A 60,948-nucleotide genomic window follows, 5' to 3' on the forward strand; every position below is an offset into this window, starting at 1 on the left:
TTTACTTCTATTAGTGTTAGTTTGTTCTCTTTGTCTACTTAAAACTTAAATCATAATCAATTATAATTTAATTATATGCTTAGATACCTTATAATGTAGTAGGATATAAACCACATATCACAAATCCCAATATCAACAACTACATAAACTTTGTTACAACCTTTTGACACTAGTATATGATTACAACATTATTGTAATCGATTACAATGACCTGTAATTCGAATTACATCCACCGGTAATCGATTACAATAAATATGTAATCAATTACACACTAAAGTCGTGCTCCCCCTAACGATTTCAACATTACATAATCGATTACAACTTCTTGTAATAGATTACAAATGCCAAAAATCATGTGAGAGTGCACGACTTCACCTTTTAACATTGCTCAAAACTAAATTCGTACACCCTAATATGACTTCTTCATTTGAAGTTGGTACGGACTACACGACTTGTCCATTAATGTAATTTTTTTTCACCTACTTTTAAATTTTCCTAAATCTGTAAAAAAATGATTTGAATGGGTAGGACGAAATCTTGTAGAGGATACTACTTAGCAACAATGACTATTGAGTCTTGGGTAATGAATAGCAAATCTACACAAAATAAAAGGTTTCCTTCAAAACTTTCAGATTATCAAGTTTACCCTAATAGTGTTATCTCATATGATGGTGATTTAGTTCAACACTCGGCACTCACGTGGATGTAGAATCCATTAGCTTTGATGAAGAAATCACTAGAAAAAGTGGAGATCAATTATAAAAGAAGAATTAAGGAGTATTGAAAAGAATCATACATGGAAAGTGGTAGAATTATCACAGAACAAGGTTTCTATTGGTGTTAAGAGGGTTTTCAAAGTGAAACCCATACTAAAAAGCTAAGTTTCAAAGCATAAAGCTAGACTAGTAGCCAAAGTATTCATGTAGAAGGAAGAGATACATTACTCCAAGGTATTTGCCCAAGTGGCTAGATTGAAAACTTTAAGATTAATTATTTCTTTCTCTAGTTAGAAGATTTGGGAGTTATGGAAGCTGAATGTAAAATCAATCTTTCTTAATAAAGCATTCAATAACGAAGTTTTCATTACTCAGCCTATTGGTTTCATAAGTAAAGAGGATGAACATAAGGTTTTGAAATTAATGAAGGCTCTCTCTCAAGTAGGCATCAAGGGTTTGGTACAAAAGGATTGAACTTTTCCTTCATAATGTGGCTTTCAATATTAAGGTGTAATGCAAATTCTAGAAGAATAAAAAGAATCCTAAAAATAGAAAATGTAATACAAATTATAGAATATTAGAAAAACCTAAGATAGGAAGAAAAAAAAATCAAGAATATTTTACCTAGATAAAAATCTAGAACATTCCATATAAGTTGTATATAAGTTGTGACTATTTCTTTCTAGAATAATCTATAAGTCAATACCCATGTACTCTACCATTTAATGTAAGACAACATCTATTATAGCTAAGAAAATATCACAACTAAGATAACTACAAAATACACTTTTTCTAGTTACTACTTTCACATTTTACTATCTCTACATTTTCTCTATCCCCTCAACTATTCCTTCACAACCTCAAAATACTAACATCTAGAAATGTTCATTTAAACATGGTGTATATTTTAAGATTATGAGTATCACTAAATTTCTTCTTATTTTCTTATACGTGGATGATATTTGGTAATCCTATCATATTTTTTTTTGGGATTGGAGTTTGCCTATATTGAAACGGGAGTTGCTATGCACAAGAGGAAGTACATTTCAGGGTTACTAAATAAGTTTATGTAATATGATGGAGTGTAATCTTGCAAAAACTCCATCTAAGTAAAATATAAAACGGATAAGGAGTAAAAACAAGGCTTCTGCTGTTGATGGAATAACTTTGTTCAGGCGTATCGTTGGTAGCTTGAGGTTTATTTGTCACAGACCAAAAATTGATCTTAATGTTGGACTTGTTAGTAGATTCATGAATGATCTTAAACAATCACATCTCTTAGCTACTTAGATAATTATGAGATATCTAAAAGAGAACTCTTGGATATGGAATTATTTTCCCTCATCACCAATGATAATTTTCTAAATCTTTACTCTCATTTCCAATATAAGTTTCAGTTTTCTTCTTTTCACTTCAAAATGTATGTTCTGACTAGGTTTTAACATTTTCAAATACAAGAATTTAACTCTTAACATAAATATAGATATTAGATTAGTTACATAATAAAAAATAATAATAAAATTTCTATTAATATAAAGATTAGGGATTTGCAAAAATAATTTTTTTAATGTAACCACTCTATATAAACAATTAAGTTATAACAAATTTGTTTTCGTGAAGTTATTTAGTTTATTTCTTTTAAAAAAAATCATTTTATTAATTTGGTCTATGTTTCGATCATGTATATATATGACTTGGTTCAGTTAAAAAAACGTATTTATGTTTTTAAGTAAGTTTGGTTTAATTAAGTTATACCTATTTATTCATAAAAAATAGATATTTTCTTTAAAAATATGAATATAAAGATGAACATTATATTCTCATCACATCCCTGCGCTAATTATTTCATCTGAGATTCTGAGTTGTGAGATGATTTAAAAAATTAATTATGTCATCATCATCCATGGAATGCTGCATTTTTTTTATTATAGTTATAAACAAGAGGCTCTGCTTCATGTCTAGTGCATTTTCCATGCTCCCAGTTTGACTAAAATTATTTTCTTATAACATAACAATGTTTATATATATAATTTAAGATGTGGATTAAAAAAATAATAAAAAATAATTGTGACGGATTTAATGGTTTAGTGTGAACAGATTGAATATGTCATAGAATAATATTTTAAAAGAAAAGAAGGAAGAAAAGTGTGGTGTGGTCTAACTTAACAACAAAGTTAAAGACCATTTCCTTGGTAAAAAGGAAGAAAATGCTTGCAAAACTACCTTATTTCCTTTCTTTAAGGTGGAATAGAATGAGTAAGTTTGTAATAAACTTTTTTTAAGTACTTCTAGAAGAAAAAAGTAAAAATAAAAAATAAAAAAATCGGTAGTAGTAGTAGTAGTAAAACTGATCTATTTGTTACGTTTTTTTATGAAATACACAAGCAAAAGAAACTGTTCTTTTTTTCAAAAAATTCATACATGTATTTTAACTTTTCAAATAATTAAAATTTAAAAATTCTTAAAATTTGAAACTATTCTAACCAGCATATAATAACGTCGGTATTTTCTTTGTTACTAATTATAAAAATGTCTTCTATTTTATAAAATATAAAGAAAATAATATTACACATTATTCTCCTCTAAAATATGTCATTGAATTTGTAAGAAATTGATAAACTACTTTATTTAATTAACTTCTGTGATATAAAATAAATTGTTTTAAAATTTCTCTGCGTTTTTTACGAGATTATTTTTCTATTTATGTCTCATCATAATTAATATGCTTAAATCATGAACTGTATCTTTTTCTTTTTTTTTTTTATAAATATAAGAGATTTAAACAATTTAGCTCTTAAAATAAATAATCATTTAACAAAGGCCAGACATTAAGTAAAACTTAGTTATTCAAAAGAAAATATCACTAAACAAAAGAAAGGTAGTTATAAAAGATGTTTAAATTGATCAAAATTATATAAGTTTAATGGTTTATTAAAAGGATAGGGAAGATAATACTATTTGAGTCAATACATGATACAAAAGTTGTAGAATTCATATACTAATTTATATTTTTGTTTTATACATTTAAGGACATAATAATTATTTTAGAAATAAATCATTATCAACTTAAAATAATTACTGTTTTTTTATAAATTTTTAATGTGTTAAACTTAATATCATATAGTTGAGACACTACTAAACCATGTTTTACTTAATAGTGTGAGTGTTTATAAGATCTATCGACATGTGAATTGAAACAAAAAACACCGAACAGTGTCACAGTCTAGAATCCAAACGCGTTTTAGTCACGTTCCCGCAGTTTCGCTCTCCCTTCACAATAACACGTCAACAGTGACGTCGTTTTGTACACGTGTCCGACGATCACGCAACCTTACAAAAGTCCATTCAATCGCAAAAATCTTGGACCGCAAGCAAAAAATAAAGGAAGTAAAAGTATGCACCCACCGTTCACGCACGCCCTATAAAACCTCTACAACACCGTCAACCTAAATCCCAACTGAAAAAAGAAGAAAACTTCACCAGCTCATTTCCGGTTTCCTGTAACCCATACCATGGGCGACGGCGAAAGCACCTCCGATCGGTCGCTTAATTTCGAGGACATGACAGTGGTCTCCGCCGTGGGGCGCGGCGCTAAAGGCGTGGTGTTCCTGGCTCGCGCCGGTGGCCGGCGGTCGGGAGAGTGCGTGGCACTGAAAGTGATGTCGAAGGCGCTGATTGCGCAGAAAAGAACGAGAAAGAAGGACGAGGAGGAGTACGGGAGAGTGTCGTTTGAAGAGGAAGTGCTCCGTCGTTTCGATCATCCGCTCTTGCCGAGGCTTAGAGGCGTTCTTGAAACGGAGAAAGTGATTGCGTTCGCCATCGATTACTGCCATGGTGGCACGCTCCACTCTCTCAGGAAGAAACAGACTGAGAAAATGTTCTCCGATGACACCATCAGGTACGTTAGAATAATACCTTTTCTTCGTTTCATTTTCTTCTGTTTGGTTAAAGTAAAAACGAAACCTTGCGAAGAAGAGAATCTCCGAGTTCTGAACTTTCATTTCCCAGTTAGGTTGACCAGAAATTCAGCTTAGAAGAATGAAAATGTTCGTAGTTCATTTTTGTTTTACTTTTTTTTTTTTTTCACTTCTGAAATAACGTGTGATCAAATTAGTTGTTTTTGACACTCCTCTTTTTAAAGGTTATTTTAGAGAAGTTAATACATATAATAAATATCTTTTTATCCTGATGCAATATTCATAAATTTCTATTTTTTATTAATTAATATACGTAATTTAATAAAAAGTTAGCTGAAAAAAATAGAAGTATAAATGATAAATAATGCTATATTAAATTTTGTAAATAACAGTGAAATAATGAGTGTAAGATATAAATTGAGTTTGATAAAAGAAAGGTAAACGTTTTTGTTAATATTTAAATCTTACAAATAAGAAAAAAAAATGTAAAATAATAAATTTTGTAATCAGAATCTGTTTTCAGTAAAACTTTTAGGCGCATATATAGTATGAATATCAATATGAACATGAATGTTATGTTATTGTTTTTGTACATTAATTATTGTGCAAAATAGTTATATTGATTATGTCGGATCTTTCTAAGAAAACATTGGTTTTTCTTTAAATTATTATGTTTTTTACAAATTCACCTAAAAAATTATGAAACCATTTCAACAATTTCTCAAATACTGGATTATCTATTTCTTTGATTCGTAAATTCATGAATCTCAGTACATAGTTTTTATAGAATTTGAGTAATGTTAACAAATTTTCTTTTAATAATTTTAGTCTATTCATACTTAAACTATTTTAGTTATGTTAAAATTGATATAAGCTAGAAGATATTGTTTCAATGAAATATTAAACTATAATAAGGGAAAGTGATGGATTAAGACGTTCGATTTTTTTTTACGCAGTTTAAACAATATCTTCTAGCTTTGAAAAATAGATGAAAAAAGCTGTCTTCATTTATTTCTGTTGCCAACCAAACAAGACCGAATCCGGTTGCTTGTCCTATTCGGTCGCACTGTTCACTTAATCTTTTCTTCCTAATTTTTGTGAGAAAGTTAGGTCAGAAAGAAAAAAACACTAAGAAATTTTATTCTTTTTATGGTACCGGTTTATAAAAAAGAAAGTAAAGAAAGAAAAAAGTATTTACTCCTTCTTTGGTATTTATAATATTTATAAATAATTTTTTAAAAATGAATTAATTATATAATTAAAAAATAGTCTTATAATAAATAACAAGGAAAGAAAATGGACGTAGTTTTTCTTTTATTTTCATAAAAACCGAAGCATAAAAAGAGAATTATCTGATGTTTTTTTTTATCAATTTGTAGGTTTTACGCTGTAGAATTGGTGCTTGCATTGGAATATTTACACGCAATGGGAATAGTGTACAGAGATTTGAAGCCAGAAAATGTGATGATTCAAGAAAACGGCCACATAATGCTTGTCGATTTTGATCTCTCCAAAAAGCTAAACCCTAAATCCCCTCACTCACTGAGTCAAAACTCGACCCCGAGTCCTAACTCGGAGAAACGTTCAAGGAAACAACAACGATTAACTCGTATATACAGTTTTTGTAACTCCGGCATCTCGCCGTGGGACTCGGACTCGGAGCCCCAGCTAAGTACAGTCGACTCAGTGCGTCGCACGGAGTCTGACTCGGTTGAGAAATCAAACTCGTTCGTTGGAACAGAAGAATACGTGGCACCCGAAATCTTATCAGGGAAAGGTCACGGTTTTAGCGTTGATTGGTGGTCATACGGCATCTTGTTGTACGAGATGCTGTACGGAACGACGCCGTTTAAAGGCTTAAATAGGAAGGAAACGTTTTACCGGATCTTAACTAAAGAGCCAGAGTTAACGGGAGAGAAGACGGCGTTACGGGATTTAATTTCAAGATTGTTGGAAAAAGATCCTGACCGTCGGATCCCAGTGGAGGAGATCAAAGGCCACGATTTCTTCAAAGGGGTTAAGTGGGACAAAGTGTTGCACATTGCAAGACCACCTTATATTCCCACAAATGAGGTTGAGAACAAAGTGGGGTTTAGCAAAAACGACGTGGAAGTGTTTGTGAACGAAGTGTTTTTTCCCACGAATGATGATGATGGCGTAGAGAATCCTGAGCATAACAAGAAGAATGACGATTTTTTAATTTTTTGACTTCCATATTCTTTCATACATAGACTAAATGTAGATCACGCATGCAAATTTTTTTGCATTTAATTGTCGTATAATTAAAATGGCAAATGTCTAGACTCATTCATGAATTACTTAATTTATTTTCCTTTCAATTTTGGAGATCTCAAATATATAATTCTAATAGTTAAAATTATTAATGTACGTTAGACATTAATTCATATAATTGCTGTTTTTTTCAGATTGTCTTGTTTTGTTTTTACATTGTTTACAAATTATTTAGTTAAATACTAAATTCATATAACAAGTATATTCGTCACCTTTTTCTGCTAAAAGGCATATTTGATATGATAAAAATGTTCAGTAAACATTTTATTACTTCACATGCGAATTAGCTCTTGTTGATAGTTTTTAAAAATAAAACTCTCTTAAAATAATTCCGTAAGATAACATTTGTCGTAATTATGATAATATATTGTTTATTTGGTAGGTTAATTTACGATTTCAGTCAAATTATTTCTTGATAATTAATTGAAGACAATTTGGTTAAATTCGGTCGGATTGACTTATTTGATATATAGCTAAGAATAAAATCGTATATGGTGTGTGATGTGATTTTGAAAATTTAATCTTCAAAAACGACATAAGTCAATGTCGTTATTTGAAATCTACCGTAATAGATTTTTTCTTCATCTAGAAGTTCGGATACTCTGTTTTCTAAAAAAGAAGATACAATATCGGTTTAAATATATGTTTTCTCTTGATTTAATTCTTGAATCATTTTAGCATTTACCATAGTTTATTTTCAAACACCTTACATTTATATTGTTTATGATTATTCAATTTACATTCTACAAAACCTTCTTTCATTAGTTGTAACGTTGTTTTAACTTTATACGTAAATTGAGTTGTTTTAATTATTTTTTCATCATTTTGGGAAATTACTTTAGTTGTCCAATTAAAATTATTTTTAAACTTTTTTTAATTTTAGTTTTCCAATTGTATATGCGTATTTACGAGTTTGATGACGATCATCAACAGAAACCGTGCATTCCATTTTTCTTGCTCATCACGATCAAACATGTCTGCGCACAAAGAAAGGTGTGAACTTTGACACGAAAACCTCAAATTTTTATAATTTTTCATAAAGCTAACGTGTACGATCTTAACTTGTCTTAAAGGTACATAAACTATTCATGCAAAATAACTGCTACGTTCGTTGCTTTATGAGGCTCAATGGAATGAACACACGCACCATCTTTTAACCTAATTTGTAAACAGTTGAATAGTTGAACACACTCATAAAGAAAGCAAGATGATAAAGCAGCAATGGAAGTTGTCTAAGTGTAATGTGAAGCATGATTATCATGTGGTCTTTTAGGACTTGAAGTGACCCAATTCACATGTCAAAGCCACATTGTTGTGAACATTGTAAATGCATCAATGGAGGTGCACATGAGGTCATTTTTTACATGTACTCGTGAACAACAAACTTTCCACCAGGATAATGACTGGTTGTTAATTTCTGGTGGGGAGAATGAATTATTTGTTAAAATAATCCAAGTTAAAAGTTTACTGATTTATAAGATTTATTACATAATAATGATCATAAATAATTTTAAAAATTAAAATAAAATATTATTTTATAGATATTTAAGATTCAAAATACACAAAAATAAATCTAAATTAAACATAAACTTTATGAATTTGTTAGATTAATTGATGAATTTGACACAACATCAACAACAACCTGGTAAATTTGTCAACAACCCATAAGAAAAAAAATTAAAATTAAAAAAAAAAAAACTAACCATATCCATATTCACGGTACCCTACTTTCACATCTATCCAATGCAACACATGTGAGAATTTGGTGCTCCGAGATTGACCCTTTGTGTTGGAAATGAAAAAAACAATATCAAAAGCCCATAACTGAAATAAGTATACATCAATATAAGTTCTAGGTGATGACCAAATGTTATAAACACACACTATTTAAATATTAACATTTTTGTTATAGAAAACTTCTTTCAATCACTATCTACACTTACCTTATTTAAATCAATTTTACGCTAACTATTCAAACCCAAGCCTAAAACATACATATAATAAATTAAATCTAAAAGTCTTCTTTTTTCACTTATATAAATACTTTAAACACTAGTAAAAAAAAATTTTCTGACGCGGCTAATACGTCCCGATCTACACAAACTCAAAGCATTTAAATTTATAGGTCTCGATTCAACAGAAACCGAGGCATAATAGTCATATTATCTCGGTTAGAAACCACCCGAAACGTATAATCTGTGTATAGGCATCAGTTGGAGGAAGGAAGCGAGGCAGTAGAAATGTATTACTTCAGTTAAGGGTATAACCGAGTCAGTGTATGTATTACTTCATTGCTTCCAGTGCCTTCACGAGACATTTCCATTCTCACAGCATAGCCTCTCCTGAAACCCTATCTTCGGCCTTTGCTAGGGTTCATCATCACTTACCCAATTTTCTCCATTTTTGGCCGTTTAAACCATTGATTTCTTTCATTCCTATCGGTTGAATGCATCCTGCCTTTGAACTCACCGATTGAAACTTCGACTAACACCATTTTCATCCTTCTCACACCTTTTCCTTCGTTTTTGACCGAACAAAACACTTTCTCGCTCCATTTCACCGATTCAATCGGGGAATCCTTCTCTTTCCTCCATTGCAGCAGCTTGCGCTCCGGTAAGGATGACAATGGTGGCCGGCGTCGAAAGCGGAGGGGAGACACGATGGTAAAGACGAGTACCGCGACGACGATGATGGGAGGCTCGCCGATCTAAGGCGTTTGACGAGTAGAGAAGATGGTGTCAATGGTGGCAAGATGCGAAGAGAAGAATTGAACGGAGTTCCTTGGAAGCGGTGGATGATGGCAATAGTATGGGAGAAACCACAGATAGTGGGAAACCCTTGTCTTGTATTTTCTTTTATGATTGGATTCAAAAAGAGAAATGAAATAAACTTGAATCTGATTAAATCAAATTTTGGCCAGGGATTTGTCTCTATAGGTTTGTTTGATGCAGGGAAAAGTGACAACGCGATTTGGAGTTTGATGGAAGAACGAAGATGTTGGCCATCCATCAACTTACCACCACTTCACTTCAGCTCTGTGGTACATGCGTCAGCAGAGCTACTTCTTCCTTGTGCATGTGTCATTAACGCCTCGCCACCTCCTTCATTTTCAATTACTCTCTTGCGCATCAGAGAGAGGATTCTTCATTTGTGCATCACAATTCTATTCATAGAATCACACTCCTTCGCATCCTCTACCTATCATTGCCTCGTGAGATTCCATTTCTCTTTTCAACCCCAACTCGTACCTTAAGGTAATTTCGCTGCAAACCCTAGCTTCAACCATCTCATCTACAGATCTTTGCTTCCTCTCTATTTTTCGAGTTTCTAAGCCCAAAACACCTCTTTCTTAGGTTTCCTTCGATTTCATCGATTGAAACAATATTTTCCACATTTTCCATCGAACAAACCTTATCCTCTGTTCATCCTTCTTTTCTACCATTCAATCAGTCATTTGAACCGATTAATCGATTTATATTGAGTCTCCTCACCAATTTAGGGTTTCTTCGTGTCCGGTTAGTGTTTCCACCGTTCGATTTAGGGTTTGTCCATTATTTAGGGTTTTCTCGAGTTATCTCTTGATTAACTCTCGATTTAGAGCTTTGTCTACTTTCCATTGCGTATTTCTATCTTTCTCTTTGGAAGAAGCTTCAAGGGTCCGCATCGTGCCTTCAGTCACTTCTCGGAGCCACTCTTCCATCAATATTGATTGGTAGAGAATTAAGTAGTGGAAGATTGTATTCAGGTCATCATTGGCATGAAAGGGCTTGATGGATTAACTGGATAGGATGAACATACTGTCTCGGTTCAGAGGGAACCGATGCATAAAGTCTTGCAAAAAATTAAAAAAAAATAAAAAAACTCTACTACTTCAGTTAACTTTGAATCGAAGCGAAATCTTTCACCTTTTTGCCTTGGTTCACAATCGAGACATAAAAGTATAAATTTTTTGCCTCGCTTGTATATGTCTCGGTTCAAGAACCGTTGTCTATGGACAAAAATAAATACTGTCATTTTCCCTAACTACACTAGTGAAAATAATAGAAGCAATACAACTACATCTTGTGTGTTAAAACTTCTTCGTAAGAATTTTTTGAAGCCTAAAGACTTCTGTTACTTCTCTTCTCACTTAAAATTCTCAAGAATGCAAAACAATTAGCCTTACCGTTGTTCTTAGTTTTGGATAAAAAGTCTATTAAGATTTGGTAAAGTTGGACTTTGAATGAATTAGAACTAAAACCATGGCAAGAGATAAATTTCTTATACAATTTTATGCCTTTTTCTTTATCAATTTTATTGCCATGGTGATGTAGCTGCACACATTGTAAGAAAAATTTATAATGAATATTAAATAAATATTTTAAAATGCTATTTTAATTATTCAATTGTTAAAAAAATAAACAGTATCACAATATTCAATCTACATGTACCTAGTGCACATTAGTATTGTTAGAAAATTTTATTTAAATATTTTAAGAAGATCAAATGATTAAAATATAATTATTGATGAGAAAATATTAATCATTAAAATATTGTTTACAATTTAAATTTATATATACATATTTTTTAAAATATTTTTATTTAGGTTTATAAAATTGAAATTAATTTTTAAAAAATAATTTTTAAACTTTTTACTTTATTTATGACGTAATTTTTAAGTACTTTTTAAAAATTTAATTTTTTACATTAATACTTTATTTAAATTAAATTTTAAAATTGCTTTATTTTATTTAACTTTATATTTAAAAAATATTATTTTTAAATGATTTTATTTAAAATTAAAAAAAAATTAAAAATACAAAATCTCCATGGCTGAAAAAAAAGCCTTCAAATATATGTTTATACATGATAAAATCATTTTATTAGATGAAAACGAGTACAAGTGTTCCTCCATTGTCATCCTTAGCATACCCTACCTAATATTTATCCTAAAATTATTAATTTGTTGATATACATACATAAAAGTACAAGAAAAAAAAGTTTCAATTACATTGATCTAAAATAAGAAGCTCATTTCATATATTTTAGATTTTTTTTATTTGTAAAAAAAATAAAAACGACATTAAAATAATCAATTTTGTTGACCAATTATCTAATTCTTTGATCAATTTTATAATTTATTTGCACATGTTTAATAACTTATTCATCTTTTTTTGTGTTTTGAAAACACAAATAACTATCTTAAAACCCAACAAATTTATCAAATAGAAACATTTGTGATGAGATCACAACATAAATTGTTTCTTAAATAATGTATAAATGCACTTTCATTTATTTATGACTTTGATAGATTTTAACTATTAATAATAAAAAGTGTTTTTGAGACATTAGTGTTATTATTACATAGGATTAAATTTTTCTTTTAATTTTTGATGAAAATAAATTTAATAAAATTTAATTAAAAAATGAAATTGACCTATTTTTAAATGGAAAGATTAAATTAGATAAAAAATTTAGAAAAGAAAAAAAATTAGCCTGTTATATTTTGACAGCAGAACAAATCCAAGATTGTGTATCTAACATCTGCCCAATGAGACCAAACCTTACAATTAGTATTCTTTTGACAAAGAAATGCAAGTGAGTCAACAGCGACACCTTCTTCAACACGTTGTTCTTTGTGTTACCTCTTTCCTCTTTCTTGTTTCTTTTCCCTCGCTCCTCCTTCTTCAATCCCTGGAAAATTCTGGATCATTTCCCCTTCTCTCTCCATAACTCACCAATCCAAAAACACAACCACAAACATTTTTACGTATTATATATTTTTATTTTCACGCATTTAACACACTATTTGTATACATCCATTATCGAGCGATAGAATTTTCTAGAAAGAGAGAAAATTGGGCGAAATGGGACCAAACGCTGCGGCGGCGAAACAAGCTGAGCAACTCCGAATTAACGGCAACACTTACTTCAAGAAAGACCGTTTTGGGGCCGCCATCGATGCTTACACCGAGGTATTCTTCTTCTTCTTCGTATTCTTCTTCTTCGTCTGGAGTTATCGTTAACATCAATTCGAGTAATTATTTAAAGTTAATCTTTTTGTTGTTTGGTTGGAAGGCGATTACGCTGTGCCCTAATGTTCCGATTTATTGGACGAATCGCGCGCTGTGCCATCTCAAGCGCAAGTACGTGTAAACTTTTAGTTTCGCGCTTGTTTGTGGATTAAATTTAATTTGTTGCGCGTAATTTCTTGGAAAGTTAGAGACTGCAATGCGATTTTTTAGAATGGTTTTTGTTAATGTGTTTGATTTGGTTGTAGTGACTGGGAGAGAGTAGAGGAAGATTCTCGGAAGGCAATTCAGCTGGACAGCAATTCAGTCAAGGTTTTTGTTACTAATTTTCCTTGTGGTTCTGTAGTTCCTTTTATAGTGCACGTATTGGTTAGTTATTTAGCTTACGTGGTTTCACTGTAGGTTCATTTGATGATTTAAGTGTGTTGGAGATTCTTACAAGTCTAGAGATATGACTAGAACAGAGCATATAAGTGAAACCAAATGTCATCTTACAATTAGGCCTAAACCCCCCTTTATAAGATGTATCAAAACCTATTCTAATGAAGTTTGTTGAACCGTCACTCAATATAAGTGGTTCTTAAATCACTCACAAATAGCTTAAAATGTTGGCATTGGGGTTGGATTGGAGATCTAACATTGTTCAAAGGTATAGCTAAAATAGAGTAGTGAGTGAAAACCTCACCTTAAACGAAGATTTATAGATTGAGTTAAGTTTCATAGACCCACTTTCTAAGAAAGAACGTGGAATTTTATTTTTTTTTGAATTGAGTGGGCTACATTTTATTATGTCTTGGCTGAGATAGATGATATGATGGATGTTTTTGTGCTTGGTAGTTTATGGCTTGCAAACTTCTTGTTTGTCATTGAGCATTGAACTGTGAATTACAAAGCCTAGATACTTAAAAGATGGCAAATATAGCTGGATAGATTGATAATAATACTTGTGTGATAGTATTTTCCATTCTTTTTTGAACCTCCGGTGATAGGTGCATCTGGTCTATGAATTTGATTTCCTTCTCCTGAGTCCTTAAAGATATAGTTAATGGCAGATAAATATACTTAAAAGAAAACGGCAAAGATTGATTCATATTTGATAGCAGTGTGCACTGTGATTATTTTTCACTTTTTTAAAACTTATTGATTGATTCTGGGATATGATTTTGGTAATTTTTTTTTTTTAATTTGGATGCCTTTCCATTTCTATTCTTAAAGCTATTGTAAGTTGTAGGCAATCATATAGAGTTCAGACTTCTTTTAAATAGATGTATATGCGCTTCATGATCCATAGCTTTCAATACTTCATGATGGCCATGGATTCTTGAAATATGAGCTGTGAAACCTAGATACTAAAAATATGCAAAGATTGGTGACAGATGCATATTTGACGGGAATATGCACATGATAGTGCTTTTCTTCTCTATTTTATTTATTTGTTGAACTTTTAATCATCCATGCATTTGGGATATCACTTTGATGATTTGAATTCCTTTTCATCTATGTCGTTACAGTTATAGTAAATGGTAGACACCTATATAGAGAAAGATATATAATTTGGGATTTTTGTTATGATTCCAATGTTTTAAATGTTGTGATCATCATCCACTGATATACTTATTTATGTTTTAATGAAAAAATTTCAATGTCCAATGTCTCTGTACAAATATTGTGCATTTATATAAAATATGCTTGTTTAATTTATGATGATGTTTTTAGGCTGTAACATATCTTGTATTTGTAAGAATTTCCTAAATCCTTGTATCCAAATTGAATTTTACCTGTATCATTAACTTATGAGTTATAAAGTATTGGGGCTTTATAAAATGTGAGGTAGTTCTCTGTGTAAACATTGATAGCAGAATTTTGGTGTTCTGATACATATTGCATGTCTAACTGGGGATGTAGATTCATATCACGCAAATACTTTTATTTCAATTTTTTCATACTATCGCTAAGTGGCTGTTATGAAGGTGACAGATGCTGCAGTGAAGTCTGTTAAAAAAGGGCTTCCAAATGCTGCAATGAGCAGCAAAAAAGGGACACACTAAATGTGCGGCATGCTGCAATTAAAGCAGCAAGAAAAGGGCACAAATTAGTGAAAGTTCCAAATAAGTGGTTCTTTTGAAAGAGAAATCCAAATATCAAACAAGGTCAAAACGAAAGAGCAAGAGAAAAACAGTAGCAATTGTTTGTTAACAAACAAAATAAGACCATCATTGTACAACAGGAGAACAGGAAATTAAAGTAAAACTCCACATCTTAGGGAGCTATGGGGAAAGTCACGGTTGATGGTTTTACTTTGATACCATGTTTAAAGAAAGATTTGGAAGAAAGGAATACATCTGAATTGTATTCTTAACCTGTATTTTCCGAGAGTGTATAACGTATTTGTATCTCATCTAATTAAGAAAATAGGAGTGGATAGATACTGTATGCACATAAAATCAAATCTGACTATTTTAAGGAATGAGAACCAGCGATTTATGGGAATAAATCTTCAGCCTAGATGTAGAAATAGAAATAAATTAGTTTTCTTGGTTACATTTCAAAATAAATTATAGTTTTCAATCCTGAATAGTGGTGTGGTATGGCCAACACTAAAATTGCTGTAGCAGGATGGCTGCTATGGTGAATGCTGTATGGTACTAATAAAATCGGTTATCTTAACCAAATATAAAGGCTGAAAAATAAATAAAAAAAAATCTCAAAATGGAAGACACCCATGATCAATAATCACAATAGGCAATAACACCAAAAACACTAAAATTTATTTATTTTTTGGATGATATTGTGAGCTCATGTTTGAGGAGGACAGAGAAGATAGCCAATGAAGTTAAAAAGCAAGAAAAAATTTGAACACTGCACGAAGATAGAAAAGAGGTTGAGCATTTACAACAGATAGAGGACTAGGAACCAAAAAAGGATGAGCAACTTTGCCAGAGGAAGGGCAGGAGCATTTCCTTCAAAGTTCTACTCTAAAGACATTTGGGAACTGTCATTTTTGGCTGGAGAAATCGGCTAGCTAGTATTCAACAGTACCCATCTTATATCATGACAGATACCAGAAATAAGGAAGCACACTATAGCTGAATATTCATTTTATCAGTAAAGAAAACAGATTGCATATCCCAGGGAAGAGACTACAGATCTGTAAAGCAAGTAAAAGGTATCACTAGACAGTTACAGAGTGTCTAGTCTCTCCTAATTCCCAGCCAATTCCAGCCCTCCTCCTCTCCCACTATCTTTCCACGCATTATACCCATACAATGGAATCACTCTTTTCCTATTGTGCCAGCTCAGCAGTTTGTTACATGGAAGGATTCTTCTCATTCTCTCTCTTACCATTTTGATCCCCTACTTTGCGATTCCTTCTTTGTCTAACATACACCTTAGATATTTTGGGTTTGGGCCTAACTATTTCCGGGTTCCTATCATATCAGAACCTGGAACTAATGTTTTTGGTAGAATGGAATGTGCATGTATATGAGTGTATGTGCATGTGTGTGTCTACCATTTGGATTAACTTGGGAAGAAGTATGCACTTCTGGGATATTAATTTTCATCCTGGGATATTTACTTTGTAATGGTTTGCATTAGAGTTGTATGCTATTCTGTAAAACCATTTTGTTGGTGGAAGCTGTTGGCGGCTATATTATATATCTGTTATTTGTTGCCTGTTGATCATTTATTTTCTTCATTGTTAATCAGTGTTTGTTGATTGTCTTGTTTCTCCCTGAATTCTTTTTGTTAAAATTTCAGGCCCACTATATGTTGGGGCTAGCATTACTACGGAGACAAGAATCTGCCAAGGGAATTAAAGAATTGGAGAAGGTTTGTTTACATTAAACACTTTTTCTGTGTGTTTCTTTCACATTTGTTAATTTGTTATAGTATATCTGCTGCAAGAAATCATTTAGTTTTTAATTGCTTGTCAAGGTAGTTCAACTCGAGATCTATTATGACTCAAAGGAGATACAAAATTGTGGAATCGTAATATGAAGTGTAAGATTCAACAAGATATATAAAATTCATATATATGCATATAGCATAACATAAGAAAGAGAAAAAGGCTTATAATACACCAAGTGTTAAATTAAGCTTAAATTTATAATCATAGATGAATAAGTATATGGAAGTCAATGGCTAGGCCCCATACAAAACTCACACACAAGTCATAGATGACAAACAAACAAAGCAACTTAAAATACTGTAAGACTAGACCACTAAAGTAGATCATCGCAATTAAAATCATAATCCTGTAAGAAATCCTCATTTTGTCCATATAAAGAGAACCAATGAACCACATGAACAGAGCAGCAAAAGCAGAGGAACCAAACAGAGTCGGAGAACTGCAAGCCTGGTGGAGAAGACCTCTGGTTCAGTGGTTCATGCAACTCTTGAGGCTCAGGTGAGAGAGGACACAAATTTTGTGCTAGAGGTTGAAGATGCACTAATGTCAAGTTAGCCAAGGTGTTTTCCTCTATTATTAGTGTGGGGGTTGTAGAAAAGTTGGTTTTAGGGCTTGGTTTTTATGGACATAGTTTTACAAAAGCCTAAATCGAAGAAAGGAGCAAGAAACTTGATCTACTGCCTAAATCGAAGTGATTGCATGAATGCTTCTTTATTTGAGAGAAGTGATTGCATGAATGCTTCTTTATTTGAGAGATTTTAGTGGTATTATTCCTTGTAATGACTGTCATGAACATAAACAAATAGATAAAAGACATTTTCCAGGAGAGTATGATAGTAAAGATTCAAATGATAGAGACCAACACAATTTACAAACCAACCCAAACTCTCCTTGAGCTAAAACCCTAGAAAGTTGCTGCATGTAAATTTCCTTCTCCGGATCACCATGAAGATTTTTGTTTTAATATCCAATAGATGAAGTGACCAATGATGAATAACTGTCATGGCAAAGAAGAGTTGGACAATAGTCATTTTTACTATATGAGAAGTATCACCATACCAAGCTTATCCTTTAGCCATCAATCTAGCTTTAAGCTTTGTTTGGATTAAATGATGGAAAATGAGGGAGTGGAAGATGAAAGAAATGAAAGGAAAGAAGAAGGAAAATGAGGCTGTTCGGATTGAGTGAAAGAGAGTGAAAACAGGTGAAAAGTATGATGATAATTTTATTTGTTATTAATAATTTTATTCATGGTAGTTGAATCGAGATATGAATTATGTACAAGAGAACTTATATTTTGAATAGTGACAAATTATGTATAAGAGAACTTATATTTTGAATAGGGATGAATTATTTGCTCTAGTAAGATTCATAAACAATAAGAAATGTAACTTATACTTAAGTATATAAGACATATACACATGCAAAATACAATTAATAAATATGCAGATATACAATTAATAACAAAACAATGACATAGGAAAAACTGGTTGTATCTATTTGTAATTACTACACAATTTCAACGACACAACCTCCAAAACAACATTGTTGTTGCTGCATCAGATTTCTATAACCATGTCTGTATAGATAGATAAAGGGAGGGAGGGAGGGAAGCAAAAGAAAAATAGATACTAATTTACCTCACTGGGATTTTCGCTGTATTGAAAATGATTAATAAGTCAGATTGTCTAAATTTCAGCTTACCTACAGAGCTGTTGATGAACATGGTGCTTCTATCTTCTAAGTTTGATATCACAGCTAATTAATATAACTTTCCTGAAAATCTACTCTATACTGTGCTTTTCTGAGATACAAACAGTCATTTTACCCGTTTTGTTTTTCATTTCAATTGCCTGATGATTCTGTTATTGTTTGTGATCATAATTAAGGCTTTGGATCTCGGGAGAGGTGCCAATCCCAAGGGCTATATGGTAGAAGAAATATGGCAAGAGCTTGCAAAGGCAAAATACCATGAGTGGGAGCGATCATCTTCGAAACGATCATGGGAATTGCAGAGCTTGAAGTATGTTTTTCTGGTGATTGTCAGACCTATTATCTGGGGGTCTTTTAGCAGTGTTTGAAGTTCTATTGTCTCTTAACATATTTGTTATTACCTCATGAAAAATTTGATTCAGTTTGCCGGTATGATTTATTTAGTGTAGTTATTATTACTTAGTGTCCATGTCCAGTGCTGTAAGAAAATGTGTTAAATGTCTCAGAGAAGCTTGCGAGTCTGCTCTGAAGGAAAAACATTTTCTGGAATTCTCCGAAGCGGAAGGATTTGTAGATGATCCTACTACTTCCCATTCGGAACAATTAGAGGCTTTAGAAGTAGTCTTCAATATAGCTGCAGAAGCCGATACACCTACTGAGGTGTGTACATGCCTTCTGTTTTCTTAATCTTCATCAAATGTTCCTTTGTGGTGCCCTGGAAATTGCCATTTTATTAATCACACAGAATGGCTTGTTGAGTCTATAGGTGCCAGATTACTTATGTTGCAGAATCACACTCGACATTTTTCATGATCCTGTAATCACTCCAAGTGGGCTTACATATGAGAGAGCAGTGATTCTTGAACACCTTCAGAAGGTAACCTGATTTTCTTGTTTCTTCTTATAGAATGTTTTCCATTTCAATGAACCCCATGTGCAATCCTTCAACTTTCTTATACAGGTGGGTAAATTCGACCCAATCACGCGGGAACCACTTGATCAATCACAGTTAGTGCCAAACTTGGCCATTAAGGAAGCGGTTCAGGCATTCTTGGACAAACATGGTTGGGCTTACAAGGTAGATTAACGAAATATTATGTCAGAAATTAAGTTCATGTGGTAGTTTTATCTGTTCAGCAATGCAGCAGGATGTTGAATTCTGCAAGCGTGGCCGAAGTTGTTTGTTTTACTTGTGTTTTCTGTTTCATGGCGTACTGACTCTTGAACACCATCTTATTAAGTGTATATATGTGTTTGATGTCATGTATTGTGTAAATATAGTAGTATGCATATCAGTGTTTGTTGAGACTACTTTTTTAGTCTGTCTTGTCAAAATATTGAACCTATCCTTTAAAAATTTGTTGTCTTTTCTGCTATAGTACTTGTGCATGTCACGATAAACAAGGACAAGAAGTTATTCATCGGTCACTTAATTTATTCAAGGTTATTATTATTTTGACATCGACGCACGTTGCATCTATTATTTTTCTTTCAATCTGTCTCGTCCTTTACAAATACAAAATTTAATTTTTTTTAATGACGGTGTAACTTTAGTAAAAAAGCATTTCCTTTATTCAAATGGATGAAGGTTAATAAGTAATTTTTCTTTCACGTAGATATGAATATGTTTGCAAAACATCAAAATGGTTTATTTTTTTTTAAATTACTAAAATTTGATAGATTTAAAAGAAATAACAAAAGTGGGTAAGTCGTGTCAATAAAATTTTTAATGTGAAGAAATTGTGTTACGGTAATATTACTTTAATTTAAAGTATTTTTAAAATTGAAGTTATGTTAAGTAAGATTATAGTTTAGTTTAGTGTATTTAAATGATTTTAGTTTAAATTTTTTTGAAACGCAGTCGTTAACTTGTCTTTAATTTTAAAAATATTTTGAATTAAAGTTGTATTATTTTGGTATTATTTCTTTAAAATAAAATTATGTCATCTTATATAATTTATATAATTTTGTGATCTTTTTGAAAATTTTCTTATTTCGATGATTGAAAAAAACATTGCACCATTTGCCGTGTTTGATAGTTATCAAAATAAAAAAAATGGTCTTGTATCCTGTTTTTATTTTACCTTTTGTTATCTTTTCATATTCATAAATAACTCCTTGAAATCATTGTTCTCGTATCATGCACTCATATGCCATAAATGGAAGAATAGGAAGAAAATATTAAAGTTATGTTTAAAAAATTGGGGCACAATGTCCCGTTTTTATCATGTTTTTTCATCCTGGGAAGCAAGCAATCTCTTTCAGCTTCTACTTTCTTTAATTATTATAATGTTAATATATATAACAATATTAAACAAAATTTTCAATTTCATTCTCAGATTTTTAAATTTTTTTCTCTTTTTCCTTTTTCTCTATTTTAATCTTTTATTCTTTTTCATTTAACTATAGTCTCTTATAGCGATCTTGATCTACGTTGAAACATTGTGCTCTTTCTTTTTTTATAGAATCATCAACAAGGAACATTGATAACTCATTATTGTATGTGTCCTTCATTTTGAACTGCATTTCTTTAGGTCTTTTGTATATTTCCTTTCTTTGCACGAATTGTTTTTTGTATTTTAGGGCTTTTTTTTTTTCACACAAAGAAACTTATTTTTCCTTCTGAAGGTAGTGATGAACATTATGGAGTTTGGTTTCTTCTTACCAAAACCTTTTGTATGGTTTGCATAAGTTCTCCTTTTAAGATGAATAGATGATTTCACTTAAGAATATAAAATAATTATTATTCCATCTAATACTTAATCTCTATAATAGTTTTATTGACTTGGGCAATTTTGTCCTTATCAACTAGTCAAGATAGATTATTGTCATAGACTAAAGTACATTTAATGAATTTAAATTGTTGTGGTCAACATAATTTCTTAACTTTTAATTATTAGTTCTTATGATTAGTTATAGGAAACATATATAATTTATCTTTTATAATTTTCTTATAACTTTTTCATAATTTAGTCTATATAATTGAAAAAAACTAACTTTAACTTTTAAAAAAATAAAATTTTAGTCCCATAATTTGAAACAACTTAAAGGGTTTATTGTTAGAGACTAAACTATAATTTTAAACAACTTAAAATTTAGTTCATATATTTTTAAACATTTTTATAATTTAAAAAATGGAGAGAGTATACTCTACTTTTAAAAGAAATTGCAAAAATTTAACGTCTACAATCAACAATAGAGATATTCATGCATTGCTAATGGTTGAAAAAGTTAACTGTATCCAATTTTAAAACCAAAATTAATGTATAGAGATATCCAATTTGAAAGTAAACGTTATTATTCTCAATATATACGAATCGCCAATTATTTATAATACTTGCAGTAAGAAAAAGAAATTGAGATTCCAAATTGATTGTTATTATTCTCCTAAAGTTTAGTCAAACAACAAATGAATGCTACTAGTCTAACAACAAATATTTACCAAAAATCCTTCAATTCACGTTGGGATTTATATCTGATATTCTTTTAGCTTTACAATTCATCAAAGGGCTTGTTTCACAGTTGTGTTTTAAGTAATTATAGTTACCAAGGATTTCACCTGTGTTATATCTATAGAGCCAAGCTTCGAACAACCAGATAGGACGAGAGTTTTTAAAGATGTCAACTTATATATCTCTCTTGGGAGATATCTTAGACTTGTGCAATCCTTCAAATTTATCACTAGTATATTGGAGAGATCACCAATAGATTGGTGTACCTTGAGCAAACTTGGACAATCTTTTAGAATGAGCTGTTCAAGACTTGGTAGTCTCGAAAAGTCTGGTGTTTCTTTCAAGTATTTGGAGTGACTGAGATTAAGGAATTTTAACCGCTCTAAAACCTACAAAAATAGTTTACAGAAGATTAGGGAAGTAAATGTAAAAAGAATGCAATAGTTAGAACTGGAACCAATAATACTATTTCTATCTTAATAAACCCAGGAGTTTTAAAAAAAAAAGGGCGTAAAGAATACCTGGGGTTGCTTCCAGAGTGATTGTTTCCAGAGGAGTTGAAGATGACTATACTTTAAATCCATTGCAATTACATTTTGCAATTGAAAGTTGCTTGGAATGTGTTTATATGGAAACCCTCGCCAACAAATCCATCTCAGTTGTTCAAAAATGTTCCCATACTCTTCAGTAAGTTGAACATTATAAAGTTGTAGCAGTCTCAGTCTCTTCATTTTCTTAAAAGCATGAGCTTTGAAGCAATCTGTAGTTGTTGAATGCAGTTTCAGGGACAATCCCTCGATAGCTTCTGTCCCCTGTGATGAATATAGCAAAGATAAACAACTGAGAAATCCATAAATAATTGTTGATTATTGATACTTAATGTTGAGTTTAACAAGTTAATAACACATGCATTACACTAATAAAGAAAACACTTTCAAAATTGTATAAATAATGTTCTTACAGTATTCTCTTTCAGTACATATTGTACGTTATCCTGCAACCACAATCGACTCCTTTCCCCCGGTTCCTCTGGGCATTCTTGACGAATAATTTCTCTTGCCATCTCTTGTAACAAAGGATGCATTTGAAATTTGTTGTTCCTTTCAACTTTTATGAGGCCACGCTCTATGAGAACTGTTATTCCAATATCAGCATGTAGTCCACAGCCATTTAATATCTCTGTCACATAGTCTCTTTCTTTGCCAATAAAGAAACAACATACATCCAGAAATATATCCTTTTCCGTATCACGTAAATTATCAAAACTTATTTTTAATAATAAGTTCAGAAGTTGTTCATTCGGGAGAATTCCTTTTAGTTTCAACAATACACTTTCCCACACTTCTATTGTCCTATCACATAAACAGGAACCAAGTAACTGAAGAGCTAGAGGTAGTCCTCCACAATAAAATACGACGAATCTTGCGAGTTCACTCCTTTTTTTTCTTGGTTTTACTTTTCTAAAGGCATGCCAACTAAAAAGCTCAAGTGACTCATTTTCGTTCAAACGATGCGTTTCATGAACATAATTAACTTTGAGTCGGTTCAGCAGGCTAGCATTTCTAGTTGTAATGATTATCACAGTTCCTTGACCGAACCATCGAAGACTCCCCCATAGGTTTTCTAATTGGCCAATTTGATTCACGTCATCAAGCACAAGGAGCAACTTTTTTCGAGAAAAACTATTCTCGATCATAGTTCTTCCCATCCCAACGCGTTTTACCTCCAACTTGAATTTTAGGAAATCAGAAAGAAGATTTTCTTGCAAAGCAACATACCTTTCATCTTTATTTTCTGCATGCCAAGCATAAGTAATATTCTCAATAAAACTCTTAGCAATGAATTCACGATAAATTCGATTGTAGATGGCTTTGGCTATGGTTGTTTTACCCGACCCTCTCTTTCCCAATATTCCTATCATATACACTTTGGTGGATTGATTTTGAATACATTTAATCACGTCTTCCACGCGGGACTCTAATCCAACAGGATATTCGGTAATAAACAAGTCTTTATAGTCCAGTAATGTCTTAACGCGGCTAACAATTCGCTCTACAAGTTCTGCATCATGCCTTCAAGATGAATGATAAAGTGTTACCAAAATTAAAACAAAACCTTAACATATGCTTCATTCAGGTTCAAACCAAAGAAAGTAGGAAGGATTCATTTGTTTACCTAAAATCTCTGTCATCCCAACCAGTCATACCTGCAACTCTATTGAGTGCACTGCTCCACGTGGACCGCGCATGTTGCAGTTGTTCTCCTGAATAGCTTCTGTGTGCAGTGTCTTCCAACGCTTTTCCAAAATCATTCTTCTGATGACGTACATCCAATTGGCCAATCTCGTAAAATACGGGCAGAACTATTTGGCCAAATGTTTCGTGGCATTCAATGATTTTTTCAAGCTCAAGAAGACAGCAAGCAGATTCAGCGTATGATTTAGAGAAAACAATTATTGTAATCTTAGTGTGTCCTATTGCTCGCATGTGCTCTTCCAGCTTCATTCCCTCATGCAGATTCTCCTGGCTAATAAAAGTTTTGACTTGAGATTGTAAAAGGACAGAATGGAGATGAGAAACAAACCTTCTACCGATGTCTTCTCCACCAAAGTTGATGAACACATCGTGTATGAAATGGGGTTCTGATGTTAAGAAGGATGAAGATGATGATGATAAAGAAGAAGATGCAAACTCCATAGATGAAGTTAAGTCCACTCTTCAAAGATAAAGCAATAAAGATTAATATGTTTTACATCTAGTCTCGAAGTGTGTGATGACTCGTCCATATACACTTTCAAAGAAAAATTTCAAATTCCTTTTTTTTACTAAAATATATACGGTGATCAATTAAAGAAATTATGGTATTCTATTAAAACTATTAAAAACATTTAGAAAACGACAAAGTTAAATTATATTTAATTAATATTTTAAAGAAAAACAATATATCTTGCGTGGAATTCGTAGTTTTTCGCTTTTTTTATTCTTTCATTCTAACACAAAAAGGATGGCTACCACTGAAAATTGGTTTAATAGATTAAAGTGCTTATGTCAAGCAAAAATATATTTCCAGAAGACATCTTAAATTTTTAATGGAAGGTTTACCTCTTGTTTGTTAGGTCATTTTTTATAATTTTTGTTTACCTTTCTTGTGATGCTGTGACAAGGAGTTTACCATTTCCTTAATTACGTGAAAAAAAAAATATCTCTGTTAGATGATAAACTTCTACCCAAAAAAGCCATTTTAAATGAATGAATTCTTTATCTTTAAGCATTGCTAGAATTAATGACTATTTAAAAGCACAATGCAAAGAAACTGAAATCTAAACAGTGAATGTATAAACCGAGCAGCAATAAAACACATCATTGAGATACAGAGGAGTAGACTGAACATTAACTTACACTAGTTTCAACAACAAAATTTAATTAAAATAAATGAAACATGATTTATCATGAGTAAGATAAGTTATAAATTCTGATAAAGTCTTTGTCGTTGTTGACATTATTATTTCTTCTTTATTGATCTTTAAACAAGGAATGTGGGATATCCTAGGCCAGGTTCATCCCTCCATTCCTTTCATACAACTCTCTTGTAACAGAGGATATTCACTTATGCTAATTGCAGAAAGAGAGAGAGAGGGATCAATTCCTTTTGTGGCAACAACTTAAGGTTCAAACAGTTTGCAATCAGTAGATTTTAAAGATAGGTGAGATGTTTAAGTTCCATACAATTCAAGAAAGAAATGTCTATGATGCACATAGAAATTATTTGGGAAGACAAATAGTTAATTATTTGTGAAGACAACATAAAAGATGAAATACCAACTTAGAAGATTCCCCTGAGCAATAAATTTAGGAGGTTGCTTTGCATAAATCTCTTATTGCAAATCGACTTTGAAGAATGTATTGTCGACATCCAACGGATAAAGATGTCATTGTTGAAGAGTCACTATGGCTCATTAGTACAGACAGGGGAAACGACAGCGGTTATTTTTGTCTATAGGCAGCGGTTCCCGAACCGAGGCATATCCAGACGAGACCAAAAGTCTGCTACTTTTGGTCTCGGTTGAGAACTGAGGCATAAAATGACAGGATTTCGCCTCGGTTCAACATTAACCGAAGTAGTAAAGTTTTTGTTTTTCTTTTTAATTTTTCTTTTCTGTAAGACTTTATGCCTCGGTTCAGGGGAACCGAGGCAGTATATTCCCCCAGGCTTATGGTGTTTCCAGTCCCTTTTGTCTCATCACCAAAATCAGTGTCTACTCAGCTAATCAATTCCAGAAGCCATCATATGAGAAATTCCACTACTATAGTAGGCAAACACACCTTCAAGGAACACAACTTATGTTTCCAGATTGCCTCCATAGGCATACTAAGTAACTGCAATTTAAGCCTAGGAACGTCCATGAGAAATCTCATGCGAAAACACAGAATGTTATAGGTGGATTAACATCAGAACCAAACATATTTGCTTACAATCACACAGTCACATACCAAGCAATAAAAAGAAAAAAAAACAGTCACATAAGAGTCTGAACAGAAGCAATGGTTCCCATGAACCAGCTTATTCTGGAAGCATCCTCAGTCTTAAAGGCCATCTTGAACCTCATCCCAGAACACCACTGAATTCTCATAGCAGCCCTTACAGAAGAAGCCTTAATGCAAAACTCAGGAGTACTGGCTCTTGGATAATAAACAACCTCAAAAGGTTTGTTAGCAGCAGCCAGGGTCACTACTTCAACAACAGCCTCAGGCCTCACTTTGGCCCTGCCACTCAAATTCCCACCACCACCACCGCCGCCACCATTCCTTAAGCTCTTGTTCTCCTCTCTCAAGAAAAAAAGGAAAGGCCCATAAGGACCAATCCCACAATTCCCACTTCCACCGATACTTCCAGACCCTGAACCAGAAGTAGAGTTCCAAACCTCAAACCCGATTCCCTTCTTTGCCCTCCGAATCCCAACACACAACTCTCCATTCTCAGACCTCATAACTAGGGGACATGTTATGTTCTAAAAGAAGAACATTAATTTACCGGAAGTCACACATTACCATGTTTTTAATGAATTTCTTTAAGGTATTTTCCTTTGGCTTGCAAGGCTTTATTTCAAAATTTGATTCACCACATATCATACAGACGGACCAGTCCATGATCAAAAGTCAAAAAAATCTCCACCTTCTCTCCTGATCCTAAATTTGCCATTATGCCATGCCAATCATCATCGTTAATGGAAATTACTGAGCCATGTTTGTGTATCTGTAATTTGCACTTTGTGTAATTAACAATTAAGACACTTCTTAGACATTCAGTAGCCATGATTCCAGGGGTTGATAAATAAACAACACATATAATCATTCTCTTCATGTCACTATTCTGAGGCACAGTGAAAGAAACAGAATGTCCCTCACCCATATGGACCAACCAGTAAGGATAGTTGTCACCTGGAAGAGAAAAATCATAAGACTCACTGCTTGCCAATCCCTGTACCAGTAGATCAAAGGCTTAGTCATGTATAAGTTTTGCTCTTTAAGTTGTTCACTTGAATGGATTTGAAGAAGAGTGATTGAATGAATTTGAGAGGATTTGAAGGTAAATTTTTTTGTTGTTTATTTGAGTGGATTTGGAAGTAAAATTTGTGAGAATTAGTGTAAGATTTGATTGATGTGACAGATTAAAAAAATTTACTTCCAAATTCACTCTCATTTACCTTTAAATCCACTCAAATAAACAACAAAAAAATTACCTTGAAATCCTCTCAAATCCATTCAACCACTCTTCCCCAAATCTATTCAAGTGAACAAAGTAAATGATGAACTACAATCATTATTTTATCATTACAAAAAAATTAAAAATATTTATTGTCCCAACCATTTCTATTAGTCCCAGTCTCGATAAGCATGGAAAACACAAAAATAGGCTTTTTAATCAAGTTGCAATGTAAACACAAATCAAATTTAACCAAATTGTTCATAATTTTGCTGTACATTTTTGTTTACGGCCCTTTCAACTTATATTTCCACTATATCATTGTTCTTAATGGGAATCTAACAAACACAATTCAAGTGTAGCATGATCATTTGTCTCGTTCATCATTAAAGTCAGGTATTTTTTAAATGAAGCATTGAAATTATAGAAACAACAGTTGGAGAGAGGTAAGGTCTGTAGTTTCCTTTGCATAGTGTATTATCATTTCCTGTTGTCTTAGCTAATATCTAAAGTAAATGATGAAGGTATGCACAAAAGGCCAGAGCTAGAGAAAGAACCTCAGAAACGCTATTGCTGAGAGTGTTGAAGAAATCATTGTAACTTCCAACACAATTCAAAGAAAACCTCAAATGACGCTTTGAAATTCTTGACTCCGTAAAATTTACACTGCATTCGACAAGAATTTTCTTTACTTGCTTTGATAGTTGAACCTCCGTGTCACATTGAACCAGAACAGTTCGAATATTTGCAAGGACGCTGAGCAATGGGGCAAGGTCGCGCTCATTATTATTCTCCATATCCATGCAATACGGGCTAATATAAGATTGTGGATTCACAATTGGTGACATCCAAGACCGAATGATTGAAGGAAAAATATTATGTGACGATGCTTCAAATCCACGTAGAGATATATATCCAATGCTTTTTGAGCTTACAATTGAACAGGGCAATTGTTTCACAGCCGTACTTTCAGCAACTGTATTTTCAGTAACTAGAGTTATCAAGGATTCCAACTGCACTATATCTTCTTCCAATATGAAAATCTTGAAACAACCAGAGAGAATGAAAGTTCTTAAGGATTTCAGCTTATATACTTCTCTTGGGAGACAACTTAGACTTGTGCAGTCCTTCAAATTTATCAGAAACAGATTGCAGAGATCTCCAATGGATGGGTGTACGTTGCACAAACTTCGACAATCTTTTAAAATGAGCTGTTCAAGACTTGGTAGTATTGAAAAGTCAGGTGTTTCTCTCAAGTACTTGGAGTGACTAAGATTAAGGAATTTTAACCGCTCTAAAACCTATAAAGATAGTTTTTTACAGAAGGTTAGAGAAGAAAATAAAAAAAAAATGCAATGATACTATTCTATTTTAATTAACCTGTGAGTATTTAAAGAAAAGGGAATGTAATGAATACCTGGGGTTGGTTCGAGAGTGGTTGCTTCCAGAGGAGTTGAAGATGACTATGCTTTAAATCCATTGCAACCACACTTTCCATACAAAAGGTGTTTGGAATGTATTTAGAAGGAAACCCTTTCCAACAAATCCATCTGAGTTGTTTAGAAAGATAGCCATAGTCTCCAGTAAGTTGTACATGATCCAGTTGTAGCAATCTTAAACTCTTCATATTTTTGAAAGCTTGAGCTTCAAAGCAAGCTCTGCTGGTTGAATGCAGTTTCAGGGACAATCCCTGCGTAGCTTTTGTTCCCTGTGATGAATATATCAAAGAGATACAATTAAGAAATTTCTCAATATCAGTTAATCATTGATACTTAATGCTGAGTCTAAAATGTTAACAACACATGCATCCCACTGAAAAAGAAAACACTTTCAAAATCATATAAAGAATGTTCTTACACTCTTTGTTTTCAGGATATCTTTTACATCTTCATGAAACCATAATCGACTCCTTTTTCCCGGTTCCTGTGGCCAATCCCGACGAGTAATTTCTCTTCCCATGTCTCGTAACAAAGGATGCATTTCAAGTTTGTTGTTCCTTTCAACTTTTATGAAGTCACGTTCTATGAGAACTGTTATTCCAATATCAGCATGTAGTCCACAGCCATTTAGTATCTCTGTGACATAGCCTCTCTCTTTACCAATAAAGAAACAACATACATCAAGAAATATATCTTTTTCCATGTCACCTAAACCGTCAAAACTTATTTTCAATTTCTCTCTAACTCGAGCAAAGGCATTTGGCAGTCGTAACGATACATATTTCCATTCTTGAACTTGAACATAGGGAATTTGCATTGTCCATCCACCGAGGACCTTAAGGGCTAGTGGTAGTCCTCCACAATTAGCAACCATGTTCCTTGCAATTTCATTCAATTCTTTTCTTGGTTTTGCTTCTCCAAAGGCATGCCAACTTAAAAGCTCAAGGGAATCATTTTTGTTCATAGCATCCATTTTATAAACATAATTAACTTTCAGTCTGTTTAGCATTTTAGCATCTCTAGTTGTAATGATTATCACAGTTCCCCTACCAAACCATTCGCGATTCCCGCATAGGTTTTCTAGTTGGCCAAACTCACTCACATCATCAAGCACAATGAGTAACTTTTTTCGGGAGAATTTAGTCTTGATCATGGTTCTTCCCATCTCGTCGTTTTCCAACTCAAACTTGTATTTAAGGACATCATCAAGAAGATGTTCTTGCAAATCAACATATGTTCTATATAATAGACACCAAAACTCTCTAATAGTTTCAATAAAACTCTTACCAATGAATAGACGATATATACGATTGTAGATGGCTTTGGCTATGGTAGTTTTACCCGTTCCTACCATTCCCCATATCCCTATTATACAGACTTTGGTGTCATGATTTTGAATACATCCAATAACCTTTTCCACGCGGGACTCTAATCCAACAGGAAATTCGGTAATAAACAAGTCTTTATAGTCCAGTAATGTCTGAACGTGCCTAACAATTACCTCCACAAGTTCAGCATCATCCCTTCAAGAGGAATGATAATGTGTTACTAAAATTAAATCTCAACCTTAACATATGCTTCATTCAGTCTCAGACGAAAGAAAGTAGGAAGGATTCATTTGTTTACCTGAAATCTCTGACATCCCAACTAGTCATACTTGCAGCTGTGGTGAGTGCACGTCTCCACCTGGACAACGCATGTTCCAGTTGTTCTCCTAAATAGCTTTTTTTTGCAGTTTCTTCCAACGCTTTGCCAAAATCATCTTTCTGATCACGTACATCCAATGGTTCAATCTCGTAAAATACGGACAGAACTACTTGGCCAAAAGTTTCGAGGCATTCAATAATCTTTTCAAGCTCAAGAAGACAGCATGTGGATTCAGTGTATGTTTTGGAAAAAACGATTATTGCAATCTTAGAGACTGCTATTGCTCCCATGTGTTCTTCCAGCTTCATTCCCTCCTGCAGATTCTCCTCGTTAACCAAAGTTTTGACTTGAGCTTGTAAAAGGACAGAGTGGAGATGAGAAACCAACTTCCTACCGATGTCTTCTCCCCCAAAGTTAATGAATACATCGTATATGAAATGGGGTTCTGATTTTAGGAAGGATGAAGATGATGAAGAAGAAGCGAACTCCATCCAAGGAATTGAGGTCAACTCTTCAAAGGTAAAGCACTAATGTTAAAGATGTCATCTCATACTAGAGTCTGATCAGAAATTTGTGGATATAATATTATATATTTTGCATCAAAATTTAAAATTTGTTGAAGAATCACCGGTTGCAATAAAATAGAAAATGATAATAAAAAAAGTTGAAAATATGATATAGAGCCTTCAGATTTTCTTTCCTTAGGAAGGAAAAATAGTTGGTGAAAAATAATAGACTCCATTTATTTGTAGTCCTCGAAGTGCGTTACGAACCACTAATAATGAATGACTGTGCATTAAATTCCATACATGTTTTATACTTTCTTCCTGGACACACCTCAGTGAGGATACTTCATTTGCCACCTTCTCGTTGAATTTAAGACACTTTAAGGGTTGCAGTTATTCACTTCGGATTTCAAAAAAATTTAAAATAACTTTGTTCTAAAAGATTTCAATGCATGCGAAAAATAAATTTGGTCCATTAACAACTTCACTCACCAAAGTTAAACTCATGATAAAAAAAAAATAAAATAAAACTTACTTCACTCCTAACTTAACAGTCGAGCACAAAACATACAAACTTTTAAAAAAAGAAAAATTGCAAGAGGGAGAGTCACCCTCGTTACACTTTATTCCCTCTCTACCTTTATACTTGCATTCCATTGAAGTTTAAGTTTTAAGATGAATATTTTCCATTGACTTTTGAGATTATTTATATTTTATTTAATATTATTATTTAATTTTTGGGATGAATGATTTATTTATTATCTAAAACGAGAAATAAAACCAATTTTAAAATACGTGTGTACTTTTTTAAATTTTGGTTACATATTAAAAAGTTAAATTGAAAAACAAAAGGTTATAATTCACTGTAAATAAGTTAGCCAACCGTTTAACTCACTAACTCATGGTCAGTTTGGTCGGACTCAATTTTTTTGAGTTTACTAACAAGTGAGTTGAGTTGGGTTGGTTCATTAAGTGAGCAACTCGTGGTGAGCTAGGTTGGGCCGAGCTGAGTTGTTCGTTTTGATAGCTCTAATCACTAGTACATATTTAGCTTTTTAATTTGGGTAATATGCTTCAGTTTTGAATGAAAAAAAGCATATAAAACGTAGTGGCAATTTTAAAAATTTTGTAAAATTATAGGCCTCAATTGCAAAGGAATCGAATCCATATACCCCTTTTGGATTCGGTTATTACAGAACTGGAGTTAAAAGGTGTGTAAATTTTTTAAAATTATGCTACTTTTAATTATTTATTCTAGGAGAGAAGATTTGGCTTCAGTTTTGAAATAACCTAACCCATATACATATATGGCTTCAGTTATTAGAAAATAATGGCCAAAATTTATGCTAAAATTTTCATAATTTTTCAAAACCCTCGCTATTTATTTCAATATATTATTTGAGAAAGGGTATTTGGCCTCGATTGCTAAATAACTAAGGCCATATACATCTTTGACTTTAGTTTTTGCATACCTAAAGTCAAGAAATGTAATAAAATTTTTCACACTCGACATTTTTCATGATCCTGTAATCACTCTGAGTGGGCTTACATATGAGAGAGCAGTGATTCTTGAACACCTTCAGAAGGTAACCTGATTTTCTTGTTTCTTCTTATAGAATGTTTTCCATTTCAATGAACCCCATGTGCAATCCTTCAACTTTCTTATACAGGTGGGTAAATTCGACCCAATCACGCGGGAACCACTTGATCAATCACAGTTAGTGCCAAACTTGGCCATTAAGGAAGCGGTTCAGGCATTCTTGGACAAACATGGTTGGGCTTACAAGGTAGATTAACGAAATATTATGTCAGAAATTAAGTTCATGTAGTAGTTTTATCTGTTCAGCAATGCAGCAGGATGTTGAATTCTGCAAGCGTGGCCGAAGTTGTTTGTTTTACTTGTGTTTTCTGTTTCATGGCGTACTGACTCTTGAACACCATCTTATTAAGTGTATATATGTGTTTGATGTCATGTATTGTGTAAATATAGTAGTATGCATATCAGTGTTTGTTGAGACTACTTTTTTAGTCTGTCTTGTCAAAATATTGAACCTATCCTTTAAAAATTTGTTGTCTTTTCTGCTATAGTACTTGTGCATGTCACGATAAACAAGGACAAGAAGTTATTCATCGGTCACTTAATTTATTCAAGGTTATTATTATTTTGACATCGACGCACGTTGCATCTATTATTTTTCTTTCAATCTGTCTCGTCCTTTACAAATACAAAATTTAATTTTTTTTAATGACGGTGTAACTTTAGTAAAAAAGCATTTCCTTTATTCAAATGGATGAAGGTTAATACGTAATTTTTCTTTCACGTAGATATGAATATGTTTGCAAAACATCAAAATGGTTTATTTTTTTTTTAAATTACTAAAATTGGATAGATTTAGAAGAAATAACGAAAGTGGGTAAGTCGTCTCAAGATGATGATAAGATTTTTAATGTGAAGAAATTCTCTTACCGTAACATGACTTTAATTTAAAATATTTTTTAAAATCTAAAATATTTTTAAAATTGAAGTTAAAAGATTTTAATCAATTTTAAATTGTTTATTGTTAGAGACTAAACTATAATTTTAAACCATTTAAAATTTAGTTCATATATTTTTAAATATTTTTAAAAGTTTAAAAATGGAGAGAGTATACTTTACTTTTAAAAACAATTGCAAAATTTTTAACGCCTACAATCAACAATAGAGATATTCATGCATTGCTAATGGTTGAAGAAGTTAACTGTATCCAATTTTAAAACCAAAATAAATGTATAGAGCACCTATCTTACTTATGTATGGATTAACATTTATATAGAGATATACCAATGTGATCAGATAAAAAAGTTCATGTAGTAAAAACGAATAATGATGAAAGAACAAATTAGCTCTAGAAATAAAGAATTGGAAAAGAGATAATAATGACATTTTTGGAAAATATTTTTTTAAATGGCCAAGCAAACATAGAGAGGAATCGTCAGATGGTATTCTTATAAAATACATTTATAAGACTTCTTGAAAGGAGTAATAACAAAGTAATGTACGTGCAATAAAAAGCCTTGATAATGATATATTTTTTATATTCGTTCATACTAATTTGAATAAAAAGGCTCCATAATAATATATTTTACAGAATAATGTTAGATAGGAAAACAAAACTGAGGAAATAAAATTCTGAAAGAGAAAGAATGTACGAGTTGAAATAAAAGTAATCGTTATTATTCTCAATATATATAAACGGCCAATTATTTATAATATTTGCAATAAAAACAGACATTGAGATTCCTGATTGATTGTTATTAGTCTAACAACAAAGAAATGCTACGTGTAGTCTAACAACAAATATTTACCAACAATCCTTCAAATTCTCGTAGGGATTTATATCTGATATTCATTAGCTTACAATTCATCAAAGGGAGCTTGATTCACAATTGTGTTTTCAGCAATTATAGTTACCAAGGATATGACTTGTGATATATCTATAGGGCCAAGCTTCGAACAACCAGATAGGATTAGAGTTTTTAAAGATCTCAACTTATATACCTCTCTTGGAAGACAGCTTAGACTTGTACAGTCCTTCAAATTTATCACTAGTATATTGGAGAGATATCCAATAGATGGATGTACCTTACACAAACTTGGGCAATCTTTTAGAATAAGCTGTTCAAGACTTGGTAGTCCTGAAAAGTCAGGGGTTTCTATCAAGTACTTGGAGTGACTAAGATTAAGGAATTTTAACCGCTCTAAAACCTGCAACCATAGTTTTTCGACAAAAGATTAGGAAAAATAAAAAGTGCAATAGTTATAAACAGAACCAATTATTCTATTTTTATTGTAATTAATCTATTAGTTTTAAAAGAAAAGGGCATGTAATTAATACCACGCGTTGTTCCCAAACTAGTTGGAGACGACTATGCTTGAGATCAATTGCAATCACATTTTCCAAATGAAAGTTGTTTGGAATGCATTTATAAGGAAACCCTCGCCAACAAATCCATCTCAGTTGTTTAGAAATGTGCCCATAATCTCCACTAAGTTGTACATTATCAAGTTGTAGCAGTCTTAGCCTCTTCATTTTCTTGAAAGCATGAGCTTCCAAGCAATTTCTACTGCTGGAATGCAGTTTCAGGGACAATCCCTCGATAGCTTCTGTCCCCTGTGATGAATATAGAAAAGATAAACAATTGAGAAATCCTTAAGTAATTGTTGATTATTGATATTTAATATTGAGTCTAACAGTTAACAAAACATTCATTACACTAAAAAAGAAAACATTTTCAAAAGAAGTTTCAAAATCATATAAATAATTAATGTTCTTACAGTATTCTTTTTCAGTGCATATACTACGTCTTCCTCAAACCACAATCGACTTCTTTTCCCCGGTTTCTCTAGGCATTCTTGACGAATAATTTCTCTTCCCATGTGTTGTAAAAAAGGAAGCATTTGAAGTTTGTTGTTCCTCTCAACTTTTATGAGGCCACGCACTATGAGAATTGTCATTACAATATCAGCATGCAGTCCACAGCCATTTAATATCTCTGTGACATAGTCTCTTTCTTTGCCAATAAAGAAACAACATACATCCAGAAATATATCCTTTTCGCAATCATGTAAATCGTTAAGACCTAATTTTAATACCTCTTGCATTAGATACATGGGAATTCTTTCTAGTTTCGATAATGCACTTTTCCACACTTCTTCTCTCCTATCATGTAAAAAGGAACCAAGGACCTTAATAGCTAGTGGTAGTCCTTTACAATGAGCAACTACGTTTCTTGCAAGTTCATCAAAGTCTTTTCTTGGTTTTCCTTCTCTAAATGCATGCCAGCTGAAAAGCTCAAGTGACTCATTTTCGTTCAGAAGATGCATTCTATAAATATAATTAACTTCGAGTCGGTTCAGCAGGCTAATATCTCTAGTTGTAATGATTATCACAGTTCCTTGACCGAACCATTCACGATACCCGCATAGGTTTTCTAATTGGCCAAACTCATTTACATCATCAAGCACAATCAACAACTTCTTTTGACAAAATCCATTCTCGATCATAATTCTTCCGATCCCAACGCTTTCCACCTCCAACTTGGATTTTAAGACATCAGAAAGAAGATTTTCTTGCAAAGCAACATACCTTTCATCACCAATATTCTCCATAAAACTCTTACCAATGAATTCACGATAAATTCGATTGTAGATGGCTTTGGCTATGATTGTTTTACCTGATCCTCCCATTCCCCATATTCCTATCATACACACTTTGCTGGATTGATTTTCAATACATTTAATCATGTCTTCCACGCGGGACTCTAATAATGCAACAGGATATTCGGTAATAAAGAAGTCTTTGTAGTCCAGTAATGTCTTAACGCGGCTAACAATTCGGTCTACAAGTGCAGCATCATGCCTTCAAGATGAATGATAATGTGTCACCAAAATTAAATGACAACCTGAACTTATGCTTCATTCACTCTCAAACCAAAGAAAGTACGAAGGATTTTGTTTACCTGAAATTTCTGAGCTCCCAACCAGTCATAACTGCAGCTGTGGTGAGTGCACGGCTCCACTTGGACAACGCGTGTTCCAGTTGTTCTCCTGAATAGCTTTTGTATACAGTTTCTTCCAACGCTTTCCCAAAATCATCCTTCTGATGACGTACATCCAATGGGTCAATCTCGTAAAATACGGGCAGAACTATTTGGCCAAATGTTTCGTGGCATTCAATGATTTTTTCAAGCTCAAGAAGAGAGCAAGCAGATTCAGTGTATGATTTGGAGAAAACGATTATTGTAATCTTAGTGTGTCCTATTGCTCGCATGTGCTCTTCCAGCCTCATTCCGTCATGCAGATTCTCCTGGCTAATAAAAGTTTTGATTTGAGCTTGTAAAAGGACAGAGTGGAGATGAGAAACAAACCTTCGACCGATTTCTTCTCCACCAAAGTTGATGAACACATCGTGTATGAAATGGGGTTCTGATGTTAAGAAGGATGAAGATGATGATGATGATAAAGAAGAAGATGCAAACTCCATAGAAGGAATTGAAGCCAACTCTTCAAAGATAAAGCAATAATGTTAAAGATTAATATGTGTTGGATGTAGTCTCGAAGTGCGTTATGACTCACCCAATGTCACTTTACTAAATTCCATTTTATATTTTTCCTCCTGAACCCATCTCGGTATGCATACTTAATTTTTGGAGACCCGCGCTTTAAATTTTTAGAAAGACACTTTAAGAGTTGCAATTATTCACTTTCAATTTTAAAGAAAAGTTTTAAATAACGTTTTTTTTTCTATGAAAATATTTCTGGTGTTTAATTAAGATTTTTAAAGAAATTATGATAGTCTATCAAAACTATTAAAAAGATTTAGAAAAGGAAAAACTTAAACAATATTTAATTAAGATTTTAAAGGAAAACATAGATGTGTAGAATTCATAGTTTTTCGCTTTCTTTATTCTTTCATTCTAACACAATTTTAATGGAAGGTTTACCTCAGGTTTGTTAGGTACTTTATATAATTTTGTTTACGTTTCTTATGAAATTGTGTCATGAAAATTTATCATTTTAAATCAATGAATTCTCCATCTTTAAGCATTGCTAAAACTAATGACAATTTAAAAACACAATGCAAAGAAACTGATATCTATGGTTGAAGAGTGAATGTATAAACCAAGCAGCAATACAACACATTATTGAGAAACAGAGGAGCAATCTGAACATTAACTTACACTAGTTTCTACAACAAAAATTAATTAAAATAAACGGAACATGATTTATCATGAGTAAGACAAGTTATAAATTCTGATAAACCCTTTGACGTTTTCCACATTATTTCTTCTTTATTGATCTTTAAACAAGGAATATGGGAAATCCCAGGCCTCATCCCTCCATTCCTTTCATAGCTCTCTCGTAATAGTATATTCACTTATGCTAATTACTGAAAGAGAAAGAGGGATCAATTCCTTTTGTGGCAACAACATAAGATTCAAACATTTTGAATCTCTAGGTTTTAAAGAGAGATGAGATATTTTAAGTCCCACACCATTCAAGAAGGAAATGTCTCTGATGCACAATGACACAAGAGAAGTTGGAAGCAATTGCTTTTCCATCAAGGCATATGCGAGAACGTTCCTCCAATTTTTACATCTAAAAGAAACTTAAGAAACTGAGTACCCCACTGAGTGATGGATGCTAGTGTGAGTGCCCAACAATAAAAGAGCTCAACTTTTCGTAAATTGAAAGGCAAACCGTCTTCTGCAAATGACTATAGACATAGAAGCTCATAAACAATCAATTCTTGAAGGTCTGTGAGGGTGTTAATCTGTTCTGGCAAACACTTGAGAGATAGAAATGTTTTGATATTCAAAAATTGAAGACAACTATAGTTGGTTGGAATCCTAAGAAATAGCTCTAGAAAATGGTGATTCCCAAGAGTAAAGGAGTTGAGTAATGACAATAAACCTGGGGACCAAAAAGTGTATATAGAGTGAGATGAACTCTTCCGAAGAATCTTAGTTACCCCCAAAGGGTTGCTGTCATCCACCTGATTTGAGTTTTGTAACTCGAGTACGTCACATTCAACTACCCTGAGTCTTTTTAAGGACGGAAGGTTGCTAGGTAAGTATCCTTTATGTTTGGGACAACGGAATATACAGAACTCTTCATGAGAAATAAATTCTGTAGTTATATCACTTGCAGAAAACCTTTCCTCCCAGCATGACAGTGTTGGGAAAAACTTTAAAGGCTAGAAGGAAGTGTTTAAGATTGGGAGAGGTTGGAAGATTTTGAGAGAAGAGGAAAGGCTTGTATTGAGTGCTTCTAAACCTTTTTTGGCTTGTTATCAAATGATACAATCATCCCCTATTTATACTAATGGCACATCCTTAACCAATGGTTAGGATCTTGCCACCACAACATTCATCTAAGGGTTATAATTTATTCTCTAGAACTTTCTAAAACATTCCTATAATTCTAAACTTATCTAGAGATATCTTATGGATAAGCATCTCTAGATATTTTTGTGGAACATTCTAGAATCCTTCTAGATAGGATTTTCTATAATGCTATTTGGGCCTTTGCTAATATTGGGCTTTTATCTTTTAGGCCCAACATACAAAATCAATTTATATTCCAACAGACAGTTCCACAAATTTTAGATCCTTCAGACTTACAAATGGTTGAAAAGAAAAGCCTCTTCCATAGAAATCAACTCCAAATTTCTTCAACGATTTGAGCTTAGCAATCCATAGTAGCTTGAAAGAAGGTAATTGCCCAAGTGGTGTGGAAGTGACCAACAATGATCGCAATCACTTATTCTAAGCAATACCATGTTGCAAAAGGAAGATGCCACTATAAACTTTTATGATTAGTTGCTTTAAGTTTGATTATGGTTCCAACTGCTAAAGTATTTCTCTCTCAACACGTGAATCTTGCAGGCCCGTTGCAATTTTAACTCCTCAATTAGCTCATAATTTTTTAAATTACCTAGAAAAGCTTTATTGCATCTACAAGATGTCGTAGGTTTAATATGGAAAACTTTCCTGGTAGATGTCCAAAATTTTCAATGCTTAAACCTTTAATCTACCTTCTTTTTTCTGACAACAAAGGAAGTCAAAGTTTTGAGACATTTTAACTTACATTTGTGGGAATTCTCCTTCAACTTGGGTTCACATAGATCCATGTGATGCAGATTAATCAATTTGTCTATGTCTTGACGCAATTCCAGTAGGTATGAACAACATGATAGCAGCAAGGTTTGGACATTATACAGCTTGCATCATGTCATGAGGTAACCTCTTGATTTTATTATAAGATAGATAATGAAATTCTTTTAAGGCAACTGGTTGGTATTGTCGTGGTGTGACAATGCTATGAATGCTCGTAAACCCTGCCATCTTGAAATCACATCAAATTTATGATGCTGCAAGACAGATGGCGAACATTATCAAGACACTCATGGTTTTTGAACTTCATACCTATAACAATACTTGCCCGATACAACTGTGGCTAAATAATTGATGAGATCATGCATTTTGAACTTGTATTTTTAATAAGCAGTGCTTCTTTGAATCAGTGAGCTTCATACCAGTTCATCAGAGTATTCCTCATCTCTCTCTTCCAAACTTTGATTTCTGTTGAACTGAATTAAACCATCTTCTATTCATAGTTTAACTACCGTCTTCTTATTTAATTCTTAGGGAAAATTGAATGAAGGGAAAAGCGTCCTTTCAAATGAATCTTAAATGACTGTACTGCTTCTGAATTTTCTTACAAGAAATATACTTAGGCTTTTCTAGAGAAATCATCTATAAAGGAGATGAAATACCTCTTACCGCTGAATGAGCTAGGAGAAATTGGCCCACAAAAGTTTGTGTGAATAAGATTGAGTTGCTTTTCTAACTTGTACATAGCCAAGTTTGGGAACTTAGATCTAGAGTGTTTCCTGAATACGCATTCTTCACATAATTTCTTATCAAACTCTACATCGGGTAGTCCGAGTACTAACTCCTTCTTTGATAGCTCGGCCAGGCTTCCAAAGTTGAGGTGTCCAAATCGGAAGTTCCACTTTGTATGTTTTCATCTTTTATGTTTAGCTTCAAGCATCACTTTTGTAAGATCTTAAACTTCAGTTTATACATCCAATTTTTCTTCATTTCTACCCATGTTGCAAGATGACCATATTTGTCTTTCAAGTATAGCACTCGATCTATGCTTAAAATGTTGCTTTTTAGGTCGAGAACATAGTAAACATCCTTAATTTCTCCAACTTGCCCATCCTTCTGTATGTGTTCGATTATTCCACACTCTTTCTCAACTACCTTGGAATCATCTCTGAAAGACACAAAATTGATGTCCACCTTTGTGAGTACATCAAAGAAAACTTCATCTCCACATATATGATTGCTTGCCCTAGTGTCTAGATACCAAATTGAATTGGTAGAAATATTCTCAACATTTGATTTCAAGCATGGCTCTACATCTGAATCCTCCACCTTCAACTCTGAACTCTCCTCTTTCATTTTCGAGCTCATTGTCGAGCTTTTTAATAGCTCGACACTTAGTAGCTCGGTTGTCTCCTGCTCGATCTCAAGCACCTCGGCCTTCATTTGCTCGGTACAAAATGGCCTAAGTTTGGATCTTCTTTATAGTAGCACATTGATAGTGCTTTTTGACAATAAAATTATCCCCATCTCTTTTTCATATTCTTTTGTAAGAAGGTTCTTCTCTTTTTTCTTTTCAACATGATAAGACCATGCGATGTGGTTGGCCTTACCACAATTATAACAATTCCCTGATTTATATTTGTTTGCATAGTGGCCATGTTTCATACACTTGAAGCATTCCATACTTGATTTAGATTGTCCGTCATGGCCTTTCCTTGATCACGACCATGCCAATTATGCTACCTCGCCTTATCTGCGTCAACTTCAACAACATCCCAAGCACAACCTCCTCAGCCTCTTCGTCCTCTACTGTCACGACCTCTACCTCTAGACCTCAGCCATAAGTATTCTGTGTTACATTCAATTGAAGTTGCGCCTGTAGTGCTTGATCTTAGGGTTCCAACATCTTTCTCCTACTTCGTTCGTAGGCTTCCAATGACCTAAAGAGTTCTTTCATCGAGAGAACTTACAAATCCTTTGACTCTTTTAGGGCACAAATGATGCTCACAAAATCAATTATAAGTAATCTCAAGATTTTCTCCTCAACCCGAGTAGCTAGCATTTGTTCTCCATTCCTACTGAGTTGATTTGCCACCTTTACTACCTGAGCTATATACTCGACCATCATTTCTTTGTCTTACATCTTAAAACATTCAAACTCACCTCTAAACCTTATGGTCAGACTTGTCTAATACGATTTCCCTATCCGCATGCCACTTCCAAAATCTCCCATGTCTCTTTTCAAAATGTCGCATTTGCTATCTTCTCGAAGACTGTCTTGTCCACCAAATTGTATAAAAAGTACAAGGTTGTTCTATCTCTCACTCATGTCTTCTTCAATGTGGTAATATGTGCCACCGTCTGGTTTTCATCCTCCATGGGTTCTTGATACCCAGTCTCCACTATATCCCATTCGTCTTGGGATCTTAGCTGAACCTTCATCTTCAAAGACCAATTATCATAATTGGTCTTTTGTGACAATTATGGCACGGTCATTACATTGACTACTTTAGCCATCTTTCCCTTTTCTCAAGACACTCAAGCACACTCAGTGTTTACCTCACAATGTTTTTCTCTTTCTCGCTTTTTTTCTTTCCTTGGTACTCCGAGCATAAAGCTCTGATACCACTTTGTTGAAAAAAAAAAACAAAATGTTGTACTCGCACACTATAAAAATATTGAACTCACTTTATGGAATAAAAGTTGTTGCACTTAATCTCTAATATATTTTCTATGATAGCTAAGGAGATACATTTGCTTTCATGGTGGTAGCTTTAAATAGCCACACAAATGTGCAAAAGGGTCGAATGTTTATACATAATAACAACAAAATATGAAATAATAACTGCCAAGAAATAGTATTTACTCAAAAAAATAAACATAGCTACTAAGTTGTTATTGAAAACTAAAAACGAAAATGATTATTACATAGTGTTCATGTAAAGTGTTGTAATAAAATGTGTTTAATGTCTAAGAGAAGCTTGCGAGTCTGAGTTGAGGGAAAAACATTTTCTCGAATTCTCCCAATCGAAAGGATTTGCAAATGATCTTACTACTTCTCATTTAGAACAATTAGAGGCTTTATAAGTAGTCTTCAATATAGCTGTAGAATCCGATACACCTACTGAGGTGTGTACATGCCTTTTATTTTCTTAATCTTCATCAAATCTTCCTTTGTGGTGCCCGAGAAATGGCCATGTTATTAATCACACTGAATGACTTATTGAGTCCATAGGTTCCAGATTACTTATGTTGCAGAATCACACTCAACATTTTTCATGATCCTAGAATCACTCCAAGTGGGCTTACATATGAGAGAGTAGTGATTCTTGAACACCTTCAGAAGGTAACCTGATTTTCTTGTTTCTTCTTATTGATTGTTTTCCATTTCAATGAATCTCATGTGCAATCCTTCAACTTTCTTATACATGTGGGTAAATTCGACCTTATCATGCAGGAACCACTTGATTAATCACAGTTAGTGTCAAACTTGGCAATTATGGAAGCAGTTCAGGAATTCTTGGACAAGCATGGTTGGTCTTACAAGGTAGACTAGCAAAATATTATGTCACAAATTAATATCACGTAGTAGTTTTATATGTTCAGCAATGTAGTAGGATGTTGAATTCTACAAGTGTGGCTGAAGTTGTTTGTTTTACTTTTGTTTGTTGTTTGACTCTTGAACACCATCTTATTAAGTGTATGTTTGTGTTTGATGTCATGTATTGTGTAAATATAGTAGTATGCATATCAATGTTTGTTGAGACTACTTTTTTTAGTCTGTCTTGTCAAAATATTGAACCTACCCTTTAAACAATTATTGTCTTTTCTAAGGTAGTACTTGTGCAATGTCATGATAACCAAGGACAAGAAGTTATTTTGATTGAGGAAATCATGATAATACTTTTTCTGAGGTAGTACTTGTGCAATGTCATGATAGTACCTTTTGTTATCTTTTCATATTCATAAACTCTGTAATATAGTTTTATTGACTAAGGTAATTTTTGTCCTTATCAACTAGTCAAGATATATTATTGTCATAGTACTTTCACTACAAGAATTATTAAAATTATCGGCGAATTATTACCAACGGTGAATGATCTTTTGGTAACACACATTTTTGGGCAGATTTATCGGCGAAGTAGAGAATGGGTAGTTACCAACGAGCTATGGTCGTCGATAATGGACTTTGTAACTTATTGGAGATTATATTTGCCAGTAATACCATCGGTAAATGTCATCAATCATTACCGACGGGCAATGGTCGTTGGTAAGTCCATCGAGTTTATGAAATCAGAAATTGGTTTCCCTTCTCCCTCATTTTCGTTTTCTAGAAACCCTCTCCCGCAACCTCCCCCAATCTGAAACCCCCCACACCACCGACCGTTCCTATGCACCATCCCTAACCACAACAGTCGTCAGCCCCAACCTTCGTTTGTTTCCTCCGCCATTTCCCCCACAGAAGCCCTAAACTGGTGGTGGAGGTCTGGCGATGGAGGTCTGCAAGAGGTAAGTCTGTGTTGAATGGATTGCGTTCTTGTTTTGGTTATGGAATTGGTTTAATGGATTGCCTTAATGATGCTTACCATTGATGCTTACTGCTAATTTGGAATTGGTTGTGTGTAAGTTGTGTTATTACAATGATGCTTGCTACCAATTTAGGACCAATTTACTGTTTATCTTGAATTCCTTAGCGTACATGTGTTTTATTAGTAGCTGTTATAGGTTTGGTTTTCATAGCTTTCTACATTTTGGTGCACTTCATATGATCACATTGTTCATTCTAGGATTACCATTCTATGCATTGTTTCACTTTTCTCATGAATTGAAATTTGTCTTGCACTTGCTATCATGCATTAGTTTGACTCTATAAGTGGATTTGAGAGTCTACAATGGTTTTAAATCATTCATTGCATTACAACATTGTAGTTATACATTAACCATTATAATTGAATCTAATCCTGTTTCTGATGAGTTTTTCTATTGTCGAGGGAGAGTGCGTGATTGTAGCAGCATTCATCAAGGGAGTGTTGTTCTCTAAGGTTCATGCTTGTTGCATCTTCGTCGAGGGAGAGTTTGTAGTTGTGTAGAAGCCCTATATTATAGCTCCCTCATTAACCATCAAGGTAAGTTCTGAGTCCTTCTTTGTTTGTATTTGAGTCCCCTATTTAAGTGCTCAAGGTCTAGGTTTCTATTTAACTTCCGCCTTGAGCTTTTAGCTATTGGGATAGTAAATAGAAATTGAGCAATATATATTCATATATATTGGACTAGTAGATAGAAATTGAGCTTTATATTTTAGTCGAGCGACCCAATGAGGACAAACTTTATATAACAATATTAAACAACAATTTAAATTTCATTCTCAGATTTTTTAAATTATTTTCTCCTTTTCCTTTTTCTCAATTTTAATCTTTTATTCTTTTTCATTTAACTATAGTCTCTTCTAGCGATCTTGATCTACGTTGAAACATTGTGCTCTTTCTTTTTCTAGAATCATCAACAAGGAACACTGATAACTCATTATTGTATGTGTCCTTCATTTTGCACTATATTTCTTTAGGTCTTTTGTATATTTCCTTTCTTTGCACGAATTGTTTTTTGTATTTTAGGGCTTTTTTCTTACACAGAAACTTATTTCCTTCTAAAGGTAGTGATGAACATTATGGAGTTTGGTTTCTTCTTACCAAAACCTAAATTGTATGGTTTGTATAAGTTCTGCTTTTAGGATGAATAGATGATTTCACATAAGAATATAAAATAATTATTATTTCATCTAATACTTAATCTCTATAATATAGTTTTATTGACTTGGGCAATTTTGTCCTTATCAACTAGTCAAGATAGATTATTGTCATAGACTAAAGTACTTTTAAAGAATTTAAATTGTTGTGGTCAACATAATTTCTTAAATTTTATTAGTTATAGGAAACATATATAATTTATTTTTTATAATTTTCTTATAACTTTTTCATAATTTAGTCTATATAATTGAAAAGAACTATAACTTTTAAAAATAAAAATTTAAGTCCCATAATTTGAAACAACTTAAAGGGTTTATTGTTAGAGACTAAACTATAATTTTAAACAATTTAAAATTTAGTTCATATATTTTTAAACATTTTTATAATTTAAAAAATGGAGAGAGTATACTCTACTTTTAAAAGAAATTGCAAAAAATTTAACGTCTACAATCAACAATAGAGATATTCATGCATTGCTAATGGTTGAAAAAGTTAACTGTATCTAATTTTAAAACCAAAATTAATGTATAGAGATATCCAATTTGAAAGTAAACGTTATTATTCTCAATATATACGAACCGCCAATTATTTATAATACTTGCGGTAAAAAAAAGAAATTGAGATTCCAAATTGATTGTTATTATTCTCCTAAAGTTTAGTCAAACAACAAATGAATGCTACTAGTCTAACAACAAATATTTACCAAAAATCCTTCAATTGACGTTGGGATTTATATCTGATATTCTTTTAGCTTTACAATTCATCAAAGGGCTTGTTTCACAGTTGTGTTTTAAGTAATTATAGTTACCAAGGATTTCACCCTGTGTTATATCTATAGAGCCAAGCTTCGAACAACCAGATAGGACGAGAGTTTTTAAAGATGTCAACTTATATATCTCTCTTGGGAGATATCTTAGACTTGTGCAATCCTTCAAATTTATCAATAGTATATTGGAGAGATCACCAATGGATTGGTGTACCTTGCGTAAACTTGGACAATCTTTTAGAATGAGATGTTGAAGACTTGGTAGTCTGGAAAAGTCTGGTGTTTCTTTCAAGTATTTGGAGTGACTAAGATTAAGGAATTTTAACCGCTCTAAAACCTACAAAGATAGTTTACAAAAGATTATGGAAGTAAATGTAAAAAGAATGCAATAGTTAGAACTGGAAGCAATAATACTATTTATATCTTAATTAACCTACGAGTTTTAAAAGAAAAGGGCGTAAAGAATACCTGGGGTTGTAACAAGAGTGGTTGTTTCCAGAGGAGTTGAAGATGACTATACTTTAAATCCATTGCAATTACATTTTGCAATTGAAAGTTGCTTGGAATGTGTTTATATGGAAACCCTCGCCAACAAATCCATCTCAGTTGTTCAGGAATGTTCCCATAATCTCCACTAAGTTGCACATGATCAAGTTGTAGCAGTCTTAGTCTCTTCATTTTCTTAAAAGCATGAGCTTTGAAGCAATCTCTAGTTGTTGAATGCAGTTTCAGGGACAATCCCTGGATAGCTTCTGTCCCCTGCGATGAATATATAGCAAAGATAAACAATTGAGAAATCCATAAATAATTGTTGATTATTGATGCTTAACGTTGAGTTTAACAAGTTAACAACACATGCATTACACTTAGAAAGAAAACACTTTCAAAAGAAGTTTCAAAATTATATAAGTAATGTTCTTACAGAATTCTCTTTCAGTACATCTTTTACGTCATCCTGCAACCACAATCGACTCCTTATCCCCTGTTCCATTGAGCATTCTTGACGAATAATTTCTCTTCCCATGTCTCGTAACAAAGGGTGCATTTGAAGTTTGTTGTTCCTTTCAACTTTTATGAGGCCACGTTCTATGAGAACTGTTGTTCCAATATCAGCATGTAGCCCACAGCCATTTAATATCTCTGTCACATACTCTCTTTCTTTGCCAATAAAAAAACAACATACATCCAGGAATATGTCCTTTTCCGTAGCATTTAAATCGTCAAAACTTATTTTTAATACGTTCAGAAGTTTATCCGGGGGAATTATTTGTAATTTTCTCAATACACTTTCCCACTCTTCCTTTGTCCTATCACATAAATAGGAACCAAGGAACTGAAGAGCTAGTGGTAGCCCTCCCCTATAAGCTACTATGTCTCTTGCAAGTTCATTCAATTCTTTTATTGGTATTGCTTCTCTAAAGGCATGCCAACTTAAAAGCTCAAGTGACTCATTTTCGTTCAAAAGTTGCGTTTCATAAACATAACTAACTTCTGGTCGGTTCAGCAGGCTAATATTTCTAGTTGTAATGATTATCACAGTTCCTTGACCGAACCATTCACGACTCCCGCATAGGTTTTCCAATTGGCCATAGTCATTCACATCATCAAGCACAATGAGTAACTTTTTTTCAGAAAATCCGTCCTTTATCATAGTTCTTCCCATCCAAACGCTTTTCACCTCCAACTTGGATTTTAGGACATCAGAAAGAAGATTTTCTTGCAAAGCAACATACCGTTCATTCTTATTTTCTGGATCCCAAGCATAACTAATATTCTCAATAAAACTCTTAGCAATGAATTGACGATAAATTCGATTGTAGGTGGCTTTGGCAATGGTTGTTTTACCCGACCCTCTCATTCCCCATATCCCTATCACACACACTTTGGTGGATTGATTTTCAATACATTTAATCACGTCTTCCACGCGGGACTCTAATCCAACAGGATATTCGGTAATAAACAAGTCTTTATAGTCCAGTAATGTCTTAACGTGGCTAACAATTCGCTCTACAAGTTCTGCATCATGCCTTCAAGATGAATGATAATGTGTTACCAAAATTAAATCACAACCTTCACTCTCAAACCAAAAGAAAGTAGGAAGGATTCATTTGCTTACCTGAAATTTCTGAAATCCCAACCATCGATACCTGCAGCTGTGGTGAGTGCACCGCTCCACTTGAACAACGCATATTCTAGTAGTTTTCCTGAATAGCTTTTGTGTGCAGATTCTTCCAACGCTTTTTTCCAAAATCACCCTTCAGATGACGTACAACCGATGGGTCAATCTCGTAAAATAACGGCAGAACTATTTGGCCAAATGTTTCGTGGCATTCAATGATTTTATCAAGCTCAAAAAGACAGCAAGCAGATTCAGTGTATGATTTGGAGAAAACGATTATTGTAATCTTAGTGTGTCCTATTGCTCGCATGTGCTCTTCCCGCTTCATTCTCTCATGCAGATTATCCTGGGTAATAAAAGTTTTGACTTGAGATTGTAAAAGGACAGAATGGAGATGACAAACGAATTTTCTACCGATGTCTTCTCCCCAAAAGTTGATGAACACATCGTGTATGAAATGAGGTTCTGATGTTAAGAAGGATGAAGATGATGATGATAAAGAAGAAGATGCAAACTCCATCGATCGAATTGATGTCAACTCTTCAAAGATAAAGCGATAATCTTAAAGATTAATACGATTTAGATGTAGCCGAAGTGCGTTATCCCACTCACCCATAATTAAATACCATTTATATTTTATATTTTTCCTCCTGAATCCATCTCGGTATGCAAACTTCATTTTTTGCTTACTGCGTGTTAAATTTTTGAAAGACACTTTCAATTTGAAAGAAAAATTTAAAATAACGTTTTTTTTATTAAAATATTTCTGGTGTTTGATTAAGATTTTTAAAGAAATTATGATATTCTATCAAAACTATTAGAAAGATTTAGAAAAGGAAAAACTTAAACAATATTTAATTAAGATTTTAAAGGAAAACATTAGATGTTGTCTAGAATTCATAGTTTTTCGCTTTCTTTATTCTTTCATTCATATGTGAGGTACTTTATATAATTTTTCTTTACGTTTCTTATGAAGATGTGTCAAGGAGTTTATCGTTTTTTTTAACTACGTGAAGAAATTATCTTTGTTAGATAACAATCTGCTTCCGAAAAAGCCATTTTAAATCAATGAATTCTCCATATTTAAGCATTGCTAAAACTAATGGCTATTTGAAAACACAATGCAAAGAAACTGAAATCTATTGTTTAAGAGTAAATGTATAAACCAAGCAGCAATACAACACATTATTGAGAAACAGAGGAGCAGTCTAAACATTAACTTACACTAGTTTCTATAACAAAATTTAATTAAAATAAATGAAGCATGATTTATCATGAGTAAGACAAGTTATAAATTCTGATAAACTCTTTGTTATTGTTCACATTATTTCATTTTTATTAATTTTTAAAAGTTTAATCATTCGGATAATCCTATTTTCGGTGACTTTTCTTAAATATGTTTCTCATTTATTTTTTGTCTTAATGGAATCTTTATTTTTTAAAAAATTATGCAATTAGACCATTGTCATTAGTTTCATACTAACATGAGGTGTCACGTCAGCTTGTGTTTTTTTAAATATTTTTTAAATTATTTTTATTTTTTATTCTGTTTTTTTAATTTTTTGAAAAATAAAAAAATCTACCACGTGTCAAGCTGACAGTGACCACGTAGTAATGGCATTATTGATACCACGTGTCACTACGAGGCTACGTGTGATTGCAATTGTTAGAATTTAATTCCTGTATTTTTATTTTGTACCAATTTAGTTCCTGTGTGTTTTGAAATGCATATATGGACAATTCAAGATTTATGCTGCTCCTTCGTCATTCCCAAGCAGCTCCTTGGGGGTTTCTCAGCAAAAGCGTTCTCCCTTTATCACATGCAGTGTTTCTTTGTGCTTGATAAATGAGATGGTGATGTGCAACACTGCTCTAATTGGTTCTTTGGTACTTTGGCGTGATGCATCGGCTAGATCCGACAATTGCGGTGGTCATAGTGGGGAGTCTTGGTGGTGAGCAGTGGTCGCCTGCTTTTCTAATAATTAAAGTGCGCTGTTTCTCTTCTCCACTGGCAGATGCATTCTTCTTCTCTCTTTGTTTTGCTTTATTGAAGCTACAATGGAGAAGTGCGGGTTGCTCTTCGTTTCAAGAAGCCTAAGGGTTCTAAAGGTTATACGTCTTCGATACTTGGGCGGCACATTTGTCGTTATTTTTATCAATGGATTTACCGCTAGAAAAATTGTCGGTAAATGAAATATAAATTAACCATAAAATCATCGAAAAAAACTTTTCTCGGTAAATAAAATATGTATTACCAACAAAAAACTATGTCAATAATAAATTCATCAGTAAAATTCATCGATATTTCAAATTTCAAAATTCATCGATGAAATTTGTTAGCAATTCAAATTTACCGATAAATTTATTTTTGTTGGTACCAATTTTACTTGTTTTGCAAAACTAGAAGAATTTAAAAGGCCAAAATTTTATTTTGAAGAAAAATAGAAGAATTCAAACACTTTTCAACAATTTTGTCACAACACGGCTGCAATTCCAATTAAGATCTTAAGCCATAAGAAAAAACCAACAAAGAAGGTTACCTCAAAGCCTTAACTTATGGCTCAAGCCATAGAGGATATTTCATCATGAAGTAATCTCAGGAGGCTTCAGCCCAAGAACTCATTGCTCAAGCTGTGGAAAAAACTCACCTAGGAAGGAAACCTCACAACTAGAGCCACAGACCACCGCTGGAGCCATGTTGTTAGAGTTTATAAACACCAGGATTCTATATCTGTTTAGGGAGACTTCAGAACTTGAATTTTAGACCCTTTTGAGAGCACATTAGATAGAGACTCTAAAGAGTTTTCCTACCCACATCCTCTGTAATTAATAGAACATATTTAGAGGATTAGGAGATGGATTATATTCCTTGTTTGTACCTATTTCTATCATTCATGAGGAGCTCAATTTCCATATGTTGGAGTGAGATGTAAATAACTTTGGACTCTCTTGTATTTGGTAATACCTTTCATTTATGTATGATTTCTTTTGATCTAAAGTTTGTTAGCAAAATGATGAAGCATAGAAGTTTTGATGATGTCTAAATCAAGTCTCAAGAACTATCATTGCAATCCTCATGAAGACTTGTATTATTTGTTTTTGTTATAAGTAGTTTTTGTATAGGACTTAGTGTAGTCTTTGATTCCTTGTATATTATGCTTTAAAATTCTCTTTGGAGTCAAAAATACTTTGCAATAATCGATTAGCTACTTAGGTAATCGATTATCACAGAGAAGTTTTACAAAATGCTAAAAATTCTATTTGGCCTCTAGAATAATCGATTACTAGAGACTAATGATCGATTATAGCTAATCGATTATGACTTACAATAATTGATTATCACGACTATCCGTTAGAGTTTTTGAGAACTTTTTTTACCGTTGTACATTCATTAAATGTATAATCGATTACCTAAGTGGAATAATCGATTATCACACATGAAGGGTTTGACAAAGGATTTTTGGAGGTGTCCTTGAAAGAAGTCTTTATATAGAAGATATAGATCCTCATTCAAAACACTCAACTGCACGGTGTTGAACTAAAGTGAAGTGTGACCTAGGGTTTTTGTAACTCTGTGAATTGGCTTGGAAACTTGGTGTGGGCAAGAGCGAGACTTTCATTATAGGTGTGATTGAATGCAGTTGTTATTGTTAAGTGAAGCCTGTCATCCTTCGTGAAACATTCAGAGAAGGTGTTCATCCCTTGAGGTATTAAAGAGAAGTGAGTATCATCTCTTGTGGTAACAAGATAAGTGTTTTCTAAACATTAAACTTGTTATTTGTGTGTGATTGTAAAGTTTATTGATTTTGTGATGGTAGAACGTTGATCTCTTTGTGAGATTAGCATTTGGACGTAGGATTCTTTTAATCCGAACTAGTATAAAATTATGTGTGCAATTTCTCTCTTCCCTTACTCTATTATAATTGTTTAAATTTAACCGTTAAATAAGATAAAATTGAGAGAAAATTGCAAGACACATGTTTGCGAAAGAAAACTAATTCGCCCCTCTTAGATTATGGTTAAAACGCTAATCATTCCGCTAAACCGCTAATAGATGAAATAAAATTCTGAAAGAGAAAGAATTTACGAGTTGAAATAAAGATAAACGTTATTATTCTCAATATCTACGAACCGCCAATTATTTATAATACTTGCAGTAAAAAAAACAATCATTCAAATAAATGCTACGTGTAGTGTAATAACAAATATTTACCAACAATCATTCAAATTCATGTTGGGATTTATATCTGATTTTGTTATAGCTTACAATTGATCAAAGGGCGCTTGGTTTTGTGTTTTCAGCAATTATAGTTGCCAAGGATTTCACCTTTGCTATATCTATAGGGGGAAACTTCAAACAACTAGAGAGAATGAGAAGAGTTGCGAAAAGTTTTCCATTAACACTATTCAACCCCCCTTCTAGTGTTTTTTAGATACTTCAACAAGAACTCTCATTGCAAGAAGATCCTCATGAAGACTTGTATTATTTGTAAAAAGCTTTTGTTATAAGTAGTTTTTATATAAGACTTAGTGTAGTCTTTGATTCCTTGTATCTTATGCTTTAAAATTCTCTTTGGAGTCAGAAATACTCTGCAATAATCGATTAACTACTTAGATAATCAATTATCACACAAAAGTTTTATAAAATGCTAAAAGTTCTTTTGGCCTCTAGAATAATTGGTTACAAATTGATTATGACTTACAATAATCGATTATCACGACTAGCCGTTGGAGTTTTTGAGCATATTTTTTGTCGTTGTGCATTAATTAAATGCATAATCAATTACCTAAGTGGAATTATCAACTATCACGCATGAAAGGTCTAACAACGGATTTTTGGAGGTGTCCTTGAAATAAGTCTTTATATAGAAAGTATAGACCCTTATTCAAAACACACAACTACACGTTTTTGAACTAAAGTGAAGTGTGACCTAGGGTTTTTGTAACTCTGTGAATTGGCTTGGAAACTTGGTGTGGGCAAGAGCGAGAACTTTCACTATAGGTGTGATTGAGTGCGGCTGCTGTTGCTGAGTGAAACCTGTCATCCTTTGTGAAATATTCAGAGGAGGTGTTCATCCCATGAGGTGTTCAGCGGAAGTGAGTATCATCTCTAGTGGTAACAAGAGAGGTGTTTTCTGAACCTTAAACTTGTTATTTGTGTGTGATTGTAAAGTTTATTGAATTTGTGATAGTGGAACGCTGATCTCTTTGTGAGATTAGCAACCGGACGTAGGATTCTTTTAATTCGAAAATATAAAATTATTTGTGCAATTTCTCTCTTTTCTTACTCTATTTTAATTGTTTAAATTAATCGCTAAGTAAGATAAAATTGAGAGAAAAGTTTTAAAAGACACATGTCTACGAAAGAAAACCAATTTACCCCTCTTATATGGTTGAAAAAGTTAACTATATTCAATTTTAATAACAAAATTAATGTATAGAGCACCTATCTTACTTATCTATGGATTAACATTTATATAGAGAGATATACCAATGTGATCAAATAGAAAAGTTCATGTAGTAAAAACGAAGAATAATGAAAGAACAAATTATCTAGAAATTAAGAATTTGAAAAGAGCTAATAATGACACTTTTGGAACATATATTTTCAAAATGCCAAGCAAACATAAAGAGGAATCGTCCGATGGTATTATTATAAAATACATTTATAAGACTTCTTGAAAGGAGAAATAATAAAGTAATGTACGAACAATAAAAAGGTTTGATAAAAATATAATTTTTATATTGGTTCATCCTAATTTGAATAACGTTCTTATGATACTATTGTTGTTTTACAAAATAATGTTAGGTAGCAAAACAAAACAGAGGAAATAAAAATAAACGTTAGTATTCTCAATATCTACCAACCGCCAATTATTTATAATACTTGCAGTAAAAAAAACAAACTATGATTCCCAAATTGATTGTTATTATTCTCCTAAAATTTAGTCTAACAACAAATAAATGCTACGTGTAGTGTAATAACAAATATTTACCAACAATCATTCAAATTCATGTTGGGATTTATATCTGATTTTGTTATAGCTTACAATTGATCAATGATCGCTTGGTTTTGTGTTTTCAGCAATTATAGTTGCCAAGGATTTCACCTTTGCTATATCTATAGGGGGAAACTTCAAACAACCAGAGAGAATGAGAATTTTTAAAGATCTCAACTCATATACCTCTTCTGGGAGATAGCTTAGACTTGTGCAGTCCTTCAAATTTATCACTAGTAGATTCCTGAGACGTCCAATGGATTGGTGTACTTCGCATAAATTTGGGCAATCTTTTAGAATGAGTTTTTCAAGACTTGGTAGTCCTGAAAAGTCAGGTGTTTCTTTCAAGTACTTGGAGTGACTAAGATTAAGGAATTTTAACCGCTCTAAAACCTGCAACCATAGTTTTTCGACAAAAGATTAGGAGAGATAAAAAATGCAATAGTTATAAACAGAACCAATTATACTATTGTAATTAATCTGTTAGTTTTAAAAGAAAAGGGCGTAAAGAATACCTGGGGTTGTTTCCAGACGAGTTTAAGATGACTATGCCTTAAATCAATTGCAATTACATTTCCCATATAAAAGTTGTTTGGAATGTATTTAGAAGGAAATCCTCTCCAGCAAATCCATCTCAGTTCTTTAGAAATGTGCCCATAATCTCCAACAACTTGTACATGATCTAGTCGTAGAAGTCTTAATTTCTTCATTTCCTTGAAAGCACGAGCTTCCAAGCAATCTCTACTGCTGGAATCAAGTTTCAGGGACAATCCCTGGATAGCTTCTGTCCCCTGCGATGAATATATAGCAAAGATAAACAAATGAGAAATCCATAAATAATTGTTGATTATTGATGCTTAACGTTGAGTTTAACAAGTTAACAACACATGCATTACACTTAGAAAGAAAACACTTTCAAAATCATATAAATAATGTTCTTACAGTTTTCTCTTTCAATACATCTTTTACGGCATCCTGCAACCACAATCGACTTCTTTTCCCCTGTTCCTTTGAGCATTCTTGTCGAATAATTTCTCTTCCCATGTCTCGTAACAAAGGGTGCATTTGAAGTTTGTTGTTCCTTTCAACTTTTATGAGGCCACGTTCTATGAGAACTGTTATTCCAATATCAGAATGTAGCCCACAGCCATTTAATATCTCTGTCACATAGTTTCTTTCTTTGCCAATAAAAAAACAACATACATCCAGGAATATCTCCTTTTCCGTAGCATTTAAATCGTCAAAACTTATTTTTAATACGTTCAGAAGTTTATTCGGGGGAATTATTTGTAATTTTCTCAATACACTTTCCCACTCTTTCTTTGTCCTATCACATAAATAGGAACCAAGGAACTGAAGAGCTAGTGGTAGCCCTCCACTATAAGCAACTATGTCTCTTGCAAGTTCATTCAATTCTTTTATTGGTATTGCTTCTCTAAAGGCATGCCAACTTAAAAGCTCAAGTGACTCATTTTCGTTCAAAAGTTGCGTTTCATAAACATAACTAACTTCTCGTCGGTTCAGCAGGCTAATATTTCTAGTTGTAATGATTATCACAGTTCCTTGACCGAACCATTCACGACTCCCGCATAGGTTTTCCAATTGGTCATAGTCATTCACATCATCAAGCACAATGAGTAACTTTTTTTCAGAAAATCCGTTCTCTATCATAGTTCTTCCCATCGCAACGCTTTTCACCTCCAACTTGGATTTTAGGACATCAGAAAGAAGATTTTCTTGAAAAGCAACATACCATTCATTCTTATTTTCTGGATCCCAAGCATAACTAATATTCTCTATAAAACACTTACCAATGAATTCACGACAAATTCGATTGTAGGTGGCTTTGGCTATGGTTGTTTTACCCGATCCTCCCATTCCCCATATCCCTATCATACACACTTTGTTAGATTGTTTTGCAATACATTTAATCACTTCTTCCACGCGGGACTCCAATCCAACAGGATATTCGGTAATAGACAAGTCTTCATAGTCCAGTAATGTCTTAATTCGGCTAACAATTCGCTCCACAAGTTCAGCATCATGTCTTCAAGATGAATGATAATGTGTTATCAAAATTATATCATAACCTTAACTTGCTTCATTCACTCTCAAACCAAAGAAAGTACGAAGGACCCATTTGTTTACCTGAAATCTCTGTCATCCCAACCAGTGATACCTGCAGTTGTGGTGAGAGCATGGCTCCAGCTGCACAACGCATCTTCCAGTTGTTCTCCTGAATAGGTTTCGTGTGCAATTTCTTCCAACGCTTTTCCAAAATCATCCTTCTGATGACGTACATCCGATGGGTCAATCCCGTAAAATACGGGCAGAACTATTTGGCCAAATGTTTCGTGGCATTCAATGATTTTTTCAAGCTCAAGAAGACAGCAAGCAGATTCAGTGTATGATTTGGAAAAAACGATTATTGTAATCTTAGTGTGTCCTATTGCTTGCATGTGCTCTTCCAGCTTCATTCCCTCATGCAGATTCTCCTGGCTCATCAAAGTTTTGACTTGAGCTTGTAAAAGGACAGAGTGGAGATGAGAAACAAACCTTCGACCGATTTCTTCTCCACCAAAGTTGATGAACACATCGTATATGAAATGGGGTTCTGATGTTAAGAAGGATGAAGATGATGATGATAAAGAAGAAGATGCAAACTCCATCGAAGGAATTGAAGTCCACTCTTCAAAGATAAAGCAATGAAGATTAATATGTTTTAGATCTAGTCTCGAAGTGCGTGATGACTCCTCCATGTACACTTTAAGAGTTGCAATTATTCACAGTCGATTTCAAAGAAAAATTTCAAATTCCTTTTTTTTACTAAAATATTTATGGTGATCAATTAAAGAAATTATGGTATTCTATTAAAACCATTAAAAACATTTAGAAAACGACAAAGTTAAATTATATTTAATTAATATTTTAAAGAAAAACATTAGATGTTGCGTGGAATTCGCAGTTTTTCGCTTTCTTTATTCTTTCATTCTAACACAAAAAGGATGGCTACCTCTGAAAATTGGTTTAATAGATTAAAGTGCTTAGGTCAAGCAAAAATATATTTCCAGAAGACATCTTAAATTTTTAATGAAAGGTTTACCTTATGTTTGTTGGGTCATTTTTTATAATTTTTGTTTACCTTTCTTGTGATGCTGTGACAAGGAGTTTACCATTTCTTTAATTACGTGAAAAAAAAATCTCTGTTAGATAATAGACTTCTACCCAAAAAGCCATTTTAAATGAATGAATTCTTTATCTTGAAGCATTTCTAGAATTAATGACTATTAAAAAGCACAATGCAAAGAAACTGAAATCTAAACAGTGAATGTATAAACCAAGCAGCAACACAACACATTATTGAGAAAAAGAGAAGCAGTCTGAAGATTAAATTACACTAGTTTCTACAACAAAATTTAATTAAAATAAATAGAACATGATTTATCATGAGTAAGACAAGTTATAAATTCTGATAAACTCTTTGTCGTTGTTGACATTATTTATTCTTTATTGATCTTTAAACAAGGAATGTGGGAAATCCTAGGCCAGGTTCATCCCTCCATTCCTTTCATATAGCTCTCTTGTACCAGAGGATATTCACTTATGCTAATTACAGAAAAAGAGAGAGAGGGATCAATTCCTTTTGTGGCAACAACTTAAGGTTAAAACACTTTGCAATCAGTAGATTTTAAAGAGCGGTGAGATGTTTAAGTCCCACACAATTCAAGAAAGAAATGTCTCTGATGCACACTGACACAATGACACAAGAGAAGTTGGAAGAATTTGTTTTTCCATCAAGCCATATGCGAGAACATCTATTCCAATTTTTATTTCTAAAAGAAACTTAAGAAATTGAGTACCCCCACTGAGTGATGGATGCTAGTGCCCAATAATTGAAGACCTATCAAGTTTTAGTATATTGAAAGCAAACCCTCTTCTGCAAATAACTTCGGAGATAAACAATCAATTTTTGAAGGCCTGCGAGGGTGTTAATCTGCTCTGGCAAATACTTGAGAGTTAGAAATCTATTGATATTCAAAAATCCAAGAAAACTATTATTGGTTGGAATCCTAAGAAATAGCTCTAGAGAATGGTGACTCCAAAAAGTAAAGGAGTTGAGTGATGACAATAAACCTGGGGACCCAAAAATGTGTATAGAGTGAAGAGAAGAGAGCCACTTGAGTTCAGATGAACTTTTCCGAAGAATCTTAGTTACCCCAAAGGATTGGTGTCATCCGGATTTGAGTTTTGTAATTCGAGTACATCAGATTCAACTACCCTAAGTCTTTCTAATGACGGATGGTTGCTAGGTAAATATGAATATGTTTACAAAAGCATCAAAATGGTGTACATATTTAAAAGAAATAATCAAAGTGAATAAGTTGTGTCAAAATGATAAGATAGATAATGTTTTTTTTTTTTTAAAAAAGTATTATCTATTTTTAGATAGCGATTTTTTAAAAACGTTATCTCTTAATAGATCGCGCGTTATTTATGATTAAAAAAACGTTATTTATACACTTTTTTTGTAATAGTCATATGAATTATTATTTTGGGTTAAGAGTTTGTATTTGTAATTCTTTCTGAAATCAATTGAGCTGATTGAGATGTCATGTTATCATCAAACTTAGTCCGTGCAACTTTCCATTTGTCATACCTAGCCGTTGCAGGTGCTAGCTTTAGGGACTCAAGTGCTAAAGCCTCTACACGAGACTTTCTCAGCTTTCTCTCTAATAAAGCATGACAACCACGTGATAGTACTGTTGTGTATCATTAAGTCTTTGTCCTTCTTGGGCGACAATCCTTTTTTCCTAACAATTTATAAATTTAAATCACAAAAGAATGCCTTGTATGACTATAACAAAATATTAAGAAACAAATGTGTCATTCCTTAAACTCTCTATATTCTCTAAATTGCATCCACTCCTCCTCAGTTATTACATATAAGAAATAAAACATAAAGTACAAGAAAAACTAAAAATCACGTATAGAATAATCAATCATTATATTGCAATATATATCAAAACCAAGACACTAACTTTGATAAAGGAAAGTTGTTAGCAGCAATGAAGAGTGGAGAACTTCTCGATGCTGCTTGTTGTGGTGGAGTTTCAATGTAGCACGCAAACATGAAACAAATCCATCAAAACACAAACAAAATGGCAACCAAGGTAATAGAAACATATACGTTTAAGGTAAATGACACAAAATTGACATTTATTCTTCCTTGCACTCGTGATCGGAGCAGTTTGTTTCCTTGAAAATGGTGGACTTGAACTCGCGCTCAGGACATTAATGGTAAATGAAAAAGTGATATCAATCGACAAAAACTAAATATCCAAACAAAGGCAACGTAAACACTTTCGTTGGAAATTACACAAAACTTATCTTTGTTCTTCCTTGCACTTGTGAACGAAGCCCTTGGTTCAACCAGAAGAGAAAGCACAAAGAAATTGTGTGGTGGGAGTGCTTTTAGAAAATAATTACAATGTATATGATGTCGAAAAACTCCAAATTTCGACGACATATAACTCTTTGATGTTTGAAACTAGGGCATTAATCATCATACATGGATACATTTTCACCTTTGCGCCAAACATTTTCATGAAATTTACCCAATATGACGTTGAAAATTGAGAATTTTGACGTGTTACAAGCATATGACGTCGAAAATTGATAATTTTGTCGTCTAACAAGCATATGACGTCAGAAAAGTATAAATTATGACCTCTAAATTGAACATCTATTTATAAAAGTGTCATCAGTCATTTTTAACATTGACTTTTTCGTATTCCAATGTTGAACGCGAGACGTGGAAGACTTATTTTGAACTAGTGTTCCGAATCTAAATTTGTTATAAAATAGACTTAAAAAACATATTTTATGGTAATGTAGATTACAACTACAACTATTACTAAAACGTAAGAGATGGGAAAATAAAAACTAGGAAAAAAGGTTCTTGCCTTCGTCATAACAATAAGGTTAAATCATTCTATTGGCCTTCATTTTTGTAGCAAAATTGCAAATCGTTCCTTCTAGTTTTTGGTTATCTCAATTTGGTCCCTAATATGAAAAACTTGATGCAATATGCCCTTGTCGTTAAATTGGCTAAATAGTGTTAACTAAATAGTGACTAGGCATGCTGCGAAACACGTCTTCTTTTGTAAGATAACTTAAAAAAAATATTGGCTTCGTAGTGTGCAAATCGAACTCCGCAGCGTGCACACCGAACTCAACCGTATCCAAACCATGCTCTACAGAGTGTAGACCGAGTTCCATAGTGTGTAGATCGAGCTATGCAACGTATAGACTAAGCTTCACAACATTCAGACCGAGTTTTGCAGCATCTAGAAGCTCCC

General features: G+C 33.0%; 6 protein-coding genes, 1 long non-coding RNA gene and 2 pseudogenes across 10 annotated transcripts; 3 read left to right on the top strand and 6 right to left on the bottom strand.

The window, feature by feature from the left end:
• The first annotated feature begins 4,108 nt into the window (after positions 1-4,108).
• Positions 4,109-6,956, top strand: LOC124830848 (serine/threonine-protein kinase OXI1-like). The gene is made up of 2 exons (XM_047304694.2): positions 4,109-4,614; positions 6,013-6,956. The coding sequence occupies exons 1-2, from the start codon at positions 4,229-4,231 to the stop codon at positions 6,839-6,841; spliced, it is 1,215 nt and encodes a 404-aa protein (XP_047160650.2). The 5' UTR covers positions 4,109-4,228; the 3' UTR covers positions 6,842-6,956.
• Positions 6,957-12,483: 5,527 nt separating this feature from the next.
• CHIP (carboxyl terminus of HSC70-interacting protein) lies at positions 12,484-20,018 on the top strand. Its single transcript, XM_047304692.2, has 8 exons — positions 12,484-12,879; positions 12,983-13,050; positions 13,185-13,248; positions 16,696-16,767; positions 18,736-18,869; positions 19,066-19,219; positions 19,326-19,436; positions 19,521-20,018. Exons 1-8 carry the CDS (start codon positions 12,772-12,774, stop codon positions 19,644-19,646), a joined length of 837 nt encoding a protein of 278 aa, XP_047160648.1. The 5' UTR covers positions 12,484-12,771; the 3' UTR covers positions 19,647-20,018.
• Positions 20,019-21,915: 1,897 nt separating this feature from the next.
• LOC124845898 (disease resistance protein RUN1-like) lies at positions 21,916-25,532 on the bottom strand. The gene is made up of 4 exons (XM_088094128.1): positions 24,187-25,532; positions 22,973-24,083; positions 22,533-22,823; positions 21,916-22,400 (listed from the first exon to the last, which is right to left on the bottom strand). The coding sequence occupies exons 1-4, from the start codon at positions 24,705-24,707 to the stop codon at positions 22,089-22,091; spliced, it is 2,235 nt and encodes a 744-aa protein (XP_087950254.1). The 5' UTR covers positions 24,708-25,532; the 3' UTR covers positions 21,916-22,088.
• Positions 25,533-26,429: 897 nt separating this feature from the next.
• On the bottom strand, positions 26,430-31,385 carry LOC124845897 (TMV resistance protein N-like). The gene is made up of 5 exons (XM_088094127.1): positions 30,780-31,385; positions 29,572-30,676; positions 29,132-29,422; positions 28,272-29,015; positions 26,430-27,489 (listed from the first exon to the last, which is right to left on the bottom strand). The coding sequence occupies exons 1-5, from the start codon at positions 31,289-31,291 to the stop codon at positions 27,127-27,129; spliced, it is 3,015 nt and encodes a 1,004-aa protein (XP_087950253.1). The 5' UTR covers positions 31,292-31,385; the 3' UTR covers positions 26,430-27,126.
• On the bottom strand, positions 26,528-26,998 carry LOC148195629 (auxin response factor 22 pseudogene; annotated as a pseudogene).
• Positions 31,386-32,806: 1,421 nt separating the features above from the next.
• On the top strand, positions 32,807-33,474 carry LOC148195630 (uncharacterized). The gene is made up of 2 exons (XR_015780544.1): positions 32,807-32,892; positions 32,977-33,474. It is a non-coding gene; the product is annotated as an uncharacterized LOC148195630 (long non-coding RNA).
• A 1,157-nt stretch (positions 33,475-34,631) lies between these two features.
• On the bottom strand, positions 34,632-37,380 carry LOC148195631 (TMV resistance protein N-like). The gene is made up of 4 exons (XM_088094113.1): positions 36,806-37,380; positions 35,622-36,705; positions 35,182-35,457; positions 34,632-35,051 (listed from the first exon to the last, which is right to left on the bottom strand). The coding sequence occupies exons 1-4, from the start codon at positions 37,327-37,329 to the stop codon at positions 34,701-34,703; spliced, it is 2,235 nt and encodes a 744-aa protein (XP_087950239.1). The 5' UTR covers positions 37,330-37,380; the 3' UTR covers positions 34,632-34,700.
• Positions 37,381-46,468: 9,088 nt separating this feature from the next.
• On the bottom strand, positions 46,469-49,149 carry LOC124845899 (disease resistance protein RUN1-like; annotated as a pseudogene). Its single transcript, XR_015780939.1, has 4 exons — positions 48,588-49,149; positions 47,394-48,498; positions 46,940-47,230; positions 46,469-46,808 (listed from the first exon to the last, which is right to left on the bottom strand). The product of XR_015780939.1 is annotated as a disease resistance protein RUN1-like (transcript).
• Positions 49,150-54,483: 5,334 nt separating this feature from the next.
• Positions 54,484-58,894, bottom strand: LOC148195632 (disease resistance protein RUN1-like). Of its 3 annotated transcripts, none has more exons than XM_088095558.1 (5): positions 56,738-58,894; positions 56,401-56,636; positions 55,532-56,325; positions 55,105-55,380; positions 54,484-54,982 (listed from the first exon to the last, which is right to left on the bottom strand). In XM_088095558.1, the coding sequence occupies exons 1-5, from the start codon at positions 57,346-57,348 to the stop codon at positions 54,647-54,649; spliced, it is 2,253 nt and encodes a 750-aa protein (XP_087951684.1). In that variant the 5' UTR covers positions 57,349-58,894; the 3' UTR covers positions 54,484-54,646. The 3 variants fall into 3 exon arrangements, with proteins under 3 accessions (XP_087951684.1, XP_087951686.1, XP_087951683.1); XM_088095560.1 differs by having other exon boundaries at positions 55,532-55,704; positions 56,738-58,889; XM_088095557.1 differs by having other exon boundaries at positions 55,532-56,636; positions 56,738-58,893.
• Between the last annotated feature and the right edge of the window lie 2,054 nt (positions 58,895-60,948).

Source organism: Vigna umbellata, chromosome 7, assembly GCF_029865625.1.
Source record: "Vigna umbellata cultivar VRB3 chromosome 7, Vumbellata_1.0, whole genome shotgun sequence".
In the NCBI taxonomy this organism is placed as follows: domain Eukaryota; kingdom Viridiplantae; phylum Streptophyta; class Magnoliopsida; order Fabales; family Fabaceae; genus Vigna; species Vigna umbellata.

Coding starts and splice junctions, on each gene's coding strand:
- LOC124830848 (XM_047304694.2), top strand. CDS start 4,229: ATGGGCGACGGCGAAAGCACCTCCGATCGGTCGCTTAATTTCGAGGAC. Junction 4,615..6,012: donor TTCTCCGATGACACCATCAG/GTACGTTAGAAT, acceptor ATCAATTTGTAG/GTTTTACGCTGTAGAATTGG.
- CHIP (XM_047304692.2), top strand. CDS start 12,772: ATGGGACCAAACGCTGCGGCGGCGAAACAAGCTGAGCAACTCCGAATT. Junction 13,249..16,695: donor TGGACAGCAATTCAGTCAAG/GTTTTTGTTACT, acceptor TTAAAATTTCAG/GCCCACTATATGTTGGGGCT. Junction 16,768..18,735: donor GAATTAAAGAATTGGAGAAG/GTTTGTTTACAT, acceptor ATCATAATTAAG/GCTTTGGATCTCGGGAGAGG.
- LOC124845898 (XM_088094128.1), bottom strand. CDS start 24,707: ATGGAGTTTGCATCTTCTTCTTTATCATCATCATCTTCATCCTTCTTA. Junction 22,824..22,972: donor ATGTACTGAAAGAGAATACT/GTAAGAACATTA, acceptor TATTCATCACAG/GGGACAGAAGCTATCGAGGG. Junction 22,401..22,532: donor CACTCTGGAAGCAACCCCAG/GTATTCTTTACG, acceptor CTATTTTTGTAG/GTTTTAGAGCGGTTAAAATT.
- LOC124845897 (XM_088094127.1), bottom strand. CDS start 31,291: ATGGAGTTCGCTTCTTCTTCATCATCTTCATCCTTCCTAAAATCAGAA. Junction 30,677..30,779: donor TGGGATGTCAGAGATTTCAG/GTAAACAAATGA, acceptor TTCCTCTTGAAG/GGATGATGCTGAACTTGTGG. Junction 27,490..28,271: donor TCAGCAATAGCGTTTCTGAG/GTTCTTTCTCTA, acceptor CTACTGGTACAG/GGATTGGCAAGCAGTGAGTC.
- LOC148195631 (XM_088094113.1), bottom strand. CDS start 37,329: ATGGAGTTTGCATCTTCTTCTTTATCATCATCATCATCTTCATCCTTC. Junction 35,458..35,621: donor ATGCACTGAAAAAGAATACT/GTAAGAACATTA, acceptor TATTCATCACAG/GGGACAGAAGCTATCGAGGG. Junction 35,052..35,181: donor TAGTTTGGGAACAACGCGTG/GTATTAATTACA, acceptor CTATGGTTGCAG/GTTTTAGAGCGGTTAAAATT.
- LOC148195632 (XM_088095557.1), bottom strand. CDS start 57,348: ATGGAGGAGTCATCACGCACTTCGAGACTAGATCTAAAACATATTAAT. Junction 56,637..56,737: donor TGGGATGACAGAGATTTCAG/GTAAACAAATGG, acceptor TTCATCTTGAAG/ACATGATGCTGAACTTGTGG. Junction 55,381..55,531: donor ATGTATTGAAAGAGAAAACT/GTAAGAACATTA, acceptor TATTCATCGCAG/GGGACAGAAGCTATCCAGGG.